Here is a 72,089-nt window from a genome sequence, read left to right as displayed (position 1 = left end):
AAGATTTAAACTTTAAAAATATTTAATAGACCCCTAAATTTTTTTATTTTTTATTTCATTAGTTCGTGAAAAAATGTTTGATAAGTTAAGGAACTATTAGTCTGAAAGACCTCTTGGACACCATTTTTTTTCTTTCTTTGCAAATGTATTAGATTATAATAAAGAAAACTAGACTTCATAGTATGAAGTCATCAAGGTATGAACAAACCACAAATGGAAGTGCTAAAAGACAAGGCACTCTCACCCTAACTTAATAACATATCCCAAGGGGGAAAACTACTATAAATCCTACCAACACAAGTCTCATGTGATTTCGAACGATAAAAGAAAATATTAGGCTACACAACCAGGTGACGGCACACAGGTAGCTCATGGACACAAAGGTTATGTGACATCCTAATTTTTTTTAGATAATTTAAATTTATTTATCTTAAAATGTTTGGGAGTTATTTTGAATTTTGAAGTTAAATTGAATTATTGTGTAGAGATAATTCAGTTTTAAAATTTATTGAATTATTGTGCAGGGATAATTCTGTGTGTGTGAAAAAGAAAAAGTAGAGTGATTCCATTTCTTCTTCGTGGAACACGTGCAACCCCCCCCCCCCCTGAGTTTTCTCGTCACACACCAGCCGCTGAAGCCCTAGTCACGCTGCTAACATCCCTCACCATTGATCGGAGTTCGCAGCCCAGCTGCTAACTTCTTCAGTCGTGCTTCGTCGTTCGTCTGCATGTCAGCCAATCGTCTAACGAGTCGAGTCCGCCGCTGCCAGATTTGAAGTCGCCCGTCTCCCATCTTAGTCGTTCGCTTGCTCTGTCTTTCACAGAACTATTCAGTGTCTTTTTTTTTTTTTTTTACAGGAGGAAGAAGAAGAATATCAGGAACCTCAACCTCCCACTTACGTGATGTGGAGAGAATTAAGGGAAGGGAAGTTATTTCCCTCCCTTTAATTTGATTTTAATAAATCATAAACTTATATATATATATATATGTAGTTTTTATATTGCATCAAATACAATATAATCTATAATTTTAATTCTCTCTCACAAATGGCTTTTAATATAAATCACATTTACATTAAATTCAACTATATGAATTCAATTCATATAATTAATATTTGAATCATATTCAAATATATCCTCTCTCATAAATACTTAATACAATGTATCAAATACATTATAGTAATTATATCATATATAATTAAATTAATTAATTATATCACATATAATTAATTCTCTCAAATAATTTGAATAATCCAAATTAATCTAAAAACTAATTCTCATTTATTCCCGTTGAGCTACCGAGAGGACCTCATAGACTTATAGCTTGAAGCTCTAACAGTACGTGAATAATTAATTAAACTCTTTAATTAAATTATTCACCATCCATTAACTGTCAGGCACTCTACTAAAGACCGATAGCTGCACTCTTCGCACTACAGATATATTTTTGTGTCCATTGGATATAACTAATCAAGAGTACAATGACCTTTCACAGATTGCTCGTAAGTACAGCTAGGCCAAAATTATCATTTTGCCCCTGTAGTTACATCTAACTTCTTAAGTACCACTGATCTCTCTAGTGAAGAATAAATCATAGTCCAATTATGACTAAACCCCTCTCAGGCCAAGAAAGGGTGTGGCGCCATATCATTCAAGTCTCGAAATCAATCCTTAAGGGAGCAATTTATCTACTTGCCTCGACATTGGGGAAGGAGTGAATTCCTTCTTGTGCAGTCGTGTTCTCAGCTCTCTAATCAGACGAGTCCCTAAAATGGTAGGCTTGTTGAGTCGATGATCTAGTCACTCTCACCCATACAAATCAAAGGATTGCCCTCATAGGCAAGAGTTCACAACTCACTCAGGATTCAGGTCATGTTACCTATGGTCATCCTGGTGAAGTGTAAGTCTCTATTATAAACGGCGTTATATAATGAGACTAAACATTTCGTGGTCTCATTTTATACAAACTCCTTTGTATAGAATATCCTCGCACACATGTCTCCACATGAATGATCAAGATCAGATCATTTATAGCACTTTTCAACATTTGTAACATCTACAAAGCGGGTCATACTCGTAGTGTCACCAAGATAAGGTATCCAACCTTATCCATCTACTACAGACCATTTAGGTTATCACTTAAACTTGATCCACCCGTATGTCTCTACATACATGTGTAAGCTACAAGATAACCCTGGATGTTAGCTTATTAGTTTGTAGTTAATGCAACTAATTTTGAAATAAAACATCACATTTTTTATTACATAAATAAAATGTTTGTACATTACAATTACAAACTATGGGACCTTACAAGATTTAGGGCATCAACCTCGACATTAGGGAGTCGAGTCGTTACAGTTGGTATCAGAGCTCATGTTTTGGGTTCTGAAGGCTGACTTACTATGTAAGTCTAGATAGTCCCTGTGGCCCAGTAACGGATTCTTCGTCGTCATCAGGTATGTTTTACAAGTAAGAGTTTTCAGTAGTTATGCATGAGATTTAGTTTGGTGTAATACCTTAGTAGACGTGTTTTATGTTAAGGGACCCAGTGAGAGCTAACCTTTAGGTACATGTTAGGTCATGGCACCTAAATTCAAGGTATAAAGGAAGGTTAAAAGAAGGGTTCAGGACCCCCAAGTGCATGATTCACAAGTCTAGGACCCTTCCGCGTCAGGGGTGCAAAAGATGGAGTTGGTGGAAGTCATAATTTTCCGATAGATCTGAACCCACCAGGGGCTCAAGTTGATGAGGAGGCATGGAAACACGAATTAGGGAAATTGTTACATCATCCTTGATGGAGAATATATAATAATTGATCCATAGCACAGTGGCAGAGCATGCAGCTTAAAATCAAACTTAGTAAGAACCGATACCATTGGTACAGGTGCAACCGACCCATTCACAGAATCAGAATGTGCAGGACTTGTCCCTTGAAGCTAAACACTTGAGGAATTTCAGGAAATACAGCCCAGGAATTGGAAGTGAGATGAATGATATGATCCATGAATATTGATATGTATATTCCATAAATAAAGTATATTTAATTCCTCTGATTCATCAGCTCTTATTTTTTCAAAATGATCAGTTAATAAAAAATTTAAATATCCAAAACTTAAATAGAATTTTCTGTTTTTGTTCTTAATTTCTTGCCAAATACTTCAAATATTTCAAGTCACGAAGTTACAATTGTTGAAATAAGATGATCCACTGAAACTGTTAATGAACATACCCATTGCTTTTAAGTAAATTTTTTTGACAATATAGAAACTGCAAATTTATTTTATTATTTTAGTATGCATTACAAAAAAATCTCACTCTAGAGCAAGAAAGAAAATTTAGACGAAACACTCTTTTTTTTTTTTTGTCAATCATAAAAGACAGTCTACAAGTTGATCCAGTATAATAAGACCTTTTTGTATTAAATTCGTTTATTACAAATCATTAAACATTTTTTTTGGCAATATATATATTGTTTTTTCTTTGTTTCGAATCTAATAATTACCTTTGATGGGTCGCTGACGGACCCTACGAAATGATGGAGTTGACATTCAACATGCGGAAGAGATTTGGATCTTAAACACTCTAATTACATTAATTTTAGTGAAGAAACATGCAAGATCTACAAGAAAACAGAAATAGGGTTTCAGTGAACAACCATTGAAGAATCCTCTCGATTGCTTCAAATCTCCTTAAGTTTTTTCTTCAATCTTTGAAGTAGACCACCCCAAGAGTCTTCTCTACTAGAATCGAAATTGAGAGAGATTAAGAATGAGAAATGGACTGGAGAGAATATTGAGGAGAATATAGATTTTTCTTCAGAATTTTGTTTTTACATACCCCTTTAATCAAATTAAATCTTCCCTTTTATATGACAAAAACATGCAAAATGAAAATCACTAGCAATTGCCACTTAATTTGGCACTAGTTTGGTGTATTTAGGTGTAATGAAAGTGGGATATGTGGGATAATCCCACTCCCATTTTCATTTTTAAATGTAATTTAAAATAATTTAAGTTCCTTTATTTGTTTATTTAATTTAAATTAAATTTTGATATAACTAATTTAATTTAAATTATGCTTAAATTTGAATTTCGAAAATTCATAATTTAATCAATTTTAAACAAATAAACAAATATATAATTAATTAAACTACTTAATTGATTCAAAATTAATTTAATATCAAATATTAAATTAATAAAACACATAATTCAGACATGGATCCTTATTCATGTAATTTAATATTTAAATCGGATTTAAATATTTTCATCTCTCCAAAATCGTTTAATTCGTTAATTAAATGTTAATTATATCGAATATAATAATCCAAACCCTAAACCAAATTTGGACATTTCAAATTCTCTCAACACGCTATTTAAGGCTTGATCCTTTTACAAGCTAGTAGAGGGACCTAATGGATATACAAATCGTGAGCTTTAATGATTTGAGATTAATTGGCTAAACTCTTTAAATCGAATTAATCAATATTCGTTAAATACCGAGACACTCTACTATAGCTCAGCAGTTGCACTCTCCTCACTGTAGATATATTTATATCCACTTAATTTAACCATAAATAGTAAGTCGATCCTTCACAGGTCATTCGTATTTACAACTAGGTCAAAATTATCATTTTACCTCTGAAATACATCTTGCTCTTTAAATCTCCACTGATCCTCTAATGAACAATTGGTTTATGGTTCCACCAATAAACTGAGTCCCTATTCAGCCATAGAGAGGGCGAAGCTCCTTTGTTCAAGACCAGAAATCAGTATTTAAGGGAACAACCTATCTGCTAACCCTAAGATGGGTAGGAGTGAATTCCGTCTTACAGTACTATGTTCCCAGCTATCTATCCAGTCTTACCCTTAAAATGGAAGGCATATCGAGCAGGCAATAATGAGTCACTTTCACCTATGCATATTAAAGGATAATTCCGAATAAACAGGAGTTCATAGTTAGCTCAGGATTGAGATTGAGTCACCTTAGGTCATCAAATTGAAATAGTCAATTTTGACAGTAAACGATCATTATAAAGAAAAGTAATTATTTTGTGGCCAGGACTTATACAAACATCTTTTGCATAGGATGCTTTCACTCACATGTCTCCACGTGAACGACTTTGGGATCACATCGTTTGTATCAATATACAAAGCGAGTCGCATCCATAGTATCCCCAAGATAAGGTACCCAACCTTATCCATATACTTATAGACTGTTTTGGCTATATATTCAAATTTGATCCTTCTTTATATCTCTACATAAAGTTTAAGTATTCATGTTATAGTCATGGGTTCGTTAGTTTATTGGATTTAGGAATCTAAGTGTATATGTTTAATAACAACTTTATTGAAATAATCTCAATAACATCTTTATTGTAAATAGAAATATGTTTAAAGTTTACAAACTGCGAGTCTTAGAACATATCACCCAACACGAAGGCAGAGATGTGGATGTCCTCCACTGAGACTATTTTCCGCTATATGAAATGCTCGAAGGACCAAAAATTTTAGTGTGCAGTATTTTATGTTGACTGATGATGCTGAGATTTGGTGGCAGTCGGCTGAGAATTTTATTGACACCAGCGAAGGGTCGGTTACCTGGAACCAGTTTAAGGAGTAGTTCTACGAGCTATACTTTTCTGTCGACACGAGGTATAATAAGTAGGCGGAGTTATAAATCTAAAGAAAGGGGTCTTGTCTGTGGCGAAGTACGAACGAGAATTCACCAAGCTGTCTCATTTTGCTCTCAAATTGGTGGCCACATAGGAGGATAGGATAGAGAGATTCATTCGGGGTATGAGGGATGAGCTAAGAGGTCATGTACTGGTCCATGAACCCATCAGTTATGCGACAATGTTGCATATAGTAGCTACAATAGATTCCATTGTAGGAGGGGGGAACATGAGATCACAAAGAGCGGAATCCTCTTCAAGTCAAAAGAAGAAGGCAGATTAAAGGCCTCCAGAGCCTCCACAAAAGAGTCAGAGCACAGATAGAACTCCACAGCAGTGGAGGCAATAGGGCTCCCAATCTGTAGCTGTTAAGAAGGATAAGCCAGTCTCTTTGATGTGTGGTAGACATCATAAGGACAATGTATGATCGATACTGGAGTTTGTTTTTAGTGTGGCCAGAGAGGGTACATGTCGGAGAAGTGCCCCAAGAGGAATGTACCTGATAACAGGGGCCAGCCTACGAGCTCGAATCAAGATGGTTCAAGCCGCCAGAACCAGCAGGGTAGAGTGTATTCCACCACTTGGTAGGAGGCCGAGAAGTCTGGCATTGTTGTGACAGGTATGCTCCCAATCTTGGGACACTATGCATTGATTTTGTTTGACTCTGGTTCATCTTACTCGTTCACATCTTCAGCATTTGTAAAACATGCCATGTTAGAATTATAACTCATACAATATGTTTTATCAGTTTCTACTCTGTCGGGAGAAATCATGTTAGCTATTGAAAAGATAAAAGTGTGTCAAGTAGAAATAGCAAATCATACGTTAGACGTGACCTTAATAGTTTTGAACATGCGTGATTTTGATGTGATATTGGGCATGGATTGGCTAGTTGCTAATCATGCTAGTATAGATTGCTCCCATAAGGAGGTGATTTTTAACCCACCTATGGAAATTAGCTTTAAGTGTAAAGGGGTTGGGACCGTGGTCCTGCCCAAAGTAATTTTAGCTATGAAAACCAAGAGATTGCTTAACCAAGGTGCCTAGAGTATCTTGGCCAATGTTGTTAACACTAGAAAGGCTGAGGTTTCCTTGACTTCAAAGCCAATAGTAAGAGATTACCTTGATGTTTTTTTCTAGATGATCTCCCAGGTTTACCACCACATAGAGAGAGATTTTGCTATCGAGTTAGAGCCAGAGATAGTTCCTATCTCGAAAGCTCCATACAGAATGGCATCAGCATAATTGAAAACGCTTAAGATTTAGTTGCAAGAGTTGTTGAATAAGGGTTTCATCCACCCTAGTGTCACCGTGGGTGCACTAGTACATTTTGTGAAAAAGAAAGATGGATCGTTGTGTCTCTACATTGTCTACGAGGAATTGAATAAAGTGACTATAAAAAATAAGTATCCATTTTCCAGGATTGGTGACTTGTTCGACCAGTTGCAAGGAGCTACAATGTTCTCCAAGATTGATCTTCGGTCCGTTGAGGATAAAGGATAGTGATGTACCCAAGATAGCTTTTCATTCGAGGTATAGGCATTATGAGTTCATCGTAATGTCATTCGGCTTGACGAAATCTCCTAAAATATTTATGGACCTGATGAATAGGGTGTTCAAGGAATTCCTTGACACTTTTGTGATAGTTTTCATAGATGATATTTTGGTTTATTCCAAGACAGAGACAGAACACGAGAAGCATTTATTTTAAGGGCGAATAAGTTATATGTTAAATTTTCTAAATGTGACTTTTGGTTGAGGCATGTGTCCTTTTTAGGACATATGGTGTCAAAAGAAGGAGTATCTGTTGACCCGCAAAGATTGGGGCAGTTACAAGTTGGCCTCATCCAACCACAGTCAGTGAGGTGCACAGTTTCCTGGGTTAGCATGCTACTATCGATGATTTATGATGTATTTTTCTCGCATCACCACTCCCTTGACTAGAAAATGAGCTTCCTTTGTTTAGAGTAAGGCTTGTGAAGATAGTTTTCAGAGTCTTAAACAAAAGTTGGTCACTGCTCCAATTCTTACAGTACCAAATGGAATGAGTGGTTTCGTTATTTACAGTGACGTCTCCAAGAAAGGATTGGGGTGTGTGTTAATGCAACAGGGTAAGGTAGTTGCTTATACCTCTCATCAGTTAAAGAACCATGAATGGAACTATCCTACACATGATTTCGAATTGGTAGCAGTAGTTTTTTCCTTAAAGATTTGGAGCCATTATTTATATGGAGAGAAGATATAATTTTTTATCGATCACAAGTGTTTAAAATACTTCTTCACCTAGAAAGAGTTAAAATGAGAAGGTGCGGGTGGTTAGAGTTAGTGAAGGATTATGATTGTGAGATTTTGTACCATCCAGAAAAGTCATATGTCGTGGCAAATGCTCTAAGTAGGAAGGTAGCCCATTCAGCAGTCTTGATTACCAGATAGAATCATCTATGCAAGGACCTTGAATGGGTTGAGATTGTTGTAATAGTGGGAGAAGTCACTGCATAGTTGGCACAGTTTTTGGTGCAATCGAGCTTGAGATAGAGAATTATTGATGCTCAACGGAGTGATCCTTACCTGGTTGAGAAAGATTGCAAGGTGGAGTTAGGATAGGGTGGTGAGTTCTTTGTATCTGCAGATAATGGTCTTCTCTATCAATGACATTTATATGTATCAGCAAACAGTGACCTTAAGAACGAATTGTTGTTGGAAGTTAAATAGTTCTCCATTTTCGATACATTCTGGTAGCACCAAGATGTACCAGAATTTAAAGCGTTGTTACTAGTGGAATGACATGAAAAGAGAGATACCAGAGTTCATCAATAAGTACTTAGTGTATCAGCAAGTGAAAGCCCCGAGGCATAAACCAATAGGCTTGTTGCAGCCCTTAAGTGTACCAGAATGGAAGTGGGAGAATGTGTCTATGGATTTCATTGTGTGGTTGTCCCAAAGAGCGAAGGGCTTTACTGTAATTTAGGTTGTAGTAGACTAGCTCACTAAGCTAACACATTTCTTTCCAGGGAAGTCTACCTTTTCAGTGAATAAGTGGGCATAGTTATACATGAAAGAGGTGGTGAGATTGCATGGGGTACCTGTGTCTATTGTGTCAGACAAAGACCCTCATTTTACATCTAATTTTTTGAAAATTCTTCAGATAGCTTTGGGTACTCGTTTGGATTTTAGTATAGCATTTCACACACAGATTGATGGTAAGACAGAGCGTCTGAACTAGATGTTGGAGGATATGTTGCACGCTTGTGCATTAGAGTTTTCAGGGAGTTGGGACTCTCATCTGCATTTGATGGAATTTGCATATAGTAACAGTTATCAGGCTACCATTGGCATGTCGCCATTTGATGCCCTATATGGAAAGAGTTGCATGACTTCTATATGTTGGGATGCGGTTGGTGAGAGGAAGTTGTTAGGATCTAAGCTAGTGCAAACTACGAATGAGGCAATACAGAATATTAGAGCACGCAAGCAAATAGCTCAGAGTAGACAGAAAAGTTACGTCAATGTTAGGCGTAAAGACCTAAAGTTTTAAACTGGTAACAAGGTGTTCCTGAAGGTTGCACCTAAGAAAGGTGTTCTAAGGTTTGGAAGAAAAGGGAAGCTAAGTCCACGATTTATTGGGCCTTTTGAGGTCTTGGAACGAATTGACCCTGTAACTTACCGGTTGGCATTGCCACCATCTCTATCTTCAGTTCACAATGTTTTTCATGTCTCGATGTTGAGGAATTATGTGACAGATTCGTCCCATGTGGTGCACTTTGAACCATTACAATTGAATGAAAGCTTAAGTTAAGAGGAGAAGCCTGTTCAAATTCTTGCCAGGGAGGTTAAGACTTTACGCAAGAGTGAGATAACTCTAGTGAAATTTTTGTGACAGAATCATCTGTTCAAGAAGGCAACATGGAACGAGAGGATGAGATGAGAGCCCAGTACCTAGAGCTTTTTCAGAAATAAACTTCCAAGGACAAAAGTTTCTTGAAGAGGGAAGAATGTGACATCCCATTTTTTTTTTTTAGGTAATTTAAATTTATCTATCTTAAAATATTTCGGAGTTATTTTTAATTTCGAAGTTAAATTGAATTATTGTACAAGGATAATTCAATTTTAAAATTTTCTTCGATGTAGAAGTCATAATTTAAATTTAATTTGCGGAGAATTTGGGCTATACTTCAATTTTAATTTGGAACTAATTTTGGACCAAGTCACATTTTCGGTAAGTAATCTTACTACTGGAACCGCATTTGTGCTAGGCGATAAATTTAAGATTAATTTTGAGAATTCCAAGATTGTTTGCATCAAGATGCATGAGGATAAATAGGCTGATCTTCATTGTGTTCTGAAGCATGATATGAATGCAAGCATGAACTAAATTATTTTGTTTATATGATTTGCCATATGAACATTGAGCATGATGATATAGAATTTTTATGGAATTTGCATTAGTAACATTATCAGGCTTTATACTACCATTGGCATGTACGAGCCATTTGATGCCGTATATGGAAAAGTTGCATGACTTCTATATGTTGGGATGCGGTTAGTGAGAGGAGTTGTTAGGATCTAAAGCTAGGTCAAACGACGAATGAGGCAATACAGACCCATATATAGACACGCAACAAAATAGGCCATAATAGACAAAAATGTTAACAGCAATATTAGAGATGTAAGAGACACTAAAAAAGTTATAAAAACTGGTAACAAGGTGTTCCTGAAGGTTGCACCTAAGAAAGGATGTATCTAAGTCTTGAAGAAAAGAAAAAAGGAAGCTAAGTCCACGATTTATTGGGCCTTTGAGGTCTTGGAACGAATTGACCCTGTAACTTACCGGTTGGCATTGCCACCATCTCTATCTTCAGTTCACAATGTTTTCATGTCTCGATGTTGAGGAATTATGTGACAGATTCGTCCATGTGGTGCACTTTGAACCATTACAATTGAATGAAAGCTTAAGTTAAGAGGAGAAGCCTGTTCAATTCTTGCCAGGGAGGTTAAGACTTTACGCAAGAGTGAGATAACTCTAGTGAAAGTTTTGTGACAGAATCACCAGTTCAAGAAGGCAACATGGAACGAGAAAATGAGATGAGAGCCCAGTACTAGAGCTTTTTCAGGAATAAACTTCCAAGGACGAAAGTTTCTTAAGGAGGGAAGAATGTGACATCCCAATTTTTTTAGTAATTTAAATTTATTTATCTTAAAATATTTCAGAGTTATTTTTAATTTCGAAGTTAAATTGAATTATTGTGCAAGGATAATTCAATTTTTAAAATTTGCTTCAATGTAAAGTTGTAATTTAATTTAATTTGAGGAGAATTTGGGTCTATACTTCAATTTAATTGACTAATTTTGGACCAAGTCACATTTTCGGTAAGTAATTTTACTACTGGAGACCTCATTTGTGCTAGGCGATAAATTTAAGATTAATTTTGAGAATTCCAAGATTGTTTGCATCAAGATGCCTGAGGATAAATAGGACTGATCTTCATTGTGTTCTGAAGCATGATATGAATGCAAGCATGAACTAAATTATTTTGTTTATATGATTTGCCATATGAACATTGAGCATGATGATATATATTTGCATATTTGTGGGATTATGTTTTGTGATGCATGTTATGTTTATGATTGTGATAGTTATCCTTACCCGTAATTAGACACCCATCAGAGGTGGTGATCTCCTTCGGGATTTCACAAGAGGTTTGTGTTTCCTTCGGGATTCATCAGAGGTGGTGATCTCCTTCGGAATTTCACTAGAGGTTTGGGTTTCCTTCGGAATTCACTAGAGGATGTGATCTCCTTCAGGACTTCACCAGAGATTTGTATCTCCTTCAGGATTCACCAGAGGTTTTTGGGTACACCTAATCTACGGTAGAATGGTTTCAACTAACCACTAGTTAGCCATCCCATAGAAAGTAGAGGTTTATGCACGTCCCACTAGAGAGTGGCATCTAAAGGACATAGATACTTAGCCTGACCCCGATAGTGGGGTTACTTACTGAGTATACTCATTCTTTCTCGTGTTTACTTTTCAGGTAGGGGTAAGAACACGCCGGCAACTAACAAGGGAAATCTGTGATCGAGCCACTGGGACCAATCATATGCTTCCGCTCATGTTTTTAGGATTTTATGTTTTAAAATTTCTAGTTTTGATGTTTGAACTCGAAGTCTTGGTATTTGCGCTTTAGACTTTTTAAAAGAATTTTCTAGTTTTGTTTTATGATTTTAAAGATATCCTGCTAAATGAATTTAAGTTATTTAGTTTCAATAAAGTTAATTATTTATTTGGTTTTATTAAGTAATGAAAATATGTCAATTTGAATTGTATGCACGCATGTCTATAGTAACAATCTAGTTTAAATCCTAGGGAGTTTGGTCGTTACAGGTTATGCTCTCTCCAAATATGATAAATATCAGCTCACTAGGCTCCTCTTCATACCTTACACTTGAGTCAATTGTTTGTACTAAAATGACAAATTAAGCCAAATTCAATATCCCGATGAAAAACTTTATGAGTGCACATTCCCCAAAAGATTACATATGCTAAAGGGCCAAATTGTCTGTTCGGTTGACATGATTATTAAACTCGAACTTATTAAATATATTTTTTTAAAATTTATAAACTAACTAAATATAAATATAAATTATTTATATTTATAGACTAAACTTATAATTTAACCTAATGTATAAAATCACTCTCAAATATATAGTATTAAGAAATACAAAATGGATTTGATCAACCAAGGAAAGAGTAGCCAAAAATTGCACGTAAAGAATTTGAAAAGCTTTCTTTTTATGTCACAATCACCAACCACTATATATACTTGGAATTCTTTTTGTTCTACTTTTAAAAAAATACAACCCATGTGTTAATTAAACTAAATATATAAACTTCGTCAAATTATAAATTTGATTGTTAAAAATATAAATTATATTTCTAAAACTTGAGTACACTTTTTTAAAAATAGTTTAAGACCTATTCGACTTTTTTCTCTTTTTTAATTTACAAACATGTTAAATATAAAATTGAATATTATTCCTAATAGATTTTTTTTTCTCTTTTATGTTTTTTTAATAGATTCATAAACCTTTAAAAGAAATTAATAAATAAATGATTTATTTGACATAAGATTGAAATTTATATTTGATTATATTTGATTAACTACTTATACTTTTTTTTTTTAACTTCAATACACTATTTAAAGATAAGAGGATACGGAGGATGTGAAGGTTTTATATTGATTAAATACAAAATTGAAATTTTATAAATCTATTAAGTATTTTATAGAAGCAAAAAAAATCTATTTGTCACACTTTTTTTTACTTCGCTACATTATTTAGAGACGGGAGGATGTAAATTATGTGAAGAATTGAAAATTCATATCAACTAAATACAAAAAATTGATTCTTAAGAACCTATTATGTATTTGTAAAAGCCAAAAAAAATCTTTTAGTCATACATTTTTCTAAACTTCAACACACTATTTGAATATATGATGATATGAACCATACAAAAGTCCACATCGACCAAATATAAAATTGAATACTATGAACATATAAAATATTGTAAAGGCGAAAAAAACTCTTAGTCAAACCTTTTTCTTTCTTTTTTTTTTTTTTTTTACTACACACTATTTAGAGACAATAGGATATATACAAACCTCTAATATCTTGATCAAAGCATATTTTAGTCAGTTGAGTTATGTAAATGTTAGCTATTAGACACAATTATAAAATTAAGAAACTAAACATGTGTCAACATTAGTATAACTAAACTTATAAAAATATATATGTCATCAACCAAAAGATTAGATGAACAAATTTTTTCATTCTACTTTTTTTAATACATTAATTACATAGATGAAGACGAAAAATTGAACTTCCGATCTTTTGATTCTCAGTACATGTAGATGTCAATTGAGCTAAGTTCTTATTGGTACAATCACGTCAAGTTAAACTTATTTTGACGACTTTTAATTTTAAAAGTAATTATTAATTATAACGGTTTACAAAGGAACGGAAATGAAAAATGTAAAAAGAGAAATTAAAAAAATAAAAATAAAAATAAAATAAATAAATAAATAAAACGTCGTGGGAAGAAAGGATAAGAGAGGAACATTCGATTATCCCATCAAATCAAAAAGTGATGGGCCCCACTTTCTTTGCTTTTAACGGATAAGGACCGAATACCTAATTTCACTCAAAAATTCCATTTTTATTTTATTATTTTATTATTATTATTATTTTTTTAATAAAACCATTGATTCTTCGCAATCCGATTAAGTCAAATTAATTTAATATAAATTGAAAATGCTATTAATGTTTTTACTGTTTATCCCACGCGCTTTGCTTCTTTCGAATCATCTCACGCGCGACAGCGTTCCCGGATGACACGGGCTCCACGTTTCACGTGCTTTATTGCCTCTCAATAAAAAAATATTTTTTTTTCAATCACTCGGAAATACAATCTCTCCCTCATCTTTTTTTCTCAATTAATTTAGAGATATTAGTTAGGGTCGAATAGCATCACGTACGTTGGGATGTTCGTGGATTGGACCAATTATCTATGGTATAAATCTCTTCAATCTAAATAACATTTATTAGAAAAAAATGGATCTTATCCCGTCATAAAACATTTGAGTTTAGTTGATTCGGATTAATCGAGTCATTTATTTAAATTTTTATTATAAAACTATGTAAAATGTTAATACATAGAAAAATGATTTAATTATTTTTATATATTGATTTAAGATTAACAACTCAATTTCAATTTATATAATGAAATTTTTTTTTCCAGGGTGCTAAAACAACTTTTTATAAGAGTTTTTAAAGATTAAGTTACCCGAAAATAATGAAATTAAATAAAATTAAAATAAATATATGTGTATATATGACTATATCATAAATAAAAAGTTATAAAATTTAAAGTTAATAATAAGTTTTGGTTGGTTCATGTTATTTTAGATGAATCGATCCAATCTATAAAATTTTCATTTATTTGAACTCAATTCAAACCAAAAGAATTGATAACCCAACCCAAACTACATAGATTGGGTTGATTGATTTTTTTCGGGTCATCAAATTTTCTGAACACCCATTTTCTCGACTTTCTTTTTCAATAAATGAAAAATCATCTTTTTCAATTATATTTTGTAACGATTGAGTAAATAAAATCCTAAATACGGTTGATTTAAATTCTCTTTGATTATTAAATATAAAAATCTATTTGTTTTTTTTTAGTATAGGTAAAAATCATAATAAACAAAATTTTAAAAAAAAAAACCGTTATAAATTTTAATAAACGAACTTATTATTAAATGGATCTTATAATATATCTTTATTCAACTTTTATATACTAGTAAAAGAATTACGTGTAATGCAATGCACGTAAAATCTTGTTGTTTGATTTAATTTTATAATAGGGTTTTTTTAACCTATAATAACTAAATCTTTTATAGTTTTGTTGTCACATTTTAAAGTTAGATTATGTAAACATTTTTATTTTCATGTTTTTATATAATCGTGTTAGTAATTAAATTTATCAAATAAATACGTTAATACGTTATTATTGAAAAATAGATTACACAACCATTTTTTTTTTAATTTTTTATATATTCTTTTATGTTTATGTACTTGTTGAAGTTATTCTCATATACGAATGTATAGATTGTTTCACCGTATCACCATTCTCATTGGATTAAAATCTCTAATTTTTTGTACTAATTTTTTTTGTTTTTAATAAATTTGGATTGCATGAATTTTTTTTAATTAGGAATGTAAACATTAGTATTATTTTGTTTTTCTTTTACATATGCTTCTTACGTGTATAGTGGAAGAGTCGATGCACCCGTTCGATATCTAACCACCTCCACTCAAAAAAGACCATCCAATTGGCACCAATTTCATCTATTGAGTTCAACATTAAACTACTATGGAAGAGTCATATATCATCTAAAAAAGTCACATCCCATCAACATCAATTGCATCTATTCGATCTTAAATTTTAATTTTTAAAATATAAATTTATTTTGTATACTAAAATTTGGAAAGTTTGCCTCCATTGTTTTTCAAATGAACACCTATTTTCAAAATATCACACCATTCAACATTGAGCAACATAGAAATTTACTAAAAATATAAGAATAAAAGGAGTATATAAAGATTTTTTTTCTCCCTTAGCCCATCTTATATATAGTATAGGTATACATATTTCTTTTAAAATAGGGTGAGAAGAGCCAATTGCTAATTCAACGTAAAAAAAATTATACTATCAACTTCAAAATGATAAATGTGATTATTTCACTTCAAATAGTGTAAAAAAAGAAAAAGGTAAAAAAATATTGGATGTGATTAGAAACTCAAAAAAAACTGGTTAATAAAATAAATGTTTTTTTCCCCTTTGAAAGGTAGTCATTTAGTGAAATTTTAAGTTTATTGAATCTTAAGAAAAAGTAGGGTCATTTTATTTTAATTTTATAAACATTTTAAATTTTTGTTTTTAGTGCTTGAATATGTAAATATTTTCATTTTTGTTCTTATGATTTTAAAATATATATATACAGTAATTTACATATTCATTTAATTCTACATATTCTATAGGCTTTCAAATATTTACCTTCTTAATTTTTAAAATCATTTCACATTTGAATCTCTAAAATTTAAAATGATTCATATTTACCTTCTTCCCTTTTTTTTTTTTTAAGCATACATCAATCTATATCATCAATCAAAACGTTTAATACATCATTTTTTCTACATCCGCGATGTTCGGGCCAACTTATATACAACTCGACTAAATTTAAAGGATATTGATGTGTTCTTTTTTTTAGTGAACAATCATTTTGATTATTCTCGTCAATTTGTATTTAAAATTTTAATAAATAGATAACATACCTACCTTATTTAGAATACATTACTAATAAATCATGACACAAGTGTACATTGAGTCATATAAGTAGGCTTGAGGCAAATATTAGAAGTACGAATGTTAACTTTAATAATAATAAAATGAAAGATTGAAGTGATTTTTTTTCTTTTTTAAAGTTGATGCATTGAATAAATTAAAATGAAAGATTGAAGTGATTTTCTTTTTTCTTTTTAAGAGTTGATGTATTGAATAAATTAAAAGCTCATAAGCAAAATACAATTAAAAGGTATAATGACATAGGTTAATAAATTCTGTAGGATATTGAATTTTACGTAGTTGAGAACCATTTTTAAATCTTACCTTTCATAACTACCACGTTTTTTAAAAATTCTTTAAAATATTTTTTTTTTGTGCTTCTCATCTAAGATCGACCACCGAGATTTGTATGAACGGTTGCTTTTACAATTTATATTCAAACAATCGATTCTTTTGGGCTTTTTTAGTGGAATCTGCCTAGGATGAGAATCTTGATAATCGAGGTTCACATAATTTTTCCAAATCTTACTTAATTTTATTTTATCTTTCCAAAATTTTAAAATAACCCTGCTAAATATTACAAAATTTGGAGAAATTTAAAAAGATAATCGGTAAATCAATTTGAAAATTTATGGAAACATAAATTGGGTGTAAGAGTTGGTGTAAGATTTGGAAAGATTGCACAATATTTGAAAGAAAATTATGTGGATTTCAGTGTTCATCCCATGCAAAATATTTCACCAAGAAAGCTTGATCTTGGTGTTTAACTCAGGTAAAATTGTACCAAGAAAGCCCAAAAAATTGATAGTTTGATATAAAATAGAAAAAGTTATTTTTTTATTTGAATTTTGGTCTTGATCTCAGCCGAGAAAAACCGAGAAAAAATATTTTAATGAAATTTCAAAAAGAGTACAATTGTTAAAGGTGAAACCTAAAAAGGTTGTTTTGGACAAATTTTCAGTTTCAATCTCCCAACTCATCTCGAGGATTCACGTCCTGCCAACATCAATTGTACATATTCGACTATAAATTTAAATTTTTAAAAATATAAATTTATTTTATATACCAACACAATTGTCTTTCAAACAAACACTCAAATTCGAAATATCGCATCCACTCGATAAATGACAAGATAGAAACTTACAAATATGTATAGAGAGAGAGAGAGACAAAAAGAGTATATAAGATTCTCATATATACACTTCTTTTGAAATGTGGTGAGAAATGTGAAGCAATAAATATGAACATAGAGATACAAAAAATAAGAGGGTGGAGGGAAGAGAGAGGATGACGTGGCAAATGGGAGGCAAAGGAAATGGGAATGACGTGGAGAATTACGTGTATAGGAGGGAGTGGGTCCACGTGGGGGGACCTTTAAAGATAGAGATAGGATAATGGTGTTTTATTTTATTATTATTTATTTAAAAAAAGAAAAAATTATGAAAATTGGTTGCGTGTAAAAAGACGTACGAGATTATAATCTCACATTTCCAAAGAAAGAGAAGGGTGAGGGAAAAAGGCATTGAAGATCGTTGTCCCCATGGCCTTTACATTCTATCCTCATCCATTTCCTCATTCTTTTTTCCATAATCCACCCCTCTTTTCCTTTTATTTACATTTTCTGCCACTCTCTTTCATACATCAAATCCTTCCCATTAATTATTACATAAATCATAAATATTCTAAATTACTTTTTCATCCCTAGACTTAACTTGTAACGATTTAATTCCTATACTATTAAAGCGAGTAACAATGTTCTTGAATTTTAATAATTTAATTTATACACTTTACAATTTATAACGAATTAGTCATTATTGTGAAAAATATTCTTAAGATCAGTTCATTAAACATATGAACATTTTTTTATATAAACTATAAAGATTAAGTCGTTACATAATAAAAATTAATATTTAATTTTATAGGCTTTTTCATGTTATGGATTAAATTGTTACCGTTTTTAAAATCTATGTATTAAATTGTTACTTATTAGAGTTTAATGACTAAAATTGTTATAATTTTGAAGGTACATAGATTAAATGGTTACTAATTAAAGTTTAAAGACTAAAATTTTATTTTAATAAAATTTTTGGGACCAAAAGTGAGTTTTAATTAACCAATTATAAATATCTAGTATTAAATTTTCGTGACATGTAGATATTATCATCGTTTTTTTGGCAATCCACATGACATAAAAAGGTGGATTGATATTTTAATTATATCATAAAAAGGAAAAAGTACATTTTTGATCCCTAGGTTTTTTGGTGTAGTTTCTATTTGGTTCGTAGGTTTCAAAATGTTACATATTTAGTTTCTAAGTTTTGAGTTTCATTTCAATTTAGTCCTTAAGTTTCAAAATGTTACAATTTTACCTTTTAGATTTGAGTTTTGTATCAATTTGGTCCCTAAGTTTACAATTTAACATTTTTTATCTTTTTTTTATCAATTATTCACTTTCAATTACTGACATCAATGTCTCTTAATTTATTTAAAATAATTATAATTAATATTTTAAATTTAATTTTGAAAGTTACAAAAAATAGTGAAACTTAATTAATTATAACTATTTTAAGTTTATTAATATACATTAATAGTAAAACCAGAAAATAAGTATTTAGTGAAAAAATCGAGGTTAAAAGTGGAAATCACAAAATATGTGAATCAAATTGAAACAAAACTCAAATGTCAAAGGTAAAATTGTAACATTATGAAATCTAGTTTATGGACTAAATTGAAACCAAACTCAAAATTTAAGAACTAAATGTGTAACATTTTGAAACGTCCTAAGACTCAAATAGAAACTAAGCCCAAAATCTAAGGACAAAAGGGATATTTCTCTTAAAAAAAACAAAATTATGTAACATATAAACAATAAAATGTTAGCATAATATAAATAACAGACATACCAACATATTTTAAAAGCAAAATATGCTAATTCATTTATTAAAATTCTTTTAAATTATTTAATAATTTATCTAAAATATTCACATATTTTATAAATTTTCGTATAAACATTCATATAAAATTGAAACCTCAACATTCATGTACATAAAAAAAAATAAATGAAAAATATTAGAGAGAAATATCTTTGTATTTTATTAATTTTGTTATGCATTACTCACTATAAGTATGTACTTCTAGGAGTTAATAAAATGATTCAATCATCTTCTCCCATGTGTTATCTTCAATAGAAAATTAAGTAGTTAACTAATTTCATTGCCAAAAAGGACAACCTAAAATTTCAAATGTTCATGCATATGTTTCAACTTTCAAGTCAAACATTAGCAAAATTTAAGAAATTGTTTCGACGATTTCTAGGTTGCACTACCTCTAACATGGTGGAAGAAGAAAACCCTCTTAGCTTCTTGCATGTGTTTTACTCATTTCCAAGCATTTAATGTCGTTTATGAATACTTTAATTTTGAGTATCTTTAATATAATACTTTTAAGATTCATTTGGATTGACTTAAAAAAAAGGTTTTTCAAAAAATTCATTGTTATTTAAATATTTTTAATAAGAAAAATGATTAAAATACACTTGAAAAACTATTTTGAGTGGTTATCAAACACTTCAATTTCTTCCAAAATAACTCATTTTTTAAATTAAACACTTGACAATGTATTCTAAATTGTCGGTGACATTTCATTTTATATATCATTCAAAAGTAGAAGATTGATTATTTATATCATCTTTAAAAACATTTTATTATAGGTATATGACGTTATAATTAATTGTTATGTGTATTATAATTAAAAAAATCTAAAATTAATCCGGTTTAATTTTACTTATCAAAACTCGTTGATGTATTAAGATACATACAATACGTCAAAATAACATAAAAATATATATAAATATTTCTTTAATTAGTGAAGAGATACATTTTTCTCAATAAAATGTGTAAGGTAGAATTAACACGACTAGACTTAAAAAACAAGTTATATGTGAGCGGCCGAAAAGATGCATAGAGATTTACCAAGTTTTGTGCTTATCACATGTCCAACCAAATAGATGGTACCTTTTTATTGAAGTAGTAGCCTCAGTAGGACTTGCGATTTATCCGTTTTAAGATGGAAGATTATTTATGCCAACATAAACAGTGTAGATAAATATATAACAAATATGACATTGTTAACCTATATATGTATTTAAACTCCATATCACTAGCTATTTCCAACATAGTAGACATAATAAATAGAGCAATGATCATTCTCCCAAAATACGTATATTGTTCCTATTAGAACAATAAAGAGACCTTACACTCTTTATAAGATATATATCTGCACGTCCCGTTTCCAATTATAGTATCATAGCTCATAAAGTCCAAAAATGATGGAAAAAACAAAGCAATCTCACAATTTTTAAAAGGTATACATGAACCATTCATTTTATCGTAAGGTGCTTTTGAATTGAAATTTCATGTCTATCTAGTACTCGTTCAATATTGGCTCTGATGTGGCTCAAATATCGAGTAATGGATTGATATTGTTGAAGATTTTTTTTTTTTTGCTAGTAGGACTAGGGAGTGGCCTATAAGTCTTGATCATTTCTTGTGATGGAATTCATAGAGAAGGGGATTAGCTTTGAGTTAGGTTACCAACCACAAATGAACAACAACACCAAGTTTCTAGAATTAAAAGGAAAAAAGGAGTTTATGATAAGATGGAAAACAAAAAAGAAAAAGTTTATATATATATTAAAAAAGTGAAGGGGAGAGGCATCAATTAGGGAGACAAGGAGAAGATGAAAAGGGGAAAAAGAAAAAAAAGAAAAAAAAAAATAGAAATGAAAATGAAAGGGATAGTTTGGTAAAATGGCGTGGGATGCGCGTGGTCGAGCGGCCGCGTGCATTGTTTGTCGGCGCCCTTCCAACGAAAGTAATTAAATTAATTAATTAAAATGTGACTTGTTTGCCTCCAACCTAAATCCATTTTAATTCTTTTTTTTTTTATTTTGTTTATTATTATTATTATTTTTTAATTTTGGCTCTCATTTCACCAGCTACCTTCCCTTATCATCATCGCTTGCCAGCTCATTTTTTCCCTTTCAATATCCTATATTTTTCTTTTAAAAAAAACAATTAATATATAATACACACATTTGTACCTAAGTCATTTTAGTTGAATTAAATGAATCGAAATATTTATATGATATGGTAAAATTTATTGTTTATATGTTATATGCGATAGACTGATATTTGTATCAATCTGTGTCATGATAGATACATATAATAATCTATCGTGAGTATTTTACTATATTTGTAAATATTTTCAATAATTTTATCATTTAAAATAAATTTTTTATTTTTATTTTTTTAAAGAATTAATTTATGTAAATTAGAGAATTGATCCAAAATTTGGGAGTTTAAAAATATAAGGTAAGTTTTTTAGCTTTTAATTTTATCTTTTAAGTAGTTGAGTATTGGATAATGATACAATTTTTAAAATTTAGAAACTCAACATCTAAAAAAAATTATATCGTCTAGGCGTATCCTTCTCTTACTTCATTTATTGCAAAAAGGAAGAAAAAACGTGTTGTCTCAATTTGAAATCTAACATGGATTTGATTCACATTCATGTAATGGAGACTTTATAATAAATCTTTTGAACTTCTAAATTATTATTATTATTATTATTATTATTTAAAATTTAATCCATAAATTTGTATGTTTGTATCAAATAGAACACTAAACTTTATCAAGTGTACAAAAAGTCTATGAACTTTTAATTTTGTGTCTAATAGGTATTTGAACTTTAAAAATGTCAATTTAGTTTCTCAATTATTAATTTTGTGGCTAGTGGATTCTTTACATATTCAAACTAATTAAAAAATTACATTTTTTCCTTGATAATTTGTATATGAAAATATAAAAATATAAAAATTTTAATGCACAAATTTGCTACCTGTTTCGTTTTTTTAAATAGTCATCTCTATATCTAAATTGAGTTTAGTTCAACTATGTTTAATTAACATGTATTCTCTATCTCTAAAACTTAAAATAAAAAAGTTTTGAATAACGTGTTTTTGTCTTTAGAGTTTGATTAGAAATTGAAGTGTTTCTTATATCAAATATAAAATAATAAAAAAAAAATTGGAAGAAATCAAGCTCAATTTTTTAAAAATAAATTCGAAGTCCTTTTTATAGCCACCTTTTTTTAGTCCTTAAATTGTGTTTGTTTTTCATAAATTCCTCATCGTGATTTTCATGTCTTTAAATAAATATTTGAATTTTTATCCAAACTTCAAAGCAAAACATAAGTTCTTCAAAATACTTTTTTAGTTTTCAAAAATTGTCTTCAATTTTGAAAAACTCCTAAAAAGTAGACAAAGAAATAAAGCAATCGATGAGTAGAAGCAGTGTTATTTAAAAACTTAATTTTCATAAATAAAAATTTAAAAAACAAGTGCTTATTTTGGTTTTTAATTTGAGTTGACGTCGTCAACAAACGAATACTATTGACTATCAAATACACCCCGACTGTTAAGACAGCTGACAAGGACGTCAAATAGCGAGTCACCAATGGTGGACCCTGACGTGGTTTATGACATGGAGCTCCTCTTTTGGCTCATTCTCTCCCCAAATTTTTACTATCACTGGTTGACACATACTGTATTTGTAACAATATTATTCATTTGAAAGTGTATATATTACACCTCCATGCTGAGTGAATAATACAACAAAAAAATACTAAATAATTGATTAGAGTATTTTTCACCTTTGCAAACTCTAGCCAAGGACGTTCTTCTAGGCCTCCCCTAAACCAACTACTCAACCAAGTTTCGTCCATTAAAATGGATCGATCTAACTTCCTGCTATGACAAAACCTAGCTTGGCCAATTTTGTAGAGCTATCGCCTTGAAGGCTACCTGATAAGTGAAAAGGTGTGCCCTAATCGATTCATCAGTGGATCGACTGAAGCAAACAAAGAAATCGCTACTGAAGGGGAAGGAACTAGCACATATTCGACAACCATTGAGGAACATTTGACTATAAATCCTAAGTATGAGACATGAGTAACTATTGATCAGCTACTCCTTGACTGGCTTTACAACTCAATATCACTTTAAATCGTCACCCAAGTAATGGATTATTAGTCCTCGAAAGGCCTCTGGGATACTATTCAGGAGCTTTTTGGTGTCCAATCCAAGGTTGAAATGGATTACTTGAAACGTATTTTTCAACAAACAAAAAAATGATCTCTCAAAATGGAAGAATACTTGACAACCATGGAGAAATACGCTAACAGTTTTACTCTTGTCGGTAGTCTAATTTCAAATGATGATCTAATCTCTCAAGTTCTTTCAGGTCTTGATGAAGAGTACAAATCAATGGTGGTTGTAGTTCAAGGAAAGTGAGGAATAACCTAGATTGATCTACAATCAAATTTCCTCTTTTATGAGAAACATCTAGAGTATCAGACAACCATGAAATTGGGTATAAGCTCTCTGATCTTATCCTCTTCTTGTACTAATCAGTCTCCCTTTGTTAATGAAACTCAGACGAAACGATCATCTAGTCAAAATTATCCCTCTAGCCCCAATCGAAATCAACAAATAGGGTTTCCTCCTAACTATCGTGGTCATGTAAGAGGTTGTGGGTGTAGTGGATATTCGAATCGCCCGGTTTTCCAAGTTTGCACCAAGGTGGGACATACAACAGATGTGTGCTATATGCGTTTTCTCAAGAACTTTAATAATCCAAATCAAACTCATCTGCATGAATCCTTTGGCCCTCCACCATGGTTATAGCAATCAGGCATTTTGTCTGCCCCAAAACCCATTTACGACCAACTCTATGATGGCAACTCTCGAAATAGTGACTGATCCTTCATGGTATGTCGAAAGCGGAGCCTCAAACCATGTGACATCCAACCCATCCTACCTCAATCAGAAGATCGACTATACAGGTACTAATCAGGTCATTGTAGCAAATGGATCTTCATTATATATATATCTCATGTTGGAAACACTGTTTCAACCTCTCCATCAGGCTCTCTAAGCTGAATAATGTGTCATGTGTTCCTTGCATTGCTAAAATTTTCATTACATTAATCACATTGTTGTTGAATTTCACTTTGATTCTTATATGATTAAGGACAAAGCTTCGGAGGAGGTGTTGGTGACAAGCATGCTTAAAGATGGTTTATATTAGCTGATCGCCCCTGGACAGAATATAAATAAGTATAAGGTGTTTACTACTGTGAGATCTGAAGTTTCAAGGGTCGTCTCCTTAAATTTTCCTTACTGTTTGTTCATTGATGAGTTGTGTAGTTCTTTGGTTAATACAAATGTAATTGTGACCAAGTCAGTTTTGCACAAAAGACTTGGTCATCCTTCCTCCCAAACATTAGACAAGATCATCAAAAGTTATAATTTGAAAGTTTCATCTAATGATAGTGTTTCTTTTTGTAAAACATGTTAGTTTGGAAAAATTCATGCATTCCCCTTTCCTAACTTTGTTTCTTGTGTCTTTTAGTCGTTTGATTTGGTTCATACAGATGTTTGGAGGGCAACCCCAATTTTGCCTGCTCGTGAATTTCGCTTTTATGTATTTTTTGTTGATGATTTTACTCGGTTCACTTGGTTATATCCTCTCCGACAGAAGAGTGAGACCGTTCACGCTTTTAAATATTTTTGTATCATGATTTCTAATTAGTTTGCACTATTACTAAAATGTTATAACTTGACGAGGGAGATGAATATAAACCAATATTATCTATTTGCAGTCAGCTCGGTATTCAAACTCGTATTTTTTTGCCCTTACACATCTGCCCAAAATGGTCGTACTGAACAAAAGCACCGTCATGTGGTTGAAATTGGTCTCACTCTTCTTGCTCAGGCTGCAATGCCCCTCAAATTCTGGTGGTATGCTTTTCAAACTACTACTCCTCTTATTAATGGTTTACCTTCTTCATCTTTACATGGTTCCACACCAATTAAATTGCTATATTACCGACCTATGGACATCTCCTCACTAAGGATTTATGGGTGTGCGTGTTACCCAAACTTAAGGCTGTATCAGAAGAACAAATTTGATTTTTATACAGAAAAATGTGTACATATTATTGGTTGACACGTATTGTATTTGTAACAATATTATTCATTTGAAAGTGTATATATTACACCTATGTGCTGGGTGAATAATACAACAGAAATTACCAAATAATTTATTAGAGTATTTTCACCTTTCTTCACTTTTCTTCTTCTTCACTCTCAATACAAATCTCAATCTTCACCACACATTTAATAGTAAAACTCAATTTTGATAAACATTTCTATTTTATGAATTTATTAAAATAAAATAAAAAATATGGATTCGCAATAGATTCAAACTTTTTTTTTTTTTTTGGGATAAGCATGTTGAATTCATTAATTTAAAATACAAAATATATTCCACTTAATCAATTATTATCCATTAAATTTCTCTCTTAAAAACAAATTCTTTCATCAAGAAGTCTATAAATTTATGAACAACACTACTTGATCAATACATAAATGACAAAATAAAAAATTGTAAATCCATTAAAAAAAGAAGCCTTACGAACATTGAAAAATAAATAACATATTAAATCAAACGTATCTAAATGTATAATGATAATTATTATTAAAAAAATGTGGTTGAAAGATAAAGATAGAGATTAATAAATAAATTAGAAGAAAAAAAAAAAGAAGGTAGAATTAAAGAAGAGTCTTGGTCAATGTAAAGGGAGGATTAAGATTAGGTGAGGTCTTTGTTTGAAAGTTTGAATAAAATAGTTTCCATATTATTTTCTTGGGAAACAAACAGGGGTCAAGCATTTGAAGGATAGGATCAGAGAAATTTTAAAAAAAATCCTAGGAGAAAGATAATATTGTTTATTTTAAATTAATTAATTAGTTTTCCTTTTTTAAAAAAACTTTGATTAATTTAAAAAATGGGAAAAAGGGGAAATTCAAACTTTATTGGAAAAATTAAAAGGGACTCATTTCGGTCATTGATTTCCCCTTTTCCCCGGCATCTTCGTTCACAATGTGAACGCATTTTCACACGATTTTTGACTTTTTTTTTAATAAATAATAATAATAATGTTTCTTCTTTAGATTTGCCGAATGGATTCATCATTCATGTTACATTAAATCTCGAATATTGTTTTAGTTGCAATAAATTAATTTTTTCTTTTTTTTTAAAAAAAAACAATTTTTTAGTTCTTGTATTTTAAAGAAATAAAAAATAAACTAATATTTTTTTTAAGTATATGAATTAAAACGGAACAAATTTCAAATTACATAAACTAAATTGATATTTTAATTTTTTTACAAAATTAATTATATTTTTTTAGGTCTTATATTCCCATATTAACTAATGTATGAATTCATATACGGAGATTAAGTAAATTTTAGTCAGAAATTTACATACATTGTATTTCGATTAAAAAAAAAACATGTCGTATGTTTAATGTTAATATTTGTAGATTAAAGAGTTAAATATCCAGCTTTTAAATGTGGTAATTTCTTTTTTAAAAAAAAAACTTATTACTTAAAGAATATTTGTTTTAAATGACAAAACTATTAAAAATATTATCAAATATAATAAAATGTCAATCTATTCATCAATAAATAGTGATAGATATTGATAAACATCTATAAATGTCTAACATCTATTGATGCAAGTGATAGACATTAATAGATAAGTTATATTTATAAATACGTTTACTTATTTTCTTATATTAGAAAACAACCTTTAAATTAATGTAGAAAAGCGAATTTATTTATTTTCTTATTCGATCTCAGAGTATACTTAATTTGAAGTAAAATTCGGTTCAATTAATTTTAATTAATAATAGAAAAATACAGTTGGTGCGTCCCTTCTATTATGTTATGCTAATTAATAATTATTGCTTGAGTGTCGTAAAAATGTTTCGAACGGGATATTCATTTTTTAATGTAAAACATTATTATTTGTAAAATATTTATATCTTAAAATCTCGTAGAACTTAATTGATTTCACATAATTTCCACGCTTTAGATCTTGATTATTGCACGAGCAAAATAATAATAACAAGGAATGCATAAATAAATAAAGATTAAAATGTTATTTTATTTCCGAGATTTATTCAATTTTAGTTTATTTTACTTTTAATAAATCTTAAATTTAGTTTTTCCTCTCGATTTAGTGTTGCTTTTTTTAAAAAATTGTTATCCACTCACTTTTTTACTAAAAAATTTGAAAACATATTCAAATATAGTATTTACTTATTATTATTATTAACCAATTTCGATAAAAAATTAATTTCAATTTACTAAAATTTGTTCAAATATGTACATCAATAAAAATTGTTATTCAGTAGCGGTATGTATTTAAAATATATATATATGGTGACTAGAAAAGTTCAATAAACTCAATTTAAAAATTATTTAGGTCAAATTGATTGTAAATTCATGTGATTTTACCTCGATTTAATAAATTTAAATCCATTGAATATTTAAGAAAACAAGTTTAAACGCAAACTTTATATACATATATAGTATTCTCCAAAATATATATATAATAAAGTTTATAACCCCAATTTATTCACGTTTTTTCTTGTGAGACATTATTTTTCTATGAAAAATACATAAAATAAGACATGACATTAAATTACTCAAGTACTTAAAAATTTATAGCATACCCTTTCACTGTGAATCTTCTTAATGTTGATTTGGTGGCAATTTTATCATTAAAAAATAAAATGTTTTACCTTGGTTTACGTGATTATTCATCATAGAATTTATTTATTTAAAGAAATTATCATCTAAATAATAATAATTTAAATATTTTTAGACAATCAATACAATTTTAGAATATAGTTTTTTCACAGTGACTTTATTATTTAAGTCAACATGTTGATTTTTAAAGTTACAAAGACCTAAACCAAACTCACCAACTTGTTGCCCCCTTGATTTGGACAAACATATTTTTCTTCATCTTGATAGAAACAATCCTAATCCAATCTCCCAACCCACTTAGTTTTTTTAGGTATTTTTTCTCTTAAATATAAATTGTCATCTGTGTTGGATAAATATCCATCTAAATATTTGGATTGTACTGCCAAGTAATTAGTAATCATAGATTTAAAAACAAAACAAAATAAAATAGTCACAATTTTTAAAAAATATAAGGACCAAAATGTAATTTTAAATTTACATTATGAGAGTACGATGATAAAATGAAAATAAATAAAATCTTATATGGATTATCCCTTTTAGGAGCCTAAAAGAAAAAATGTTAAATTTTCAAAAAAAAAAAAAAAAAAAAGTTTTTTCTTTTTTTATCAATCTTTTGTTTATGTCATCATATAGCGAAATTACTAACACATGTTGTGGCTCTTGATGCTTGCTTCTCATTACTTACTATTGCTTATTTCAATACTCAATTCATTAACAAGACATTTGCGTTTGTTTCCGCTCTCGCTCTCGTTACATGTTCTCAATATTTACTATTTTAAATTTGAACAAACACACAAGTCTCATTTATTCTTTATTTAAACTTTATTTATCACATAGCAAGAATCACAAATCAGCAACAAAAGCGAGAGTAAGTGTCCAATCATCGAGGTTGATAGTGAGAACGAGTATCTAGATGAATGAGAGTGAGCTGCAAGAACTGAGTATTGAACATCAAGGACTATCATGCGTGTTTTGAAGAATTATTATAATGATTTTACCGTATGATAACACAGGCAAAAGATGAAAAAAAAAACTCTTAATTTTCTAAAACTTGAATATTCTCCAAAAACGAAAAACAAAAAATTTAAAATATAAAATTGTATTTTAAGGGTTAATGGTTGGATCTCTTAATGGGGTATTAAAGTAATAAATAGAAAAAGGACAAAATAGTAATTAAAATTGAAAATAAGGTTATATGATCGAACAATAAATAACGAAAGGGGGGAGTCCATAACGTACGACCAAGCCCTGGTTGCAATCCAACTGTCCCTTCCGCTTCATCTTCTTCTTCCTTCCGTTTCTCTCTCTCCTTTTTGACTTTGTGGGTCTCATTCTTAATCCTTTAAACCCACCTTCCTTCGTCGAACAAACAAACACATTTTGACAAAAATCCCTTAAAAAAAAAAACTTTGCCCCATTTTTCTAATTAAATTCCCTTTTATCCATTTCCCATTTCCATTTAATCCAACCCCCCCCTTTTTTTTTCTTACCCACAAAATCTCTCTCAAATCTTCTCCTACTTTCCAACCTAACCCTCTCATGAATTTCACTTTCCAAACTCGCCTTCCTCCTTATTCCTTCCTTCTCTGTAATGCCGCCTCTTTTGGGTCTCTTTGCCTTCCCAGAAAGACCACCAAATTAGATTCAAGTTTGTGTTCTTCCATTCCCTTTATTAACTCGAGTTACGAATACCCTTTTCCCTTTTCTTTTCTGGGTCTTAACTTGTTTTCTACGTTTTCGTTTTCTCTTCAGGATAATCAGAGCATTCCCAGATGAACCAAAACAGAGTTGATTTGATTTGATTTGAGGATAATCTCATTTCAGGTAGCTTTGTTTGTTTGTTTGTTCTGTTTTGTTATCTCTTTCCATTTTTTTTTGAAGTGTTTTGGGTTTTTTTTAGCTTGCTGAAGGGCTGTGCCTGTGGATTTCTCTTTTTTCTTCTCTGTTGTTATTTTCTAAGGAAACAAACAGATGGGTTGGGTTGGGTTGGGTTGGGTTGGGTCGGGTCGAGAATGAATGATCTGGAAATCCAAGAACAAGATTTGTTTATTGTTTAAGATAAAAAGTGAGGGAAAAAAAGTGAATTGCAATTATTATACACTTTTGTTGAGTGAAGATTTCAGTAACTTAAAGATAAGGATAAGTGCATAACCATTTGACATTTGTCCTTATCTTGTGTTTGAATTTTAAATTCATCTTGTCGGTATAGATTTATAAAAAGTTGATCAGATAACGACCATTTTTTTTTTTTTTTTTATATATATTTTTATTTCTTTTCCTTTTCTCTGGATCTTCTTGCATTCCAATTGGCTCTTTTGAAGATTGAATCCTACTGAGTTTTAAATTAGTCCTTCATATATCAAGGGGATTACCATTAATATCTTCTGTTTAGTTGAGTTGTTTAGAGTAAATATATTGTATTGGAAGCCAACGCTTGTTGTTGTTAAGTTGTTGATATCTTGTTTCAACAATTGATTAAAAACTTGAATGAGAGACATTGTATAGACTAATCTTTAAAGTTGCCTGGCTGTGGTTATGAGTAGTTATAGAAGACTTGTTTGTAATAATCATAGTTATAAGAGAAACATAGAGGATTGAGTTTTTCCTACATTTTGATTTTCATTCAGGCTTTTGGTTCTGTTCTTCTGTTGTACAGTGGGAAAGGAGTAATTTGTTCCATTATTCTGTGTTTGTACCATTGATCGATAATCGAAAAGTAGGAACTATCTGATTGTTTACTGTCATGTTGTCAAGTTCTTGCTTGAGTTTGTTAGAGTTATCATCTACGGATATGTTGGATTTTCCTCCTACACCTAGAACGGTTCCACGGGTGATGACTGCTTCAGGAATATTTTCAGATAAGGATAGAGATTCGGAAGTTTCCTCGTCTAAATGTCGAGGGAGAAAAATTATAGTGGCAAATTTTCTCCCTCTTCATGCTAAGAAGGATCCTGATTCAGGAAAATGGAACTTCAGTTTTGATGAGGATTCACTTTTGCTTCAGTTAAAGGATGGCTTCTCACCTGATGTAGATGTTATATATGTTGGATCGTTAAAGGTCGATGTCGATATCCGGGAACAAGATGAGGTTTCTCAGAAACTACTGGAGGAATTCAACTGCGCACCGACTTTCATTCCTTCATACCTTCAGAAACAGTTCTATCATGGATTCTGCAAGCAACATTTGTGGCCACTTTTTCATTACATGATGCCAATTTCCCCTTATCATGGATCTCGCTTTGATCGACATCTTTGGCAAGCGTATCTTTCAGCCAACAAAAGGTTTGCAGATAAAGTAATGGAGGTAATCAATCTGGAAGAAGATTATGTATGGATTCATGATTACCACCTTATGGTTCTCCCTACTTTTTTGCGAAAACGCTACAGTCGAATTAAGCTCGGATTCTTCCTTCATAGTCTGTTTCCCTCATCGGAAATCTATCGAACCCTCCCTGTTAGAGATGAGATTTTGAGAGCATTACTTAATGCAGACCTTATCGGTTTCCATACGTTCGATTATGCTCGCCACTTTCTGTCTTGTTGTAGTAGACTGCTTGGTTTGGAGTATGAATCTAAACGCGGATATCTCACGCTCGAGTATTTTGGCCGTACAATATACATCAAGATTTTGCCTGTTGGAATTCATATGGGTCGACTTGAATCTGCACTAAGTCAATCACAGACTTCAATCAAGGTCAAGGAAATCAAAGAAAATCTCAAAGGAAAGAAACTTATTCTTGGTGTTGATGACATGGACATATTTAAAGGTATTGGTCTGAAGTTATTAGCCATGGAACAACTCTTGAACCAGCATCCAGATTTAAGGGGAAATGTTGTTCTCGTGCAAATTCTAAATCCGGCACGGAGCAATGGGAATGATGTCCAGGAAGCGAAACGGGAAACTTATGAGATAACCAAAAGGATTAACAAGGTTTTCAGTTGTCCGGGATATGAACCTGTAATCTTGATTGATCATCCTATTCCTCCTCACGAGAAGATTGCATATTATGTATTAGCAGAGTGCTGCATTGTAAATGCTCTAAGGGATGGTATGAACTTAATTCCATATGAGTACATTGTTTGTCGACAGGGAACTTCAAAAATGGATGAAGTCTTGGAAGTCTCCCCGAATTCACCTCATACCAGCACGATTGTTGTATCGGAATTTATAGGTTGTTCACCATCTTTAAGTGGTGCAGTCAGGGTAAACCCCTGGGATTTTGATGCTGTAGCTGATGCACTTTATGCAGCTGTCACCATGCCTGCTTTAGAGAAACAACTGAGGCACGAAAAGCATTACCGATACGTTAGCTCTCACGATGTTGCTTACTGGGCTCGCAGTTTCTTGCAAGATTTGGAACGAGCATGCCGAGAACACTACAGTAAACGTTGCTGGGGCATTGGTTTTGGTTTAGGTTTCAGAATTTTGTCACTTTCTCCAAGTTTCAGGAAGCTTTCCATTGAACACATTGGCTCTGCATATAGGAGCGCCTCTAGGAGGGCAATATTTTTGGATTATGACGGGACTGTGGTTTCTGAAACTTCCTTGGTTAAATCTCCATCACCTGAAGTCATTTCTATCATCAACAACCTCTGCATGGATTCAAAAAACACCGTGTTTATAGTTAGTGGCAGGGGGAAAGATTCTCTCGGTTCATGGTTCAACTCGTGTAAGAATCTAGGTATTGCAGCTGAACATGGATATTACTTGAGGTATCAAACTTAAAATTACCAATTACTTTCCTAGATATATAATCCATATGATATTGTCAAATCAAATAGGTTCTATTCTCATGCATTCTTTATTGATTTGTAGGTGGAATAAGGATTCTGATTGGGAAGTTAGTCCATTAGCTGAAAACTTTTGTTGGAAAAGGATTGCAGAACCAGTGATGAAACTCTATACTGAGGCAACCGATGGCTCATACATAGAGACCAAGGACAGTGCGTTGGTATGGCACCATCAATACGCTGACCCTTATTTTGGTTCATGTCAGGCCATGGAGCTTCTGGACCACCTTGAAAATGTCCTTGCAAATGAACCTGTAGTCGTTAAAAGAGGCCAGCAAATCGTCGAAGTAAAACCACAGGTATTTACTGCTTCTGCTCACTTCTTTGGCTTTTTTCATTTTGATTCTTGTGGAAGCCGATCAATGGTCATACTATGTTATTGTTTGCAGGGTGTGACTAAAGGATTAGTTGCTGAAAGAGTCCTTTCTACCATGATCAACTCTAATAAAGCACCTGACTTTGTCTTGTGCATTGGAGATGATCGATCTGACGAAGACATGTTTGAGAGCATATCTAGCAGAAGCTATAGCTCATCGCTTGCTAGCCCCCCAAAGATATTTGCCTGTACTGTGGGGCAAAAGCCTAGCAAAGCCAAATACTATTTAGACGATACCACCGATGTTTTGACCTTGCTTCAAAGCCTGGCCACCACTTCTACCCGTAAACCAAGGCCGTGTTTTGAAACTCGTGTTTTGTTCGAGGATGATGTTTGATGCAGAAGATCTGATCTGTCATTGCACTTGCATTGAGCAAGTGTTTTCATGATGGGAATGATTGTTTCAATTGATTCCGTTATTCCATCCTTCACTTCAAAAGATTAGACCAGAGAACGAACCTTTACCGAGTCGGGATTGTCTCGATTACCCGATTCTTTCCCACAGTCACTGTTGCCAATGGATTGAATTCAGGAAGATAATTGCTTGACTAGAGTAAGTTGGTTTGGTGGTGTAAATAACTCCTTTCACGACACTCGTTCTTCGCTTCTCCCGGATTCGAGAGTAGCAGAACAAGATCCATTGGAACCTAGGAATGGTATAAAGTTGTTTTTTCTTTTTTCTTTTTGTTCTTGTTTCTAGTTTCTTTTTTTCTCTCTTTTTTTTTGACAGATATAGTGAACAGGTTTTAGATACAAATTACAATTAGACACATAGGTTTGTACAATTGAACTCGTTTAGTTCTTACAGGATAACCATTCTTTTTACACAGGTGTTCATGTTCTTACAAATGCTTTCTTTAGTTCTATTAAGGATTCATTATTCTTGAAGGATTACCATTCTTTCTATTTTCAATTCAAAGTTTAGACCAAAAAATTCCCAGTTACCTTTATGAAAGCAACACTATATAAGAAATTCTTGTTCATTTTTGTTCAATGGCGTTTGCTTTTCCCTCTCCATTGATTTCTTCACGATTGCACTATGATCCTTAGCAATAAACGCTCAAGGAATTCCTTTGCCGCCAGTCGAAACCCTTGGAAATCGAATTCAGTTAGTTCATCTCTTCCTCTCTGTATCTCATTTTCCATTGATTTAGCTGTGTCTCCGTGTTCTTGATGACAGTAGTAGTTTTTAGGGAAAATCATTCTAGGGCTCTTGTTTTCTGTTTTCGCTTCTCCGAGAGAATAACAGAGCATCAATATCTGCACTCACCTGCCATTGATGAACAACAAGATGGCTTTTGTATCCGAGGTATGAACATCGTTGTTTGATTGGATTTGTTAACCAGATTGAAGAATTTTGATTCCTCATTTTGTTTGAAGCATTGCTTGGTTGTTCAATCTCATCGTTGCATTTCTGATCGCCCTGTTTTTTGTTGAAAATATGAATCGATGCCAGATTCGATGAAAGCACAACTCTAAAAAGCATCCACAAACTCATCATTGTGTATGAATTGTTTCGTTGAATAAGTATGAACATCTACTAAAGCAGAAAATATATAATACTACTGTAGTATGAAAATTTCATCCAATGTTCATCATAAAGTTAAGCTTTAGAAATTTTCTTTCGCTACAGCTACATTTGGATGTTTCATTGTTTGATCGTTGTCGGAAGCCACATCAAAGCAAATCAAATAGGGAGATAGAATTTTATTTTTCTTTGAAGCTCAAATATGAGAAGTGTCTTTGAAGATAAGATAAGATATTTTTGGTTCATAAAAGTAGTTGTGGGAGTGAGATTCACATTCCTAACAACCACCAATTTGCTTCATAATTCAAGTGCATTATTGTCTTTGTGATCATCATTATATGATGGAAATGAACAAAATTAAAAATAATAAATGTGTTTGAATTATAATAAGAATGTAATGATTTGTTAGTTGAAGGTGTTTTCCTTATTGTTGTTTGCTTCAAAACTTCAACCCAACACAAGGCCTGCCTATGGATCTTCCAAAGTTGGTGATACTTTGAGTAAGTTTCTCACCTTTGTTTTGTTTTCTTTATCTTTTTTTTTTTTTTTTTTCTTATTACAAAATTTATCACTACTTTGAAGGTTCATTTAGAAGTTTCTAAAAATAAAATTTCAATCACTTCTAGAATTTAAATAGAGAAAATTCAAGATGCGTTACGTTAAATTACTTTTTAAAGTTCAAAGATTTATACATCATCACGACATCAAGAGTTTGAGAATTGGTTAAATTCAAGTTACGAAACTTATTATACTTGAATTGGATTTTATAAAGTTATTAGATATTGTTTTAAAATTTTGTCTTCGAAATAAAAGATTGAAAGTTTATGACTTTAATGAATGACTATTTTGAAACTTCTAGGACAAAACTTGTAATTTACTTCAATTACTTTTTTGGATTTGTTTGCACATAATCCGTTAGTTCCAAAAATAAATCGTGAGGTTACTCATTCCAATTGGTTTTTTTTTTTCTTTTCGAAATTCTTTTAAAACTCGTTTTTGAAGTTTGGTTTGATAATTTTTTTTTTTGTTTTAGGTTTTTGAAATCTATAATTATTTTCTCACAATTATTTTTGTAATGTCTTTCACATCGAAAACATCTGAATTCTTAGTTAAATATTAAAGCGAGAGAAGTTTTTTTAAAATTTTAAAAAATTATATATATATAATATAATATAATTTTCAAACTTTGACCTGAAGGAGATATTTTTAAAACGTAGATAACATTTAGTTATGAAATGAATAAATAGAAATAGCATTTATAAATTTATTTTTAAAAATAGAAAAAAAATCAAATAATTATAAAATGAGAAGATTTACTATTTGGCTTTGTACCTTTAAACTTTTGAAAAATATCAATGAAATTTCTACTCCAATCATCTTGACTCAACTTGTTTTTATGACATTTTTCTGAAAAGAAGTAAAGATGACACAACATTTCTTTTTGAAAGGATACCTCAGCATTTTAAATGTGTTAAATACATTTGATTATCATTTTTATCTTTAAGATGCCAAAGTGAAAGTTTATTCTTGAAAATATTTTAAAAATAAAGCATTCAAGTTTATATTTTAAAATATAAGTTCAACGTATAATCCATAATTTCATAATGTAAACAAAAACAAATTCATTTATATATCAATTTGAACCATGAACTAATAATTGTGCCTATTTAAATCTTAAACTTTTGTAAGTATATCGATTTATACCTTCAATTATATTTTATTTCAAAAGCTTTGTGTAAAAATTGTAATTGTATCAATTAAGTTTTTTTTTTTTTAAATGTATCAATTAAACACATAAACTTTCATTAATGAATCATACTCTTATTCATACTTTCTTTTGATAAGTATTCATGCATCTACTCTAATCGTCCATTTCGTAAAATCGATATTTGAAGAGGTCTATACATTTAAAGATATAATACAAAGATGATTTTTAAAGTAATCATAACGATTAGTCTAAATTGTTTAACTTATAAAAATTTAAAAATTTAATTGACTCAAATTATAAATTTCATATGATATTGGAAAGTGTAAATTGTATACTTATAAAATTCAAGATTTAAATGGATATAATTCTTAAAGTTTAAGGATATAAATGGATATTTTCTTCTAATTATACAAAATGTTTGAAAATCAAGAGAGAAATATACAATAGCACAAAACGTCTTGTCGCTCAAAATAATTAATACAAGCTACCGCCTACAAAGAACGACATGTCGGCATTTAAAATCTCAATTTCAACGTACGGAAATTGGATTTGATCAAGAGTCAATCAACGCTTTGGATTTAAAAAATGGGACCCATTTTAATTTAGTGATTGGTTACAGCGAATCACAGGTCCCACCTTTATTCTACTTCCGGAACACCGGATCATAATCCCCCCCGCTTCCCTCCAAACAACAGCTCGAACGTCTTACGTCAGTTGATAAACTCGAATGACCGGTAACTCCCGGTGGGATTTGGATCGATTATCGCTTCAAATTCGTTTTGGCAACCGGAAGTAGCCGGTCACACAGGTCAGAGCTGGTTTCAGTTTCATTTTGCTTTATGGTTTATATAAACTGCTGATAAAAACTCATCGTGAAGTCCGACAATGGCGTTTACTGATGTAGAAGAAGAGTCTCCTTGCGAAGCCGATAAATCCAATTCTTTGTTGCCGACCGCCAGGTGCGGTTGTTTCCGGTTATCGTGCTTTGGATCTCGCCGTGTAGCCACCGTCGGACCATCGTGGTGGGAGCGGCTTAGGGCATCGCAAGTTCATAGCGAGGGGCGCTGGTGGGCTCGAGGCGTTAGGGTTCTTTTGAAGCTCCGAGAATGGTCGGAGATCGTTGCTGGACCGAGATGGAAGACTTTCATTCGTCGATTTAATCGGAATCGGAGTGGTGGAGGTGGAGGTGGTGTTAGGGCTGGGAAATTTCAATACGATCCTTTGAGTTATGCTATGAATTTCGATGAAGGTTCGAGGCAGATTGGGGAATTGGACGATGATATCGACGATTTCAATGGTTATCGGAACTTCTCTGCTCGTTACGCTTCGATTCCGGCGCCATTGAAGACTGGAGGAACCATAATCAAGGATGTTTCTTCCGTCGCGTAAAGGTGCGCTGTGTCTACTAAAATTCGCCGTTGTTTTGTGCTGTTATTGTCCACACATTGGGATGGCTGACATCACCGCCGCCGCCGTCACCTCGTCCGTTAGATTTTTCCCCTTTTCTTTTTTCAAGTCAAAAGTAAATACATGTTTGAGTTCATTTTGGATTTTCCGTTCTCCTTCTTCCTAATGGGATCAGTGGCACATCAAGATCAATGTACAATACGATTAGAGTGTTTTTTTCTTTAAAAAAATATTCTTTTATATTAAATTATATCCTGATAGAGTTTAATAATATTGATTAGGGGACTTCCCTGTTTAAAGTGGGGTAATAAAAAACCATATAATGTTTGTATATAGATTATCTTTATATGAATTGAGAAGTGGTCTATGATATATATATTTTTTCTTTCTTTTCACTGTTCTGCAATGAGATTGGGTTTTTGTGGAAGGCACAATACGAGAAAGTTACTTTAAATATAGCCTGTGTCCTTTCAGTCTTTTCCATGGGAAGGGAATGGGGGACAAAAGAAGCCATGAGTGGATCTCCGTTCAATCAATGGTCACTCATCTAAAATTTAATACCTCATGAGTAAATGTTAAAGGGTCAAACACACTAAACAATCACAAATATATATGTGTATATATATGAAAAACCTAACAATTGCTGTTGGATTCAAGATATTTTTAAACCTTCACATAAAGAAACTTGAAAATGGCTAGTTGTACTATGGATTATGATTGTGTTAGTCAGAGTTAAAACAGGTAAAGGAATTAATGACATGTTTGGCCAACAACAAACAGCAAAATAGCTAAAGCTAGCAGTTCTTTTATGCTTGATGTCTTTTGGAGTTCATTGCCTTTATGTTGAGCAAAACATCAGATACAGTCCATGGGAAGCTAAAGTAGAACATGTCTTCTTTGAAGTAGGAAGGGTGATAAGTTACATGATACCATGCAGAAGCCATCATCTTGTGTTCGTGTGGGGCACAGCTATTCTCAAACCATTCTTTGACTTCCTTGCGGAGGTTCTTCATCGAAAGCAAAATCCGATCCTTCATATCGCCGTACTTGCGATTGTCACGTTGCAGATAAGATGCTCGACTTCGAAGATCGCCCATTAATATCTCGTCTTCATACTCTGCTCCGTAGTAGTTCATCAAAATGCTCATTTTTTCAATGTACAGATCTTTGTAACTTTCAGCCATTTCAAGGAAAGCTTCGAAGCCGTCTACTTCGAGATCATGATCATAAACAGCTCTAGCAGCCTCCTCTGACCATACTAATCTTGACCTTTCTTGCTCAATTGACTTAACGGCAGCCCTGTAGAGTTTACCTAATACATTATTGGATATGTACATTGGTTTATCAAATCTCTCCATGAAATCTGGAAACTCCCTTGGTTTTAAAACTCGAGGCATCTCTGCTGGGGCTCCAGTTTTTGCAAAATCGACTGCCATGGAATGCAGCGCTGCAAGCTCTAAGCATTTCGAGCTTAGGGCTTTTTTCGGTTCACGGTCAGCATGAACTAAATGTGCAGTAGAAATGGCACCTAATGTGTCATTGATCATATAATCAACAAAGAACTTCTGAATTTCCTGCAAATTTCAATGATCGAATGAACCGGGAAGATAAATGTTAATCGCATTTTTTCAAGTTTCAAAGGGTATACTTTGAACATTTGATAGTTAAACATACCTCTAGTGTTACATCGTGATCCATTATACGTGGTCTCCGTCCTGTATAGTCCATAGGTGCTTCAGTTCTGGGAGGAATCAGATTCTCATCCCAACTTATGAAATATAAATCTCCATCAAGATCACCGCCTGAACATTCATTTGTATGTGGCCTGCAACAAACTTGGGTATTGAATAAAATTCCAGTCTTGGCTAATGCTTTAGCTTTAAGACTTCTACTGGTTTCTAAAATATCGAAACTATTTGAAAAACAATCAGTTATGATCCTATCGAGTAGGACATACATTTAGGATTCGTTTGGATTAAAATAAGTGAAAAAATCCAAACATACTTTAAACTTTAAAGAAGGATTAAACATTTTGAACACTTGCACCAAGCTGGTCATTCACTTAGAGAAGTAACTATTAACTACGAGAAACAAAAATGCATATGAGCACATGATCCGAAGGATTAAACACGACACAACTTTTTTTTAGAACATAAAAAGTGGGGCATAGGGATTTGAACCTTTGATCTGAAAGGGATGGCATTAAGATGGGTCATTATTAAAGAAAAGGAGTTTGCAAGTTATACTAATCAACTGCCCACATATCATTCTATACTTATAGAAGACAATATCTATAGAGATAGTCCACAAAATGAACTAGACAACAACTTCGGTCTACAGAAGCATACCTTTCTCCTTTCTGAGGAAATATAAGACAGTCCACCAATCCCTTCTCCTCTAGTTCTACATGGAAAATAGCTTCAAGAACCCTTACATCTCCTGGATGAAGACATGGATTTTTTGTAACAACTACCTTCCCGAGCAGTATCGATTTTGTCTCGTCTATCTTATGGAAGTATTTCTGATTCCTGTCCTGAAGCTCTGATTTTGTTAAGGTTATGCAGGCATACACTTGGCCATAATTTAAAATCCCAGTTTCATCCAAGCAGCCAAGGAGGATCCTGCCCTTTGGAACAAATATTCTACATCTGCTTCTTAAATCAGAAAACAGGTTCCAGTAGTGTGCTTGAATCATCATAGAGAGATAAGGTTCGATATTTGGCTCGTAACCGTGGTTTAACATCTGCACCAGAATGTTATTAGAATCAGCCCCGTGCAAATTTTCCAAGACGTTCAAAGCAACGACTTTATCAGTCAGCATTCTCCCTAGAAGATGTAGTTGTTCTTGCTGCAATGCCTCAAAGCTTTCGTCCTGCACTCCCAAAGTTGACAAAAGAGTAACGATCTCTCGATTTAAATAGCAGGGCATGGAATCGCTCCACTTGGTAACATTGAGCATCTTGTTTTTTGATTCAAACTTAAGCATGCTATCACGCAAAGATAGTTTACGGAAGGAATTACGATCAACAGCAATGACACCTTTGTATCCACCATATCGAATTTGAAATGCTGAAGGAATGTGATTCACTCCACACTTATCAGCTACTTGCCTTGCGAATGAAAGTGAAATCTTTCCGATACCATCCGAGAAGCAGTAGTCAATACCGTCAGAATTCACTTCAATATCAGGTATAATCTCAACATCTTGTGTAGGAACAACAAGAGTTTGAGTGGAAGAACTGAACAATTGACCCATCCTAGCTGCACATTTGGAGATACTACGAATCTTTTCAAAGCAGCCCATCCACTGTCTAATTTCTTCTGCTTTCAAATTGTTACTGGAAGCAAACATCCAAACAGAATTTGATCGGAGTTGACTAGCTGAGAAGGCCAAGAACTCAAACCTTTTGGCTCCAATAACAATTCCATCTCGAAGAATATTCATTATTCGATGATAGATTTCGGTTCTATAGGGTTTTGAGAGTATGCCTCGCTGTATGCTCGTGGTAACGGCACCTGCAGGAAGCTTACTCCAATCCTCTTCAACAAAAGTAACCCTCATAAAATCTGAAGCATATGATGCAAAGTTTTTTACGACATAATTTGAAGTTTCAAGCTCAGGTCCCAAACAATAAATTCTTGATGGGGTGACAAGGACTCTATAACAATTCATCACGTTATTCGACAACCTCTTTTGAGATGATAAAGAAAGATTTTTGCAGTTCCTTTTCAGAACATGTAATTGGGTCTTTAGAAACGACAAGGGATCATAACAAATGAACTTCAGCTGGTGTAATCTTTGAAGTACATTCAAAGCAGTATCAACATCTAAAGTGCTAAGAAAGTTAATCAGATCATCATTGGCTGCAGCAAGGCTAATTTTCTGCATATGAACTAAAGAATTGAGCTGATATTGAACCTCATATACTAGATTAGAACCTAATCCAAATTTTATCAGAGGAACAATCTCTGAGCTAGTGCCAAATTCCTCACCATCCTCTAAAACAATATCTTTCTGAGTTTCTCTGTAAAATGGAAAACTCAGAAAGATATTTGAAGCCAGCAAATCTTCTTCAACTTCCCAACAAAAGGAAGTTGACTGACCAACTGACCTCATAGCAGAAAACTCTGTTGTCCGAACCCAAAGATAGTCGTAATCTTCTCTGCAAAGACGGTAGCGAGTACTACTGAATCTGGACGCCATATTTGATCCAGAAATCTTTTTATATATTCTTGGCGCATATTTGAGCTGCAAGAGAAGACAACAATTAGATTCAGCATAAGATATTTTCTGACAATATCTGAGCTAGCAAGTTTAGAACGATAAGCTTTCATTCAAAAGTTTCTTTCATTCCTCACTTATTTCTCTCTTCTCCTTCATTCAATAGACAAAATCCCTTTTGATGGAACAATAAAACACAAGCACATAAATCTAATCATCACCATAGGCATTGTCGAAATTTACCTCATGGAGAAGTGCATTCAATTTTCAACTAAGGTGAGAATTCGAGGGAAAGAATACAAGGGAATACAAAAGAATCCAGCCCACCGAAAAACCCTCACTAGAGAGGATTTTTAACCAAGTAAGAAGTTGCCTGACGGAGAAACATGGAATCTCACAAGGACCAAACCTTGCTAGACTTCCTATCCACACCCCGAAACACTCTATCGATGAAACTATAAAAAAAAAAGAACACACAAATCAAATAATCAGCTTAGGCATGGTCGAAAATTACCTTTAGGAGAAGTGCATTCAATTTCTCATGTCCCAAACAAAACCCAGTAGTTTCAAGAATTTCCTCAAACATAACTTCAAGCTTATAACACTCCTTTTCATGCCATATCCAGAATTCAACCCTCCTCCTCTCCGGCATAATCCAAGCTTTCACACCATCCCAAGACTCCAAAACACACATTCGATCCTCTTTCAGCATAAAACCCACATGCAAAACCCCATTCTCAGCCCTGTTTCTGGCGTGTACTGGTCTCACAACAATGTCATCGTTGATCTCGGAGAATCTAAGGTTGTGGGAGTTGAAGACGAGGTTGTTCTGGACAGAGAGGGATTGAGCTTTGGATTTGGTCTCGAGCGTGGTGAACTGTACGCGACCAGAACCCCGCGATTTCCAGTTCTTCCGCTCGGTGAAGATTTCGATGGCGAAGATGGAGTCGGGGCCTAATTTGGAGCTGAGAAAGGTCCAAAGGTCTTGAGCTATAGCGGATTCCGGAACGTTTGAGACCTTTAAAGTGGATCTCTCCGGCTGAGCCATTGCAGGAAGATGCTCCCGCCGGTGGACCTTCAATAAAATTACCGGCGAATCGTAGATAGTGAAATGAAGGGATGAAGGAAGGAACGTCGGAGTCGGGGGAGTGTCAGTCAATGGGCTGAACTTTGCTTTCTTCCCTCTTCAAGTTTTCTTTTTTATTTTTCCTTTTCCATTGTGGGCTTATATTTAAATTAATTAAATGAGCAAATTACAAAACTAACGCATAAAATATGAATAGTTGCAATAATATCCTCGAACTTTTATTATAAAAATTGAGTTCCAAATTTTTACAAGTGTTAAAATTAGACTCTCAACTTACATAATTATAGAAATTATAAAGATGGTATAAATTTGAAAGTTCAATTTTAACACATGTAGAAATTTTCATAGTTAAATGACCTAAAAACTAGAAAGTTTGAGGGTATAATTATTTGGTTTTTCATGTCCCTTAATTAAATTATAAATTTAGTTTTGAACTTAATTAATTATTTGGTTTTTCAATGTGCCTTAATTAAATTATAAATTTAGTCTTTCTATGTCGAGATTTTTGTCATCTTTTTTTTTTTCCAAACAATTCTTGAACTTTTAAATGTCTATGATTCTATTAGGTATACAAGTCAAATTTATATTTAATAAATCAAAGATTTTAAAAAATTAGAATTTTCTAAGAAAATTATCTTTTTTTTAAAAAAAACCAAATTGACAAAAATCCTAAAACTTAGAGATTAAATTTATAATTTAACTATTTCAATTTCTTATCTTATATTTGGCTTAAGTTCTATTTTGATTATTTAAACTTTTTAAAATATTTTGATGTTGATTTCTTAGAAAACTATTGTTTTTGTTAATGCTTCGTCCATTTCATGTTAGGAAGCACAATTTCCTATAAGATTAGAAGTTTGTACAACAATTACAAGAGTGGAGATTAAACATTCAACCTCGAGGAAGGAAAGCCTTGTACAGCAATTACAACGGTGGAGATCAAACATTTGATCTCAAGAGAAGAAAGTCATGTCAATTATCATTTAGCTACTCACTTGAGCTATAAACGTTTAATTAAGTGAACCTGCTTATACTTTTAATTTATGTATACTTAAAAAAATTTCTAACTTTTGTTTACTTATGAGTTGTTGTAGAAGGAATTGAAAATAGGACTTTCTTAAGGAAAATTTTGTAAAATAACCCAAAAAGCAACATCTTTTTTATGGATGACCTCTTTCTAAAAACTTTTATATGGTCGACCTTTTTCACATGTGAAATACCAAATATACCCTTACTTTTTAAAACCAAACAAGCGCCTATTCCATATTCATTTACAAGCCAGCTATTAGCATTCGAGTACTCCTCTCAGTTTTCTCTCAACGTTTCTCTTCGTCTTCGACGTCGTTTGCTACTCGTCGGTCGTATCAACTCATTTTCGCTTTCGTTTGAACTTCTTCTACACCGTTCCAGTAACCTGAAAGGTACGATACTCTCGTCTGTCGTTGTTTGAAATCGTTCAGTACATAGGTTTGATTGGGGTTTAAGGTTCGTTAGTACATGGATATAGATCACATAACTGAGTATAACTGATCGTATAACTCTATATAACCAATTATATTGCTCTATATAATTGATCACATGGTTTTATATAACCGATCGTATAATTTTATATGACCATTCGAATGACTATATAATTGATCGTATAGCTCTATATAACCGATCACTTGACTTTAAATAATCGATCGTATAGCTTTTAATATTAGATCGCATAGATTCACATACTAGGTCACACAAATTTATATAAAAGGTCATATAGTATATGCTAAACGATCGTATAGATTTATAGACCCCATCGTATAGGTTTATCTACACGATCATGTAGTAAACTCTAAATGATCATGTAGTAAACTCTATACGATCGTTTAGCCTTTGCTATATGAGTGTTTAGCTTTTGCTATATGGTCATTTAGCCTTTCATACTCAAACTCATATATTATAATACCTAATCATATATGTTTTCTATATTGTAGATGAGACACTCAATCCCAATTGAGAAATATTTTCCTGCTATCATAACTTGCTTGGCCCATATTGGTAAGACGAATGCATTGTTAAGAAGAAACTAACAAATACACATATGAACATGTTCTAGAAAACATGTTTTGGTCCACCATTGGATGTCGACCTTGTATTCATTGGTCAGCTTGTGCATCATTTTCTTCTAAGGGAGGTCACCGATCATAATCCAGATGTCGTATGCTTCAACATCATGGGGAAGAAGGTAACATTCATACAAGATGATTTTAATTTGATTACTGGGTTGTAGCCGACAGAGGAAAGATTGGAAAAGGATACCAGCTGTGAGAGGCTATGAAATCTCATCCTCGGACTCAAGGATGATAGAAAACCAATTCTCTATAAGGATGTAGAGGCTGCATTTAAAAATTTCAAATTTTCGAACGATGAAGATGTTGTGAAGGTTGCATTGGCATTATTCATAGAAATGGTGACGATGGAGAAAGACAAGAAAACCCAATTCGATTTGAAGACATTTGGGATCGTCGATGACACTGAAGTCTTCAGACGTTATGACTGGTCCTCGATCATATATAAATGAATATTGATGAAGAACATTTTGCGTGGAAAAAATGAGGTACACGAATTAAGAAGACAATCAAATCCCAAACACGTCACGTGTTACTGCGTAAAGGGATTTGCACATGCATTTCAGGTACGTATTGTTTCAATTTATTTAAATATCAATTGATTTATATGTCGTATACTAATATTGTTGTTTATTTAATCATGTAGGTATGGACTTATGAATTTTTGTCCTTATCTAGTAAGTTCATAGCTACCAAAGTTAGCAAGAATGCAATCTCATGTATCTTGAAGTGGACATGTTCGATAGCGCCATCCTTGAAGTTGCTGGAAAGGGATGTCTTCCAACCCAAAAAAGTAAGAATGTGTTTCTGTATACTACTATATCATTTAACTTATACTACTAGATCATGTAATTATATCTATAAGATCGTTTAACTCATACTACACGATTGTTTATCTTATTATAAACGATCGTTTAACCTAAACTAAACGATAGTATAACTTTAAGTATACGATCATCTATCTTACACTGTGTGATTGTGTACCTGAGTAATATGTCATGCTAATTTTAACTGCTTTTATATAAAAACTATTGTTATATCAAAACTTATATTGACGACGGATGAAATGCAAATTAAATAGGGTCGACTACCAAGGCTTGATGTGACCCAAGTGCTTGAAGAAATAAGAATGGAGGATCGGGATATATCCGAAGGTGGTGATATTGAGGTTGATCAACATTCCTCTGACTAACTCCTCCAAATGATGAATTTGAGGAGTTTGGTCACGATGAGGCAATTGTAGGACATGGTGATCATGATGAGCACCAGATAATCAACTCCCCCCAAATTCGTCTATCTCATATAGAGCAGCCTGACGCACGCAATAAGAGGCAAGTTTAACATGCAGAGAAGCACACCAAATCCTCATGAAAACATAAGAAAAACAAATCATATAGAGTCATACGTGAGGAATTATAAGAAATTCACAACACATTGGCGAACTTAACTAGCATGGTTCGTCGATTGGGTGAGGAGCTAACTAATTTTTGCAATCTCTGTGTCCAGAATTTAGGGAAGGTAATAATTGTCTGTTGTGCTATTTGATTCAAGATCATTTATATTTATCTAAAAGATGTGTACTAAACTACAAACAATCGTTTTGATTTATCTACACGACCATTTAGCTTTATCTATACAATCGTTTAGATTCAGATAGACGATCATGTATCTTTATTTGAACGATCTTGTATCTTTATCTGAATGATCATATTTCATTTATTTCTACATGATAACCCCAATGATCGCGACCATGGTGACTGAGATGATGAAGGAGATAGTGATGAAGGGATTGACACTATGATCATGGTGATGTGGGTCACCAAACAGTTGATGGTGATTAAATTGTTGATGACCAAACAACTGATGGTGGAGATATTGGATAACCCCTCCCCCCCTTCACGATCAATCCATTCCTATTAAACCGTCGATGCAACCAATGCACATGAACGTAGTTGTTGAGGGCCAAACAATTGATGAAGAACGTACGGTCGATAAACCATCAATTGGGATAAACCATTGATGAACCATCCATAGTTGTTGAAAGTATGACAACCAAAGAACGTAAAGTTGATGAACCCTCAGTTGCACAGATCCTTAACGAACCATCAATTGGACCGATAGTTCATCAATGTCAACTTCCTGAACAACCATTCAGTGTGTGGACCCACTTCGACCTGACTTCTCCCATTGAGTTACGAGCTGATGTTGAACGGTTGGAAACAAAGAAGAGGTCACTCAAAACAAGGTACAACTGATTATCAAATATTGACACACTTAAAACACCATAGTCACTAACTTAGAATCTAATTACAGGAAGAACTGAATGCCCTGACTGTCGAAAAAAAAAAGAAGCCAGAAAAGTTTACACCTGAAGAGGTGAAAAAGGTAAAAAAGGAGGTTGACTCTCAAGAACCACGATCAACTCTAGATGTCCCTAGAGAAACTTGGAGATTCAAGTAGGGCAGCTGATAGTTGAACTCCACAATAGAACACCTGGAACACTGCCAAACAATTCCGAAGCCCCTGGATCTCAAGGGAAGGAGCAATTTCCGTGATGGTATTGTGCAGGCAAGTTTGATCGCCTGCGGAGGTGTGGATTGCGTTCATCATGAGAAAATTGTCTTCCGGTCCATATCTCTAAATTCTATGTTTACCTGCTTTCTTAATTACCGTATTTATTGCTTCATGAATTTTGTTATTTATTGATTCCTTAAACTTGCTTTTAATGCTTTATGAAATTATTTCTCATTTAATTCACTTGCGTTAATTTCCATGCTCTCTTTAATTTCCTTACTTTTCTGTATTAAATGCATTATTCCTAAATTTTGGTGAATGATTAGTTAACAGAAATTGATTACCGCAAGTCCTAGTGACTTGCGTTGATGGAAAAAAAAAAGATTTTTTTAATAATAATAAAACACAGCCCGTATGCATTGCGATGATGGGTGCATCTTATGATAACAAGATACACTTTGCGTTCATCCGACCCAAATGCATTGCGCTGAGGGGTGTGTTGCGCTCATATGTATTTTTCGCCCGTCCTTTGCAAAAATGCACTATGTTGAGGTAGTGTTGCGTCAGTAGAAATACAGTGCGCCCGTCCTCCAGAAATGCGTTGAGTTAAGGGGTGTGTTGCGATGATACATGCGTTGTTGCCCATCCTCTGCAAAGATGCATTTGCATTGAGGGATTCATTGTGTTAATTCTTAACCTTGCGCCCATCCGAATAAAACACCAAAGACAAATTCTTTTTTCAAATTGAGTAGTCCAATCGCTTCAGCTTCCAAAGACATGATGAATCCACAGTTGAAAGGACATACGTCTCTGCAAATTCATAAATGAGAGGAGCGTGGTGGCAGGCTTTTTGAGTACCACGAGGCCTGCCACCACGGAATTTGTGTTGGGCCCATCAAGGCCCAACCTATAAATTTTCACTTCCTCCGTCTGAGAGCCTATTTGAATCTTTTGCAAACAGAAACCGTAGCATCGCCTCTGCATACTAGACTTTCTTCTTCCTAAACCCTAAAGAGTTTCCCGACTTTTTCACTAAGTTCATCCATGGCCGACCAGTCTTCCCAACCATCTTCTTTACCCTCATCACCCTCGTTAGCCCAAATCACCGCATGAGAGGTGGCAATCCTTGCGACAAGCCACCGTCTCGCCGCCCAGTCACAATCCATCCCCCGAGTCACTGGAAAACCTCAGCGAAAGCCCTTAGCAGTCAGACCACTCCAGTTTAAAAGGGGGCAGAGCTCGGAGAGTGCCCCACTCTCAACATTGTCCTCTGAAAGTGAAAAGAAGAAAAGGGACGATAGAGAGGTGTTTGGGAGTATACTCAGTAACATGGAGAAAGAAAGAGGACTGCCCGAAGCTGGGGTTCTGAACCAGCCATTGCCTTCGGAGGAGGAGATGGAGGAAGCATCAAGAAGAAGTGCTCTGGCAATCTTGGATCCTAAGAAACTACTCACGTAGAATCCTATGAGGGACCTTCCAGGGTTTCTTTTGAGGAAGTAGTGGCGGAGAAGCAGCTTGAAGGGGCTGAGGAGAAGAAGAAGAAGAAGAAGATCAAAGAGAAGAGGGCGGAAGAAGATGAGGAAGCCCATCCAATCAAGAAGAAATAAAGGAGGACGAGTGAGAAAAGGGAATGCAGGTGGGAGGAGAGACACCTAAAGAAGAAGAAAGAGAAGAGAAGAAGGGTTGAGAGCCCAAAACTGGACGGAGAATCCACCTCCGTAAGGGGGGATAAGGGGGTGTCAGTGCAACTGAGGGAATCAGCGCAATCTGAAGAGGAAACAATGCAATTGGTTGCGACTGTTGATGGAGAAGATGCAGATATCACCCCTTTGATGCGATGTCGTAAGGAGAATGCACCGCAAGGGTCAATCGACCCGCCAATTTTGCAAGACGCGTTAGAAGAAAAGAGGAGGAAGAAAAGCAAGAGAAAATGTTGTGGGCACAACTAAGCATCGCAGAAGGTAGTCGAAGAAGAAAATTACAAGATGAGGAGATGCGCTCGCAACAACGCAATTTCGGCAGAAGAAGAAAGAATAAGGCTCGAGGAAGAACAACGCATTTTGCTGACCTTAGAGTAGTTTGAAAAATAATTCGAAAGAGAAATAAGAGAAGAGAAAGAGGAAGAAATGAAGAAGAAGAAGAAAGAGAAGGAGAAGAGGCGTCGAACAAATGTTCAGCGCATAAAAGAGAAGAAGGGCAAGGAAATTTCCGAGTGGGAGAAGGAAGAACAACACAAGGAAAGGGAAAGGAAACAAAAGCAAAAATCCCGGCTTGCGTTGAAGAAAGAGAAGGGAAAAGCAGTAGTGGAAAGTAGTGAGTCCACGTTGGCCAAGGAACGTCCATCAAGGAAGAAAGAAAATGACGATATGATGATGGAGATGGGATTCTTCCCTGTGCCAACGCCACTACCGGATCTGATCACAAGTGTTGTCCTAGAACATGGATGGGAAACATTTTGTCAGTGCCCATCCATCGCCATCCCTTCGGTAGTGCGAGACTTCTACAATGGATGACTCTATGGCACCAAAGATACGATGACCATGAAAGGGGAAGTGGTGTCGTTCAGCACAAAGGACATCAATAAATTGTATCAGATGAAGGACATCCTAGATGCACCGGGTAATAAAATCATTGATGATTCCATAGAAGAGTAGATGGAAGATGCGCTAAAGACATTAACGCAATCGGGCACTTGGTGTCGGTCTCCTTAAAAGGCATCAGAACCCTAGCATCCAAGACACTGCTTCCAGAGGCGCGGCTTTGGGTATATTTGGTTAAACGGCGACTCATCTTAACTTCCCATTACAAAACAGTCTCAAGGGATAGAGTCATGGCCGCATATTGCATCGCACGCGACATTCCAATCAATGTGGGCCAGTTNTCACAAGTGTTGTCCTAGAACATGGATGGGAAACATTTTGTCAGTGCCCATCCATCGCCATCCCTTCGGTAGTGCGAGACTTCTACAATGGATGAAACCCTAGCATCCAAGACACTGCTTCCAGAGGCGCGACTTTGGGTATATTTGGTTAAATGGCGACTCATCCCAACTTCCCATTACAAAACAGTCTCAAGGGATAGAGTCATGGCCGCATATTGCATCGCACGCGACATTCCAATCAATGTGGGCCAGTTGATCGCAAGACAACTTCGAGCTTTGGTGGGGCATATAAGAGGTCAATATTTCTTCCCTTGGACTGTTTCAAGCTTATGCCTATCATTGGGTGTAGGTATTGAGGAAGAACCAATGCCAGAAGTTCATGGCCTCATAAACATCAAGATTTTGAGGATGCTCTTCAAAGATTCCCCACACTGCCCCGAGCTCCCATTGAAGAGGCCCATCATCGATTTAAATGCGCCGCAACAACCAAAGCCAAAGAAACAGCGCAAGAACGACAAAGGAAAGGAAAAAGTCCAAGAATTATCACTGCAAGATCAAGAACCTTTGAACCCTTTACCTTTGATAATTTGCCCTCCAAGCCCTCCTGCAGAACCTTTTTCCCCACTCCCCGAACATTTTACCAACCTTCTCCTTACTTCTGATTCCCCCACCGCATATCCAGTAGCTCCATCCTCCTCTTCATCATCATCACCGCAATTTTCCCCTCCATCGCCGCATGTTGATGACCCACGTGATTTGGGTGAAGGCACTTCTGCCCAACCCCAAAATGTTGATGGCGAAACATCGCAGGCACAACCTACCATTGTCTCCTTAGCTGTTGAACTTGCCGATATGCGATCTCTTCTTTCTCACCAATATGAATTTTTTTGCCAGAGAATAAATGAGGTAAACGAGCGAGTAGAAGATTTACAACGCAGTGCTGCTATGACAAGGCAGGTGATGATCAATATTTAACGCAATATTTACACGATCCACCTGAACCAAAGGCAATTAACAGAGCGCAACCATGAGTACTTCAACTTCTTGACAACATATCTTCATGGTTCCATAGTGTCTCCGCATTTGGAGCAGAATCTGAATTTCAAAGAAGCTTCTCGAGTCTCTCATCAGAACCCTCCTCCCGAACCTCCTCCTCAATAACTTTACACTTTTTTATTGCGGTCATTCTTTTATTTTTACTTCATTCTTTATTTTTCTATGTATAGAAGCTAATTACTTGATTCTTTATACATGCCAAATTTTGTATTGTGTTATTTGTAATTCCTTGTATACTTGATTAATTTTTAATACAACTGAGTAACAATTCCTTTCATATGCGATATCCTCTTCTTTATCATCCTTTGTCAATTATTGTGATGTTCTTTATCTTTTCCTTTGCATTATTTATTGCACTGCCATGATGACTTATATGCACACACTTAGTAACATTTCCCACACTCTATATTTTATGACTAACACTTAGATAATTCATAATAATAGCACTGCTTTACCTTTTATTCTTCAAAATTCTGCTCAAACCTTCTTTTCAAAATTTTAACTAAGTGTTTGTCTATTCTGTCCAAAACAATGCAATGAGGACCTTGTGCATCTCTAAATTTCAGGGTGGGGAAGGTTTGAGCAGATGCGAGCAAATGATGCGGTTATTAAGAAAAATGCATTCATTTTAAAAAAAATAATAATAATAATATAAACTCCAATGTCAGCGTAAGGGAAAACTAAAAAACAATCCCAACTTGATAAGAGTTAAGTTGTGAAAGGAACCTGCTCGTAGTTGGATGTTCGTATGATACCCGTGGGAGCAAGCCAAAACAAAGGTGGGTTTCCAAGAACAACGCAATATGAAAAATAAAAGAAAAAAATGAAAGGAAAAAAAAAGAATATGAGAGACAACTCCTCTGACCAGCAAAAGTTAAACTTAGCTGAACATCAAGAGTTGAAGATGAAATTGGCACACAACTGTAGTTGGATGTTCGCATGACACCCATGGGAACAAGCCAAAACGAAGGGTGTAACCATGATCAACAGTCTCTAATAAAACAACGCAAATCAGACCACCGCATCCGGATGCATCAAGTTGTTTTGCAAGAAGAGGTAAGCATTCTTTTTTAAACTAGAAGGGAATTTTTTAGCAGAGATTTGTTGTATAGAAGAATAAAGTAGGACCTTGTTATAAATTATGAAGGATAGAAGGAAATTGCGTTGTTAAGTAATGTTGCTAGGGTGGAGCATTCGGAGTAGTCAATCGACACAAAATAAGGGTAGAAATTGAGCAGTATTGCCTTAGTAGAAGATATGCTTGAGGACAAGCATATATCTAAATTTGGGGTGTGATAACTTGTAGAAATACAAGTTATTTATACTGTTCTATTTATATATTGCGGCTAAAAGAAAGAAAAGTTGCGTTGATAGTATAGAAATTGGCTAAGAAATGCGAGAATTATAAATTGTCGTCAATACACCCACTAACACTATTGCGATGTAGAATAGAATGTTTCTGCTTCTGTTTTGCAGGAAATCAGTCACCGCATACATTCATGGCTAAAAGATAAAATGAACAACGCATCTACGTCGCATTGCACCCATCATTCAGGAATGAAGAGATGATCAACGTAATGATGGTGCATGCGAAAATCGATCAAGAACTTAGCGATCAACGCAAATTCAACCGCATGTGGTAATAAAAAAACAACACCGCATGCGGGTGAACGATCAAGGATGTAAAGAGCAACGCATTTGCGGAGAAGTCTGACAAGTGTACAGCTGATCGTTGTGCATTTCTCACGGAATGATTGTGTAATAGAAGGAATATTTACTCCGCCATCTCAGGAACTGCCTTAACAATAAAATGGGGACCACAAGTTAGAGAGTCGAGGTTCGTTTATAAATAGCTTATGAAAAATCACTGAAAGATATACTTGAATACATAGAAACGTGTATATACTAATATGAGAGAGAGAGACTGGTCTGAGCGACTTTCAGAGTAGATCCGGGAAGAACCAAGAGACAAGGCTGAGAGGTGAGTCTCCGGGCAAAGAATCCTTTCAATCCCCACTGTTGAAGCTCTGTACGAAGGTCACTTCTACTAGAAGAGCAAGCCTGAGAGGGAAGCTCTCCTCTCCATCACTACCACACATCGGCAAGCAAAACCTCCGTCCAGGATCTGTGTCAAGACGTCGACACTTTTCTGTATTTGTTTCTATCTCTTTTTCATCATATGTAATCATCTTCTTAATCTTTCATTCACACCATGTATCGTACACTTAATCTTAGTATTAAATGTTATGATAATTTCCATTATCATCTCTCTGTCTACTTCCATTCATCCATAATTCACTTTCTCCACGATGTTTTCCTAATTCCTTGGGTAATTAGCAAGAATTAAGCAAGTAAATTAATTTGTGTTAAGGAAATAATTATGTTTAGTCAAAGCATGCTCAATGGCATCTTCACCTGTGAGAACAGAAGTGAAGATGCTATTTCACCTATCGAGAGAGGGTTGGAAGAATGTGTTAACTAAAGTGAGAAGTACTTCTAGAGATGGAAGCAACCTTGCTTTCATCACGTTCATTCCTGTTTCACCATAGAGATATGGGAATGCAGCCGATCACTGAGAGGTGTACGCCAAAGGAAAGCGGAACCTTAGTTATATCTTTAACCCTATTAACAAATTGGCGATGTTTTTACTAATTATTCCTTCTATTTTTGATTCATCCATAAAGACTTGCCATTGCATACCACGATCCTTTGTATAACTTCACAGTTAGTTTTAAACTCAGTATCGTATATCATGTCACTTGTATCTTGTATCATATTAGTTTAGGATTTTATTTTCAACGCAATTTTACTTTATCAACGTAATTTATTTTATCGCACTTTAGATTCCTGTACAAACCCAATTCTTTATTAATTGTAAAAAATCGGTCGCATGTATCACAAAAGTAATGCATTAATGAAAACAATCCCTGTGTTCGACCTAGGATTCTTCTGAGAAACTTGCATTGGAATTATACTTGGTTTTAGCGCAAGGAAATTTGTGACACGTATTACTCTATCGCATACTACAAACATAGCATTAACAACACATATTTAGAAGTAGTGTGCATAAGCAATAACACAACATAACATTCCATTTTTATGTCACCAAGTTTATGGCAACATGGACTTGTTCATTCATCCACATTCCACTGTTATCACATGCTTAAAGACCATTTTCAGCGTATCACTTATGGACCTATGGCTCGAAGCTCTAACGGTACGTAAATAGCTAACTAAACTCTTTTACCACGAGATCCACCATCTGTTAACTGACAGGCATTCCACTAAAGTCCAACAGCTGAATTCTTCTTACCACAGATATATTTATGTGTCCATCAGATATAACCAATCATGAGTACGATAACCCTTCACAGATGCTCGTAAGTACAATTGAGCCAATTTACCGTTTTGCCCCTGTAGTTACATCTCACTGCTTAAGTACTACTGATCCCTCTAATGAACAATACAACATAGACCAAGTATGTGTGAACACTTCTCAGGCCATGAGAAGGTATGTGGCGCTACATCGTTCAAGCCCTGGAATTAACCCTTAAGGGAGCCACCTATCTACTTGCCCCTACTTCGGGGAAGAAGTGAATTCCATCTTGTGTAGCTGAGTTCCTAGTTCCCAAATCAGACGAATCCCAAAGTGGTAAGTTGGAATCGGTGGCCTGACCACTCGCACCCAAGAAAATCAAAGGACCGCCCTCAATGGCAGAAGTTTCCAACTCACTCCGGAATGAGATCATGTTACCTATGGTCATTTTAGTGAAGTGAAGTCTCTGTCACGAACGGTGTTATATAATGAGACGTTAACACTTCGTGGTCAGGTCTTATACTAACTCTTTGTATAGGACGCCCCCGCTCGCATGTCCCCTACACGAATGATCCTGATCAGACCATCTGTGATAAGTCACAACATTTGTAACTATTTCACAAAGCGGGCTGCATCCGTAGTGTTACCAGGATAAGGTTTCCCTCCTATATCCATATACTATAGATCATTTTGGTTATCACTTAAGACATGATCCATTTGTATGTCACCACATACATGCTTAAGTTACATAAAGATAACCAGGGATTTTAGTTTATTAGTTTGTGGTAAAGAAAATAAAACACTCAGATGAGCAAAATCAAGAAGTGAAGTAAATATCATATATTATACATCACAAGCATTCATACAAACTATTTACAAACTATAGGACACGAGACTTTAGGGCATCAACCTCAACAAATTGACCACATTATACTTAAATGAAAAAAAAAAAATCATCTTATCCCATTTTTTACTAAATTAAGTTATTTTAGTCTTCTTCTCCCACATTTTCTCTCATTTTTCTCTAACTTCTCTCTAACTTCTTTTCCCTCAAGTTTCCTTGCAATGGGCTAGGAGCCACTTTTGAACATTGTCTCAACTTTCAATATATTTGTGGTAAGTTAACTTTATGATTTTTTTTTTATTATTGTTATAGATTTCTTGGTCCTTTACTTTTATGTTTACATTGATGTTGGGTTGAGTTAGGTTAATTTTTTTCTTCTCTTGGTGCAACTTCCAATCCTGAAACATATAACCCCAACATAATTTTATACTTGTTTTAAGTGATTTAAGGTGGTTTTGCACATATTTTAGTCATTTTTTTTATTTACTTTTTTTATCTCACAACATTTTGCAAAACATTTCGCATCTTCCCGACTTCAAATGTCCAATCCTAAATCATTTATATACTTGTTTTGGGTGATTTTACACATGTTTTAGGTATTTTTTTAGCTTATGTTTTTTATCTTGCAACATCTCACAAACGTCTCACAACTCCCAAACTTCAATTTTCCAATTTCAAACCAATTATATACTTGTTTTAGGTGATTTAGGGTGGTTTTACACATATTTTAGGTACTTTTTTTAGCTACTATTTTTTAACTCGGAACATCTTGCAAACATCTCTCAACTCCCAAACTGCAATTGCCCAATCCCTAATCAATTAAATACTTGTTTTAGGTGTTTTATGGTGGTTTTACCTATGCTTTAGAGAATTTTTTAGCTACTGTTTTTTATTTTGCAACATCTTTACAAACATCTCGTAAACATCTGGCAACTCCCAAATTTCAAATACTCAATCCCAGATCAATTATATACTTGTTTTAGGTGATTTAAGGTGATTTTGCACATGTTTTAGAGAGTTTTTTAGCTATTATTTTTTATCTCGCAACCATCTCAAAACTTCCAAACTTAAAATATCTAACCCAAATTGATTTTTTACTTGTTTGAGCTAATTTAGAGGTGATTTATGGTGGTTTTACACATGTTTTAGCATGTTTTTAGGTATTATTTTTTTTAATCTCACAAACATCTCACAACTTCCAAACTTGAAATTTCTAACCGCAAATCAATTTTATATTGGTCATAGGTGATTTAAAGGCGATTTAGGATGATTTTACACATGTTTCAGCATGTTTCTTAGGTCTTGTTTTTTTTAATCATTATTATTATCTTGCAATTATTTCGGAACCCAAATTTATTTTTTTTCTTTTAAATTTTGCTAGAAATAAGAACTTCTCGATAATTAAGGACAATCTATATTATGGTGGAGTATGGGATGAGAGGAAAAAAATATGACCAATAGCTCGATGTATTGAGACTTTTAATTTATGTATATATTATTTGAAGAATTCAATAATAATTTGGAAGATACTTGCGAGATGTTGTGAGATAATTCCGAGATTGTTGCGAGATAAAAAAAAAACTTGCTAAAATATGTTCCTAGCTACCTTTTATGACTTAAAAACTAGTATAAAAATGATTTGGTGTTGGATCTTTTAAGTTTAGAAGTTGGAAAATAATTGTGAGATGGATGCGAGATAAAAAAGACAGTAGCTAAAAAGCTTGCTAAAACATGTTTCTTCTCACCCTAAATCACTTAAAACAAGTATGTTTTTTTTTTTAGAGTTAGTCGTTTCAAGTTTGAGAGTTGAAAGATAGTTGTGAGATAATTGTGAGATGTTGCAAAATGTTATGAGATAATTACGAGATGGTTGCAAGATACTTGCTAAAATATATGCAAAACCACCCTACATCACTTATAAATCACCTAAAACAAATATAAATTTTATTTGGGGTCACATTTGAAGTTAGGAAATTGCGAGATAGTTGCGAGATCTTTGCAAGATAATAAACAGTATCTAAAAAGCATTCTAAAACATGTACTTACCTACTCTAAATCACCTAAAATATGCATAAAGTGATTTGAAATTAGAAATTTCAAGTTTGGATGTTGGAAGCTATTTGTGAGATGTTGTGAAATGCGAAATAGTTGCGAGCTAAAAAAACATCACCTAAAAAACATCTATGTACTTATCTACCCTAAATCACCTAAAATACATATAAAAAATGATTTGAAATTAGACATATCAAGTTTGGATGTTGGAAGATACCTGCGAGATGTTGTCATAAAAAAAAAAAAAAAAACCAAGGTTGAGCATTTTTCTAAGATTCAGGGAATGATAAAATAAAAAAAATAAAGAAAGTCAAACCCCATTTCCCCCCAACCACAGTTGAGCACTCTCACGATTTTATGATTGACCTGTTTGTTGATAATAAATCCAATTTGTTAAGGGAATTGAATCCCGACTGAAGCATGTGATCGCGTTCTTTGATTTCTCGAAAGAATTAAAAATAAAAAGCGTGAAGAAAGTTAAGCACCATACCTTTGTCGATCCACAATTGCAGCAAAATCGCCTCTTGAAATTGGTTGTCTCCTTGAATTCTTCAAATTCCACAAGATTTTCCTTGCTATGACTCTCGTAAGGATCCAATTTATGAGAATCGCTTCTTAAAAGAATAAAGAGAATGGGAAGAAGAATTTTCTTAAAACTTTTCTAAGAAAATTGGGAGAAATATTAGAGGAAGAGGTTTAGAGTAATCATAGAGATTAATCTTGTAGAGAGTGTATTCTATAAGGGCTCCCAAGGGTCTAATTTACAGAACTCTATGGTTACTCCCAATCCTATTAAAATAACCATCATGCAAGAGTTTTTGAATTAAATATTTAATATTATCAAATATTAATAAATATCTGCCCAAATTATATCTCATATTAAATAGTTTGAAATATTTAAATCATATTCAAATATTTATCTCTTGCAGGATCTTTAATTTAAATTTCATCCAAATCAAATAATTAATTTTTTGAATCTAATTTAAATATATTATTTAATTCTCCATCTAATTATTTAGTTCAATTTTTATTTAAATTAAATAACCTATTTATATGGATCTCATCCAAATAAATAATTAATTATTTGAATCTAATTCAAATAAATTAATTCTTCCATTATCTATTTAATTTGAATCTTATTCAAATTAAATCATTTATTTATTTATATAGATCTCATTTAAATAAATAATTAACTATTTGAATCATATTCAGATATTATAATTCTCCATATTATAAAGTTATAATTCGAATCTCATTCAAATAAACTTTATAATAAATCATGTAATCAATTGTATCTAATACAATTAATATTTTCCCTCATAAATTTGAACATTTCAATTTTTTTTCCAACATAGTTGATCCTTGTTGGTATGTGGTAAACTAGCAAGGGGACCTTATGGACCTATAGATTATAAGCTCCAAAGATCCAAGATTAATTAATTAAATTAACCTTCATTCATTAACTATAGGGCAAATCACTATAGATCCATGGTTGAACTCTTATGCACTATAGGACAAGTTGTGTCCATGGATATAATCAGTATAGGCAAAACGATCTTTCACGAGTTGTTCATAATTACAATTGGGCCAAATATCCGTTTTACCCTTGTAATTACATCTTTTTCTTAAGTATCACTGGTTCCTCTAATGAACAATTTGTTTATGATCCAACCATAAAATAAGTCCCTGTTAGGCTAGTGAGAGGGTAGTGTTCTTTGTTCAAGACTCAAAATCAACACTTAGGGGAACTACTCATCTACTTACTCTATGCGAGAAGGAGTGTATTCCATCTTATGAAGTTATGTTCCCAGCTCCCCATTTAGTCAAGTCCCCAAAATGGTAGGCTTATTGAGTCAACAACTTGGGACACTCTCACTCGTGCAAATCAAAGGACTGACCTCACAGATGGGAGTTCATACATCACTCAGGATTAAGATCTCCATGATCATCCTATGAAATATTAATATCATCAATTAACGGATTTACAATGAGAGATTAAATATCTCACGGTCCGATCTTATACAAACTCATTGTATAGGATGCCTCCACTCACATGTCTTCACATGAACGGTTTGGATCAAACCATTTGTAACTATTATAAAGTGAGTCGTATCCATAGTGTTACAGGGATAAGACACCCAACCTTATCCATATACTATAGACCTTTAAGTTATTTATTGAGCATGATCTATCTTGTATGTCAGCTACATACTGTTCAAGACTACATATAATAATCTTGGATTTTTTCAGCTAATGGATAAACTAATCTTGATAATTAATTTGATTATTTAATAAATTATGAGGCTTTAAAGCATAGATCCCAATATTTGGATTCACAGTTGATAATAAATCAATGGAAAAGATACATCTTTGGTTCGTAAGTTTTGAAGCATAAATGCATTTGGTTTTTTATGTTTCAAATTAATCATTTTAGTCCAAGAGTTTTCAAGAAGGTTTAAAAGGTCCTTCTAGTTAAAGAATTATTAAATGTTTTAAAAAAGTTGACTAGATAGGTTGATGTGGCAACATGACTTGGCAAAAATTATATTTTTATTTTTTCCTTCTTTTCTTTCTCTCTTCTTTTTTTTCTCTTGTTCTCCCGTTTCTCTATCCAAGACCCAAATATACGAGAGAAACTACCAAAAAAAACCCCTAATTATATTTAAAAATTCCAAATTAGTTAAATAGTTGCTAAATGTTGTTGTTCTCCCTCCTCATCCTCCATAGTTGTGAACCTGGTTACTCAATTATATTTTTATTTTTTATTATGTGATTAAATCTACCTTCACCTATTGGCTTAAGCTTTTGGGTCACTTAATGATTTAAGATGGTATCAGGGCAGGTTGGTTCAGGAGATTCTGTGTTCAAACCCCTGCATTGTTTATTCCTCCCCGATTAATTTGATTTTCACTTGTTTGGCTCTTCTACATATTTCAAGCCCACAAGTGGAAGGGAGTGTCAGATGATATAATTAAATTTACCTTCACCCACTTTTTGAGGTTGATGTCCTAAATCTCGTGGTCTTGTAGTTTGTAAACTATATTCGTACAAACAAATTATTTATTTAATAAAATAAGTGTTATTTTATTAGACATTTAGTTGCATTAACCCAAAATCAGTAAACTAAGATCCAAGGTTATTTGATGAAACTTAAACATATATGTGGAGATATACAAGTGGATCATGTTTTAGTAACAACCTGAACAGTCTGCAATAGATGGATAAGGCTGGGTACCTTATCCTAGTGACACTACAGATACGACCCGTTTTGTAATTGTTAGAATTGTTGTAAAGTGTTACAAATGATCTGGTCCTGATCATTCATATGGAGACATGTGAGCGGAGTATCTTATACAAAGAGTTTGTATAAGACCGGACCACGAAATGAATAGTCTCTCTTTATAACATTGCTGCTAGAAAAAACTTATATTTCACCAGGATGACCATAGGTGACTTGATCTTAATCCAAGTGAGTTGTGAACTCTTGCCTATGAGGATGGTCCTTTTATCTGCATGGGTGAGAGTGACCAGATTTGCTGACTCAATATGCCTACCATTTTAGGAATTTGTCCGAGTGGGGAGCTAGGAACACAGTTACATAAGAAGGAATTTGCTCATTCTTGAATGTTGGGATAAGTAGATAAATTGCTCCCTTAAGAACTGATTCCGGGTTTTGAACAATGTGGCATCACACCTTCTCTTGGCCCAAGAGGGGTTCAGTTATAGATGGACTATGACTGATTGTTCATTAGATGGATAAATGGTACTTAAGGATTTAGATGTAACTATAGAGGCAAAACGGTAATTTTGACCCAGCTGACTTACGAGCAATTTGTGAAGAGTCAACGCATTGTTAGTTGGTTATATCCAATGGACATAGAAATATATCACAATACGAAGAGTGTAGCTGTGGTTCTTTATTAAAGTGACTGACAGTTAATGAAAGGAGATTAATTTAATTAAAGAATTTAATTAATTAATCTCGTATCATTAGAGTTTCAATCTATAGGTCCACAAGGCCCCCTTGTTAGCTCAATAAAGATTAATGAGAATCAAATTAAATTTGGATTAATTTGACTTGTTCAAATTAATTAAAGAGAATTAATTATATATGATGCAATTAATATCTTATGTGATACATTATAACATAAAGTTTTAATGAGAGAACTAAATATTTGAATATGATTCAAATTTAATTATATGAATTTGATTCATATAAAAACTATAGATTAAAATTAATATGAATAAGATTCATATTAATACTATAGGTTATATTATATGCAATATAATAAACTATAGATTATATGTTATATGAGATATAATATATAGTATGCATTTAGTTATATTAAATTAGTTTAATATAATTTAATTTAATTTGAATTTTGAAATCAAATTTATAACTCATTGGGAGTTATATTTCAAGTGGGGAGTTATTTTCCCTAATCTCTCATATGTTTATGGTAGAGGGATTGATTGTATAACGTGAAATTGGTTTTCACAGGGTGACCTCTCAGCACTCAATCTTCTCCTCTTCTGCATTGCTCTCAAAGAAAATCTCACTCCTTTCTTAATACCAAAATTAATCCACAGAAGTTTATAACTCTCTATGATTCTCTCCTTAAGAATAGCGAGGAAGACATTATGATGGTATCCTCATTATGGTGTTTGAGTTCCTATTGTGTTTCTTTGTTCATGGTGCTGAGAACTGGAGAAGTGACAGATCGGTTCATGATCTACTCACCGGAGAGGAAACACAAAAAATTAGTTCTCCAAGGGTTAGTTTTGGTTTTCCTTTCCTCTCTAATTTTGTGGTAGAAGCATGCTTTAGAAATTTTTTGTTTATACTTTTTTTTGTCGCCTTTGTAATTTCAAGTTTTGTGAAATGAAATTTGAGACACAAGGCATTGTTTGCTTTCATTCTGGGAATTTCAATCCCTTCAATTGGTATCAGAGTCAAGTTGTGCCTTTGAAATTCATTTTCTAACTTAATTTCAGAGTTACTAGTGGTTATTTTGTTCATTCTGCATTGTGAAGGTATGATGGTTTGCACATAGATGTTTCGAAATTGGCATAGATTTACTGTTTTTAAAGAGTTTAAAGTTGTAAAGGCCCGATGTTTTGGGCATTTATTTTTTGCTATCGAGTTTGTAAGTCCATATCTATGTATTTTCTAGGGTTGCTGAAGAGTTTGGTGGCCATTGGAGCAAGAACAGTCTGGAGATCGAAGCAGAGTAGAGTATTCTGCCTTGGAGCATATGGCACAGCGTAATTACGCTGCGCGTTATGCTGTAAGATAGAATGCCCATCGTAGCTATGCTCAACAACAACATTGCAACGTGATGCGGAGCGTAGCATCATTGCATGGAGCGTAAGGCTATACTATGATAAAGTAAAAGCCAGCGTAACGACACTGGCGCCAAGTATCGTTCTGCTCCAATGATGGTTAAAGCGTGTGTCAGGCAGTTCGAAAACGTGGGATCGAGCTGCTAATTTTTGTGTTAATTTATAATATTAATTAATATTAAATTTTTTTTACTTAATTAGATTAATGTAAGAGTTATATTGATTTAATTAATTATTTAGGATGCCAATTTTTGGTCCAATCTTGTTTTTATTATTTTATACATATGATGTATAGTTTAATTTATTATATTGCATAATGTATGCCACACAGTATAAAATTCCACCATAGAATAAATATTATACATGTATAATTTTTTTTTAATATAATTGTTATATTATATAGTTACATGATTTAATTAAGCATGCTCATGCATCATATTTAATATAATTGTTAGATTATATGATTGCATGTATTTATAACATGTCTATGCATCATTTTATATCATAATCATTATAATATATAGTTTAGATAATGGATGTACGTTATTATTTTAATTACTTTATAATATAAATGTTATGTTAGGTAATAAAAATGGAGATGCATGAAGCATGATATTACTTTAGAAAATATTTTTTAAGTATGTCGTTAGATGCTTGTATAGGTTTTAATTATTTCATTATTCTTAATAAGTGTTATAAGATAATGAAATTAGAATTGAAATCTATAATTAAGAGTTGCATGCAAACATAAGTTAAATTAATTTTAAATGGTTTAAAATTGATTTCACCTAGACCTTTGTTAATAATATTTCTAGTGTGGTTAGAAATAGGTTTAGTCTTTTAATTCCCTTTTAATATGATTGAATTGGATTAAATAAAATATCAGATTTATAACATAATTGTATGTAGGGACCTTTGTCTGAAGAAAGTTCTGTCTAGGCTGGGATGTTTAAGTTGAAGGAAATGGAAAACCCCTACCTGGAAGGTGAATTAGACAAATATATTATAAGTATATAATAAATGATTAGGTTTATTAAGTGCTTATTAAATAAGAATCATTATTGTTAAACTATCCAATATAAGAGTTATATTGGGAAAATTTAACAATCGCTTAGTTAGATTATTAATTAGATTTTTCTAAGTTAATAAACCCTAGGTTTAAAACACTTAGTGGGAGAAAAATGATGTATATGATATGTCAATTTCCTTTCATGTTTCCCCCTAAATAGTTCACACCGTAAGAACCATGCTTGGCCTCAAGGCACCTTTGCTTGTGCCCCCTACGGATGGTGTTTGCATAGGTTAATACCACGGTAAATGGAGAGAGTGTTTATAGTAAATGGGAGAGAGACGTGTGTCAACACATACCATGGTCTCCTTCATTAGTTTGTAGTAAAATTTCATGCTCAGCCTTGAGACACCTTTTCTTGTATACCCCTACGGATGGTATTTGCATGAAAATTTACTCAAACTCCATAAATGGATAGGATTATTTTAGTTTTTGCCCCAATCGGTATTTCTCTATGGTTAGCTCATTGGAGCGGAACTCTAGAGTCTAAAATGAAGAGTTACATTTACAAAGAAATTGTTAAGTAAGTTAATAATTTTTAGACCAATCAATGGTAACTAATCATTATAGCGATAAGAGTTATTCTTGTATAATGATTGGTTGAGATTGTCTCAATTCAGTGAAGGAGTAACTGACTATCTTATGGTGACTTTTATCCTGACTCACTGAAGCATCATTGCAAAATTAGATGTCACATAGGATTCATTAGAATTTTGCTAAATTTTATTGGTGCTTCATGGGTAATGCTTTAATAATTGATAGAAATAATAATTTGTAGTTTGATCAATCTTCGAAAATGACTAGCGCTACATTAAACCTACTAAGTGCTGACAAACTGAATGGCGACAATTATACTAGTTAAAAAGACACGATAAACATTGTGCTTATAATCAATGACTTGAGGTTTTTCCTTTTTGAGGAATGTCCTCAAGTATTTACTACTGGAGCATCTCAAAATATTCAAGATGCATATGATAGATGGGTCAAGTAAAAGAAAAGGCTTGAACGTACATTTGGCAAGCTTATCTGAAGGCTTGGCCAAGAAGCACGAAACATGGTCACTGCACACGAGATCATGGATTCGTTGAGGGAGATGTTTGGACAACCGTCCACACAACTCCAACATGACTCTTTGATATACATCTTCAATGTCCTATGAAATAAGGAGCCGCTGTTTGAGAACATGTCCTCAATATGATGGTCCATTTTAACGTAGTTGAGATGAATGGATCTGTCATTACGAAGCCAGTCAGGTTAAGTTCATTCTAGAGACTTTACCTGAGAGTGTCCTCAAATTCCATAGCAATGATATTATGAAAAAGTTTGACTATAACCTGACCACCCTCCTAAATGAATTACATACTTAACAGTCCTTGATGAAAGTCAAGGAGTAGAAGGGAGAGGCAAATGTTGCCTTATCCTTAAAGAAATTCTTCACAAGCTTGACCTCTAGAACTAAGTGTGTACCATCTTCTTTTGGCACCAGAAAGTGGAAGAAGAATAAGGGAGATCAGGGGAAAGTGATCAATCAAATGTGTATGAATGATAAGATGAGAATAAATATGGTCTAAGTGCAAGCATACAATGTCGATGAAGTAATAAATTTTGAAGTATTCCAAGAATTGAATCCTACGAGACTATTTATGCAATTCAATCTTTATAAGAAATAGTTTTTTCGATGCAAACCAAAGGGTAACCAGTAAATAAGTTATTTTGAGGTTTAATCTTTATAAAAGCAGTAAATAGGAATGTTGAAAAGGGATACAATTATGTTTCAACATTTCAAGTTCTATACCAAAAGTGATGCGGCCGCATCACACTAGGATAATAAAATATGAATGAATAGAAAACTACTCCTATTTGATCTGGTATCCAGTTCCTTTAGAAGATCTAAGCAGCTAATGCCTAATGTTCCCATGGTTAGTTGAATACTAGATTAATTCAAGTTCAAATTCTTTATCCTATAGTGTCTTTTATTCCTAAGGCGTCTGACAATCCTATTCCTAGGCTCCTAGTCTCGTATTCCTTTGTGACATCTGTTTATATCCTAAAATTCTCAGTACTAAGACTCCACTAGATTGCTAAATTAAGTGAGTAGTTTAACTTAACAATATTTATCCATAAACTCAATAAAAAGAATGCAAAAGTCAACGATGTATGAAGCATAAGAATTGCTCAAGCTATAAAACTCTAGGGTATTTACATACCTGAACTCCTTAGAGAATTTAACTTATGATAAATGATAAAATAATAAGCTTTATTAAAGGAAGAATCATGACTAGAATACAATGTTCAACGGGTAAACAAAGAAAAGATAGAATTATAAGAAAATAAATTAAATAAATACAACTCAAAGATGTCTTGGAGCAATTTCTCAAATTCTTAGTCTTTCCCTAGGTTGATTCCTCTCACCAGGATGAGATGGCCTAGAACCTCTACGACTTTGAGGAACCTCCATTCTTAAGGCTACTAACTTGAGAATTTGAGAAGAAGCCCAAGCGGAATGATGAAAATGGAAGAAAATGAGAGTAAATTGTGATGGATTTGTGGACGGAGAGTTGAATGATGAAATGGGAGGCTTCCCATCCTTTATATAGGCCAGGATTGGTTGAGGGATGGCCTAAAATCATGCCTGGCTATTTTTCCATCGTTTTAGGTGTGGAATAACAGCTTGACCGAGGAAATAGCAACCAAAATTGACTGGACATGAATATGAAAATTAGAGCTCACTGATGCGGCTGCATCACCCGGGCGCATCACCCAAGTCACTACGGTCGCGTCAAGACAAATTTTTGTAAAATAGCCAAAAACCTTAGTAAAAGCTTATAAAACCAGTCTAAATCATTCCAAATCAACTTTAAACAATTCAAACACATGTATTTGCTTATTTTATCTAATTTAAGGCATCCCGAGATCAAAATATCACAAAAAATGTCTTTTTACTATAAAAAAAACTAAAATAGATGGTAAAAACATGCACATTTTGACATCAATCACATCCCCAAACTTAAATCTTTGCCTATCCTCAAGCAAACAAAAAATATATTAGATAGTAAAAGTGAATTAACATGCTTAGTCAAAAGTAAATGCAAAGTAGACGTCTTTCAGAAGAGGTCTCAATCTTGATGCCTTACTTGTTCAATTTCAAAAAGGCCCTTACTAGAGTTTCAGAATAGGCTCAACTTCCCTCAACTATCTAACCAACATGCGAAACTAACCTAGCTATCAGTCATGGAACCTAGTGAAATCCCTGATGAGTTACAGGTTCACCATAGCTCGATACTTAAATATGAAGTGCATCCCTCACAAACTTATGCTTTTGTTAGGCTTTAAGGCTCACATTTTACAAGCATTTATACTTTTCTTTTCTTTTCTTGCTTTTTCCTAGGAAAGATCCTTATTGTCACCCTCACCTTCATTCCAGCTTGCCCACACGAGTATCATGCGAGACATCTGACTACGAGCAAGGTCCACACTTGAGGCAAACACTCATTTCCCTCATTAACTGTTTTGCTACAGAAGAAAGCACGTGTCATGCTCACCTCTGGCTACTTTGGTCAACTCAAAAAAGGAAGAGTATCATCCTCACTTATTTTTTTTTTCATTTTTTTCATTTCTTTTTCAAGGTTTAGCACATTTACATAACATTTCATGGATAACATCCACAAAACTGATAATAAAAGTTGAAATGGGTAAGCTCTCCCCCCAAACTTAAGGAAGGCAATGTTCTCATTGACTATAATATGAGAAAGAGTACAAAGACAAGGTAGTAACTTTAGATAGACTACAAAACAAAGGACTAGGTACTCCTAGTGTCCTAAATTGTGTAAACGTGTGGAAGACTAGTCTAAGGAGGTTTTGCACATAAAGACAAATGATGCTCCTAGTTTTGTACACTTTAGGATTGAAAGCAAGTCATGTTGGAATGAGATATGGTCTAATTATCATCATCAAAGACTACTTTTCAAAATAAAAGACTAGCATGCTCATCTACATTTTTATTTGATTGTTTCCCTTTTCCAGACTCTCGAATTAAAAGCACTTTAAATCTACCTAACTCTAACCTAAAAACAAAATAAAAAAAAAATAAAAAAAAAATAAAAAAATAAAAAACAAAACAAAAAGAAAAACAAAAAGAAAAGAAAAAGAAAAAGAAAAAGAAAAAGAAAAAGAAAAAAACATATGCAAAAATATAATGAAAGGGATAAAAAAGAGCAGATAACTCCCTTATGAGCTTTGGAAACTTCATTATCTTCATCAGCAGGAGGGTCACGAAGGATATGATTTGGGGAAGGAAGCACGATTGGGTAATATCCAAGACGCATCGAGCGTCCAATCCTCTTGAATGCCTTATTGTTGACTTCAACATAGCTTCAGTAGGTTATATTGCGACTCTGACTTAGTTGCATCCCTTGGTGCTAGATTGGGTTGTGGAGGTAATGGTTTTTACCCACTAAAATAGGAACCTCCGGTGTGTTATTTTTCCTTGCTTCTCTTTTGTACATAAAAACTTAGAGTAAATGGTTAAAAAGTTCAGATATTCCATAAGCAAAGTTTTTTTTTTCTCTATTTTGTATCAGTTTTAGAAATCTAATTACTTCAACTCCCAGGTAGGCTCTTAGGTCGAGATGTTTCCACTGGTCAGCTTAAATACCTTTTAGTCAGAACCAACCTAGATAGAGTTCCTTTGCATTATATTGCTAGTTGATATACAAAAACTATTGAGTTCTCTATTTTTTTTTTCATTTTCATTTTTTTCATTTTTCTGTTTTTTATTTTCTTTTTTAAGAATGTTAACTTATTAGAATTCCAGTAGCGAGACAGAGGTTTTGTTCCTCCATTTTGTACCTAGGCTTTAATGATGGATGTGATTTAAGTCTTAGTTGAGGTGCTTTAATCATGGAAGGCTTCGTAGTTTCATATTGTGTATGCTCATCCTCCATGACTGTCTTTTATACTCCTTCTCTGAGTCTTTTCAATGTTTCCTGCAAGCCATAAGTAAAAGTATTAATTAGTCTACAAACATAATATTCTCTCCTTCCCTCAGGGTATTTTGATGCCAAGGGCACATCGAATGTTGCTTACTGTGAAGTTACAACCGCATGGCCCACTGCAACTTTATTTCTTGTTCCTTCTCTTTATTTGTTTTTCTTGGTGAGTTTTCTATAATCTATTCTTTTTCCTCTAGATTCTTAATGCTGCCAATTGTCAAAGCACTTCTTACATCATCTAAGAGCACTATAGATTCCTTTTCTAATCTACTTTTAATTGATTGCTTCATGATGACGGGAAAAAATGCACGTCATTATAAGCCTTTTATTTAGAATTATGAGGGTTGTTAAGTAGAATATGCGGTGAATATGTTAGAAATTCATGAGAAAACGAGTTTGCGCCTATCGGCATTACGAATCTCGGCTAACCCACTATTATGCATTATTATGCGTTCAATTGTTTATTTTTTATAGCAACGTAGAAATTGATCGCATACGCGGGATCCAGGTTATCGCGGAGACGATCACATGTGCTATTTCATACGTTTGACGCATGGATGTTGCGGCCATCAACCGCATGCGTCCATCGCATAGATGTTGCGGCCATCATCCGAATACATCCATCACATAGAAGTTGCGGCCGTCAAGCGAATGCGGTCATCGCAGAGAGATTGCGGCTACATAATGATAACCATAATAGAAGGGAGATCACAAGATTGGTGGAATGAAAGCATGAACACATACATTAGGATTATCAAAAGGTGATGTTGACATTTCACCTACCACGCCTTTAGCAGTAGAGATTCAGAAAAGGACCATCACGCCGCGAGTGTCAGATTCAGAGCAGATCCATTAATGCTGTCGGAAAACAAGCTCTATAAATAGAAGCCGATGAGCAGAATTTCAAATCATCTAGGGTTTTCCACTTGAGGTTCTCTGCCTTAGGGCAGATCCTTGTGATCTACCAAAGCGTGAGAAGATAGCTTGAGAGTTCTTCATCTTCTTCAATCATTTCGAGTGACGACCGGAGCCTTCGCTGGAGTTAGAGCTCGAGAGAGTCTGCTCCACCGCCCATCCATGGCACCACCGGCAACCTTGACACACATCTGCTAGAAGCAAGACATTGCTTTCAGCTAGTCCTTCCATTTCTCTTCTTTCCTTGTATTGCATTACATTTTGGCTTAAGGAATTAATAGATTTTGTGATCAATGCATTTCTATATTTCCTTCGATTCCATCTCCATCTTCATTTACTTAGTATCCTTTACTTTCATTGCATCACTTAGTAAGATTTCTAGAGTATCACATACTTAATCATGCAGATTAGGGATATGAAGCATGTAGCAAACCACCGGGAGGTGTGCGTTGCACGAGTGTTATGAGAAAATCTTATTTGCTTAGTGTGAAGCTGTAGCAATGCTTGTTTATAAGCGGATGCAATGCTCGTCTATGAGTAGAATCAGCAGCAACTAACTGCCCGAGAGGGTAAGTAGTTGATCGCATTAAGCAATGTAAACAAGTGTTCACTAGAGATAGGAATAATCTTACGTCAGCTAGGCTTATGTAATTACCTTTAGAGCTAGTTGAGAGAGAGTCTAAAGAAAGAACCTAAGACTTGAGAGAGCTAGGTTAGAATCGAGGCTTGAGAGAGCTAGATTAAGATCGCATAAGCAAGAATGGAGACTTAGGAATAAGTTTTATTTGCTATTACACATCGTGTGCGTCTTCCTCAGGTGTGTGTAGCATGATCACATAAGTTAGCATTGGCTGGGGTTACCCTTACGGTCAAGCTTAGGGTTGCGATGAGGACATCCTCGCCTTTTTGTCTATTTTTTTCATGCATTTTATTACGCGTCAACAGTTGTCGTGTCTCTACCTCTCAGTCATATTCCCACAACTTAATCTGTTAGTTAGGATTAGGAGTAGTTTATAGCTTATAACCCCCATCATTCTTTTATTTATCCACCGTAAACACATTACCACATACCCTTTAGCTACAAGTCCCTGAGTTCGACCTCGGATCACCCGAGAAACTTGCGTTCTCGTTATACTTGGCGAGAGCGCAAGAAAAATTGTGACAGGAGCGCATGGTCATTGCATATAAGATTAACGCATACATTCTATCCCAATGAATGACCACAGACGCATGAGAACCAACGCATAACTTAAGACATGTATTGCATTCACCTAATTTTAGTCATCACTTCACCTTGCTCTTTTTCTTCTTCATGCAAAATTTCTATGTTGTTGAGCAAGGTTCCTTGTGGGTTGATCTTCAATTCATTTGCACAATCTTTTGTTTGGCTCTCCAAATTTTATTGAGATGTTGCTTCACTTTCAATCTTGACACCCATATTTGCCTTATATTCCTTACAAATATCTTCAATACTTGTTGAAACTTGTGCCTCTTGCGGGACATATTTATGATGCAATTTAAGCATTGATTCAAAGCTATCAACATCTAGTTGGGGTTCTCATGAAGTCTTAGGGTACTCCCTCCATCCTTACTTATGCTCATTCGGAAAAGGATTCAACATGCTTTGACTACC

General features: G+C 33.6%; 3 protein-coding genes across 5 annotated transcripts; 2 read left to right on the top strand and 1 right to left on the bottom strand.

Annotated features, from left to right (window-relative positions):
* The first annotated feature begins 29,524 nt into the window (after positions 1-29,524).
* LOC120071011 (probable alpha,alpha-trehalose-phosphate synthase [UDP-forming] 10) lies at positions 29,525-35,007 on the top strand. Of its 3 annotated transcripts, none has more exons than XM_039022993.1 (5): positions 29,525-29,899; positions 30,004-30,075; positions 30,879-32,964; positions 33,068-33,341; positions 33,432-35,007. In XM_039022993.1, the coding sequence occupies exons 3-5, from the start codon at positions 30,995-30,997 to the stop codon at positions 33,753-33,755; spliced, it is 2,568 nt and encodes an 855-aa protein (XP_038878921.1). In that variant the 5' UTR covers positions 29,525-29,899; positions 30,004-30,075; positions 30,879-30,994; the 3' UTR covers positions 33,756-35,007. The 3 variants fall into 3 exon arrangements, with proteins under 3 accessions (XP_038878921.1, XP_038878923.1, XP_038878922.1); XM_039022995.1 differs by having other exon boundaries at positions 31,006-32,964; positions 33,432-34,337; XM_039022994.1 differs by having other exon boundaries at positions 30,908-32,964; positions 33,432-34,337.
* A 2,499-nt stretch (positions 35,008-37,506) lies between these two features.
* LOC120071012 lies at positions 37,507-38,413 on the top strand. Its single transcript, XM_039022996.1, has one exon. The coding sequence runs from the start codon at positions 37,540-37,542 to the stop codon at positions 38,041-38,043; it is 504 nt and encodes a 167-aa protein (XP_038878924.1). The 5' UTR covers positions 37,507-37,539; the 3' UTR covers positions 38,044-38,413.
* A 330-nt stretch (positions 38,414-38,743) lies between these two features.
* LOC120071010 (RNA-dependent RNA polymerase 2) lies at positions 38,744-43,520 on the bottom strand. The gene is made up of 4 exons (XM_039022992.1): positions 42,798-43,520; positions 40,410-42,310; positions 39,736-39,886; positions 38,744-39,635 (listed from the first exon to the last, which is right to left on the bottom strand). The coding sequence occupies exons 1-4, from the start codon at positions 43,329-43,331 to the stop codon at positions 38,868-38,870; spliced, it is 3,354 nt and encodes a 1,117-aa protein (XP_038878920.1). The 5' UTR covers positions 43,332-43,520; the 3' UTR covers positions 38,744-38,867.
* Positions 43,521-72,089: the final 28,569 nt, after the last annotated feature.

This window comes from Benincasa hispida, chromosome 2 (genome assembly GCF_009727055.1).
Source record: "Benincasa hispida cultivar B227 chromosome 2, ASM972705v1, whole genome shotgun sequence".
NCBI lineage: Eukaryota > Viridiplantae > Streptophyta > Magnoliopsida > Cucurbitales > Cucurbitaceae > Benincasa > Benincasa hispida.
The sequence above is the reverse complement of the archived record's forward strand: the minus strand, read 5'-3'. Positions and strand labels throughout refer to the sequence as shown.

Bases quoted from the DNA above. Each gene is read 5' to 3' on its own strand.
- LOC120071011 (XM_039022993.1), top strand. From the start codon at position 30,995: ATGTTGTCAAGTTCTTGCTTGAGTTTGTTAGAGTTATCATCTACGGAT. The intron at 32,965-33,067 runs GTATCAAACTTA...ATTGATTTGTAG, and splicing joins GAACATGGATATTACTTGAG to GTGGAATAAGGATTCTGATT. The intron at 33,342-33,431 runs GTATTTACTGCT...TATTGTTTGCAG, and splicing joins TCGTCGAAGTAAAACCACAG to GGTGTGACTAAAGGATTAGT.
- LOC120071010 (XM_039022992.1), bottom strand. From the start codon at position 43,331: ATGGCTCAGCCGGAGAGATCCACTTTAAAGGTCTCAAACGTTCCGGAA. The intron at 39,887-40,409 runs GTATGCTTCTGT...AGTTTGTTGCAG, and splicing joins TTTCCTCAGAAAGGAGAAAG to GCCACATACAAATGAATGTT. The intron at 39,636-39,735 runs GTATGTTTAACT...TGAAATTTGCAG, and splicing joins ATCACGATGTAACACTAGAG to GAAATTCAGAAGTTCTTTGT.
- LOC120071012 (XM_039022996.1), top strand. From the start codon at position 37,540: ATGGCGTTTACTGATGTAGAAGAAGAGTCTCCTTGCGAAGCCGATAAA.